Source organism: Anas platyrhynchos, chromosome 32, assembly GCF_047663525.1.
Source record: "Anas platyrhynchos isolate ZD024472 breed Pekin duck chromosome 32, IASCAAS_PekinDuck_T2T, whole genome shotgun sequence".
Taxonomy (NCBI): domain Eukaryota; kingdom Metazoa; phylum Chordata; class Aves; order Anseriformes; family Anatidae; genus Anas; species Anas platyrhynchos.
The window spans coordinates 2,010,924-2,081,954 of NC_092619.1; the positions used below are offsets into that span (position 1 = coordinate 2,010,924).

The 71,031-nt window shown below is 51.5% G+C and overlaps 1 protein-coding gene across 1 annotated transcript; it reads left to right on the forward strand.

Annotated features, from left to right (window-relative positions):
* The first annotated feature begins 10,220 nt into the window (after positions 1-10,220).
* LOC119714661 (scavenger receptor cysteine-rich type 1 protein M130-like) lies at positions 10,221-25,065 on the forward strand. Its single transcript, XM_072030336.1, has 10 exons — positions 10,221-10,385; positions 10,527-10,581; positions 10,789-11,094; positions 11,203-11,529; positions 11,610-11,924; positions 12,050-12,383; positions 12,818-12,894; positions 12,982-13,290; positions 13,958-14,070; positions 24,940-25,065. The coding sequence occupies exons 1-10, from the start codon at positions 10,221-10,223 to the stop codon at positions 25,063-25,065; spliced, it is 2,127 nt and encodes a 708-aa protein (XP_071886437.1).
* The last annotated feature ends 45,966 nt before the right edge of the window (positions 25,066-71,031 follow it).

A 71,031-nucleotide genomic window follows, 5' to 3' on the forward strand; every position in this document is an offset into this window, starting at 1 on the left:
GCCGTCTTTCTCACAGCAGAGTTTTCTCTCCTTACCATCATGGCCTACGACCGCTATGTTGCTATCTGCAAACCCCTGCACTACGGGACAATAATGGCCAGCAGGACTTGTGTCAATATGGCAGCAGCTGTCTGGGGCAGTGGCTTTCTCAATGCTGTGCTGCACACTGCCAATACCTTTTCCCTTTCATTCTGCCAAAGCAATGCCCTGGACCAGTTCTTCTGTGAAATTCCCCAGATCCTCAAGCTCTCCTGCACTGATGCCTACCTCCAGGAAATTGGGCTGCCTGTTTCTCAGCACTGCTATATTTACCTACCTGAAGCCCCCCTCCATCTCTTTTCCATCTCTTGACCTTTTTCTGGCAGTTTTATATTCAGTGGTGCCTCCAGCAGTGAACCCCCTCATCTACAGCATTGAGAACAAGGAGCTCAAGGTTGCAGTTAGGAAACAAATATGTGGGATATTTTTCAATACTTATAATGATCCCTTCACCCTCCAATAATGAATCCTAGTACATCCCCTTCCAGGCTGATGTTTATAACTTCCCTTCCCTTCCCTTCCCTTCCCTTCCCTTCCCTTCCCTTCCCTTCCCTTCCCTTCCCTTCCCTTCCCTTCCCTTCCCTTCCCTTCCCTTCCCTTCCCTTCCCTTCCCTTCCCTTCCCTTCCCTTCCCTTCCCTTCCCTTCCCTTCCCTTCCCTTCCCTTCCCTTCCCTTCCCTTCCCTTCCCTTCCCTTCCCTTCCCTTCCCTTCCCTTCCCTTCCCTTCCCTTTTTTATTGTCATGATGACTGTTTGTGTTCATTACATTCCTACATAAATATTTTAATTTCCCCCATTGCTATGAATGAATGAAACTGTTCTGTCTCATATGGAGGCTGTATAAATGTGCAACAATACTTTAAGTGAGTCAGAGAAGACTTTCTCATAGCATCTGTGTAATAAAATGTAATCACACATGTTCAATGCAAGGCCTTGTGCACCACAGCTCCCTCGCTTTGCAGAGCAGCACTGCCAGCTCACCGGCTGTGGGCAGCATAAGCAGGGGATGCAGGAATGGCTGCTCAGGCCATACCAGATGTGCTGGGTTTGGGGCAAGGCTGTGTGGGACATGGGATGTCCCGGGAGAAGAGCAGTGTGCTGAGTGTGTGCAGTGGTGCAGCCTGAGGATCCCCAGGGCCAAGTTGGTGGGAGTGGGGCGGGGAGAGGGGAGTGTCAGTGCATCTCCTGCAGCAAGGACACTGCCACTGACCTCCCCTGTTTCATTTGCAGCTTTGGGGCCAGCACAGCCTGACTGCTCTGCTGGGCTGGACTGGGGAGAGGACAGGGAGGTGTGGAGAGCTGGGGAGGGGCTGGTCTGGTCTGGCCTACTGAAAGAGACAGGGATGAGCAGCAGAGAACGGTCTGGGCTCGGCCCTTGTTCTCTTGACACCCTGGCAGATGCTGCCATAGGACAATGGTCCCAGAGCAGCCCCTCACAAACACCTTTCCCAGCACTGGGCTCTCCTTCCAGCTCACACAAGCGGTTTGTTTCTACATGAAAGGACACCAAATGACTACATCAGGAATCCTTGTTTCCCTTGTCCATATGAGACTGACAATAGTATTGGTGCAGTGAGATGGACCTATGTGAGCACAAGTGCCATAGACTATAAACTATGGGTGTCATCATTTCCTCTGGGACAAACGGTTTCTTGGTTTCATTTCCTTAGAGGATAATGTCCCCTGAGAATCGACCTGAAGGAATTTTTCAGCTCCTACAACATTTTTCTGCCAAGATCTTGATGTTTCTCTTAAACACACATTCAGTGCTTGATTCACTTGTTCATACAAAGGTGGCAATTTCCTCTAAAGCAATCCTGGAGGAGCTGAAGGTCCAAAGGGAGAAACATGAGTCTGGATGTGTGGGAGGCCTTCTGAAGCCGGAACTGGTTGGCAGGCAGAGTACCTGCGGGATTGTGCAGGGCACAATCCCCTGCACCCAATGCTCCTGGGGGGAGTGGGCTGGGAAGAGGCCTCCTGAGCACAGCAGCTCCTTGTAGTCCTGTGGATGCTGGCTGTGAGGTCACTTCTGTCCCAGCACCTGTCTGGCCAACAGCATGGAGGCAGAGCCTCTGAGGTCACAAAGGCCCTCAGAAAGCTACCCCCAACAGGGTGATTTATTTTTTGAGGATGGAGGAAAACTGGGAGAATGAAGGTGGGAAATCTGGTGGAGACAAGAGGGGTTTGGCTAACTGAAAGGAACTCTGGTGGAGACAAGAAGTGTTTGGCTAACTGAAAGGCTAACACAGCTAACAGAAAGGAAAGATCTGGAAGAGGTGAGAGGGGTTCAGGTAAGACTTTGAGCTGCAACACTTACTAGGAAAACATCCAGGTCAAGCCCTGGCAATATTTTAAGCAGTAACCGTAGGCCCTACCCCTACATCTAAATGCTATCCCTCTCTCTGCAAGGAATCCACTACTAACCTCAAACATCACCTGGCGTGGGTTAGCCAAGTCCCAAACCCATAAGGCCTTACCATACACTCTTAGCTCATTTCTCACCCTATTCCACAGCCTTTCATCCTTAGCACTGATGACATGATTCCTCAACAGAGCCCTGAAGAAAATCCCAACAAATAACATAGTCTCTACACTACACACAGACTGGAAACCAAAGCAGTAAACACAGGCCTCCCTCTGATAGTCTGCCCAACCACTAACCCTGGAAGGCAAAATTTAATCCCTAAAGCCTAACCTGAACACGTAATCCCCAAATCCTGCATTCCTGTAGTCTAGACACCTAACTGAAACTGTTTGAACTCATGAGGCTGGGCAGGGCTTGAGAGGTCCTACAGCAATCGCTTGGTCTTGGAGGAGGCAGGTGAGGTGACATGGATGTGGTCAGGTCACAGGACTGAAGGAGGCGATGGGTGGGGATGTTCTGCTGAGATCAGCTGTGATTCAGGGTCTGAGGAGGAAGCAGGAGGCCCATGGCTGTGCAGGTGTGTTTCGGGGCATATTCTCAAAGCTTGTTTGACTATTACTTGAATTCTACAGGCTGGAAATACTGCACTGAGCACTTTGGGAATCTTTCCAGCCCAGATCAGGGTTAGCATATGCCCTGAGTCAAGCTCCAGTGTCTCTGCAGAGACCCCTTGGTCCTGAAATGTCCAAGGTGTGTGTCACCCAATGTGTCCTGTAGGGAAATGCACAGGTGTGCAGAGGTGGCCTGTGGTAGTGCAGTCCTTGTTGCTCTGGGATGTGTGTGCGTGTGTTTGGGTTTGGTACAAACACCTGGGCTGGTTTCTAACCTCCCACCTAAGCACAAGTGAGAAATAGCTCAACCCCTGCCAAAACCCTACTTGTTTGATCTCATCCAAGGAGGGCAGAACCAAAAAACCTCAGAGCAGTTCTCCCAGGGTTTGCCTCTGCTAGCAGGCCTTGATGTGCCTTGCCATTGCCAGCTCATGGGTCTGCTGCAGCTTGTCTGGGCTCTGTTTTTACTTTGCGGGTGGGAGGTTGTATTGGACTTACATGGAAAGGGTTTTGTAGCAGGGGCAGCTGCAGGGCTGGTGTCTGTGAGGAGAGTCCAGAAGCTGCCCCTTCTTAGACAAGAGTCACTTCCAGCTGGCTCTGAAAGGAACATGCTGCTGGCCAAACTCAGCCAATGAGTAATGCTGTTTGTACATCTGTGAGCGCTTTTTAAAGAAAGGGGTTGAAAATGACATGAGGGAATAGCTGGGAGAGAAGATTGAGAAACTGAGAGAGAAAACAACCTTGCAGACACCGAGGTCAGTGAAGAAAGAGGGTGAAGTGGTGCTCCAGGTGCTGCAGAAGTTCTCCATGAGACCTGTGGTGCACCATGTTGGAGCAGATCTCCACACTGCAGCTGATGGAAGACCCCATGTGGGAGCAGGTGGATGTGGCCTGAAGGAGGCTGCAGCCCTTGGAGAGCCCCTGCAAGAGAAGACTCTGTGTCAGAACTGTGGAGAGGAGCCCGGCTCTGGACAGCCCCTCAGGATAGGGACTTTCTTTTGAAGAGAAACTTATATCAGCCATTTGACAGATGCTGCACAGGCAAGGACACGACTCAGGATGGCATCACCCTTCAAGAAGGAATTACCTTTGGGATTCCCTCAAAGGATAGAATTCCTGTCTGTGTCAAAGTTGAGTCACTGCTCTGTGAATACTGACCGAGGTCCCACCGTGACAGATCCAACCTCATGCTTCCCTGCAGCCACCCCTCCAGTATTCCTGAACTACCATTGACAATGCAGACTCAAGCAAACAGAGACAAAAGGGAATGCAAGAATGCCAGTGCTGTACAAACTCAACAACAATGATACATGCTAGCAAGTAACTGCAACACGAGCTGAGAACCAGCTCATCACAAGCACCAAATTCATGCTTACTTGGTTTGAAAGGACTGAGCACAGGGCATCACAAAAAGCATAATAGAAGGAGCTACATCTTCTCAGTGTGGACTCAGTAGCAGCAGCCCTGCAGAATGACAACCCATCCATCTGCTCATGGCTTGGACAAGAGTACAGTTTGCTGGCTGAAGAACTGTCTGAATGGCCATGCTTAAAGAGTCTGAGTGAAGAGAGATCAATCCAGTTGGTGGATGGTCGTGGGTGGCATTCCCCAGGCCTCTGTACTGGGTCCAGCTTTGTTTACTATTTTGATGGATGATCTGACAGAGAGGATCAAGTACACCCTTAGTACATTTGCAGATGATAACAAGTTTGTTGGGACAGTTGGTCTTCTTGAGGAAGGAAAGCTTTTCAGAGGCATCTGGAAAGGCTAGGTTGATGGACTGAGTCCAATCACATGACATTCAACAATGATTAAGTGCCAGCTCCTGCACTTGCATCATATCAATCCCATGCAGCTTAGGCTTGGGGAAGAGTGGCTGGACAGATGCCAACAGAAAAGCACCTGGGAATTTTGGTCAACAGCCAGCTGAGCATGAGCAGCCACCCCCTGTCTTGGGCAGGGACTCTGACATCTTCCAATAGATCATCTGTGATTATGAGGTCACTGTCAGCTGAAGATCTGATAGGCCATGAGCAGGCCCATGGCAGGTGAATATTCCTGTGATGCCAGTGGTGTCTGAGTAGCTGACAGGCCGAGAGCAAACATGGCCTGTGATAGATACTGGGAGGACGCTGGTGCCTGAGGCACGTGGCTTATGTAGGTCTGTGGGGAGGTCATTGGTGATCAATGGCTGGCAGACCAAGAATTGTGTAGGTGTTTGTGAGGTCATTGCTGTCTGAATACAGGCCAGGAACAGGCCCATGGCAAGTGAAGGTGCTATGGCATCACCTGGAGCTGGGTTGAACCGAATTTTGAAATATCCTGCTCTGGAAATAATTGAAGATCAGTGAGAACAACTTCAGCCATGAGAATAAAATTAAATTATATGCATCTAAAAAACTATAAGAGATTTATATCAAAAATATAAAAAATATGTTTATATTTATAAGTATATATATATTAAACACTATATGTATGATATGTATAAAAAATCATAACATAATATTTAATACAATATAATATATATTATTTAAATAAAATAAAAATTAAAAAATATATATTTTATAGTATTATATTATATAATATACAATATATATTATATAATTATATAATACATATTATATAATTATATAATATGTAATATATTATACATTTTATTATATATCATACTACATATAATACTGTATATAATATTATATTATAATATATAATAATAGTATATATAATATAATATAATATAATATAATATAATATTATATTATATTATATTATATTATATTATATTATATTATATTATATTATATTATATTATATATTTTATTATTAAATTATTTATAAATTTTATAATTAAATATATACTATATAACATATCATATAGCATTATATATATTATTAAATATATACTATATAATATATATTATATTCTATATATATACTATATAGTATATAGTATATAATATATAATATATAGTATATAGTATATAGTATATAATATATAATATGTAATAACATAGCACAACGTAACAATAAATATAATGTATTATAATACAATATGATATGATATGATATATTAGTAAAGTATATATTTTTATATGTGTTTATTATATATATATTTATTTATAATTATATATATATACATATATATACATATATATATACATATATATATACATATATATACATATATATGAAACTGTACATATGAGAGCATTGTCCCAACACTTCTTGGACTCTGCCAGGCTTGGAGCTGTGGGGAGACTGGGAGGCACCGCAGGGCCATGCCTGGGCACGGGGCCAGGAGGAAACCACCGTCTTCCTGCCCGGGCGCCATGTCACGTGGGCTGCGGTTTGTGCACCTGCAGTGGCAAGCAGGCTCCAGCTCCCGACCCACCGCAGGGAATAACGGCCCCTGGGTGACACGCTGAGAGCCAGGGAGACGCCTGAGGCTCTGGGCTGCAGCTCTGCTGCCAGGGCAGGCCCTGGACCAGCTCTGGCTGCTGCCGGGACCCCACAGGAGGCTCCCTGGGGAGGGACGGGACAGCCAGCACCCCCATCATGGGGCTCTGGCCCTGCCCAAGGGCCTTTCCCAGCTGCTGCTGCCAGCACAGCGGGGACTGTAGCAGGGGCAGGGGCTGGTCCTTTCCCAACCTGACACAGCCCCGCTGCAGGACCAGTCCTCTGGATCCCATGGCACAAGGATGGCCGGACAATCGCACCTTGGGCTCTTGGATGCTACAGCTCAGGAGATGCTCCGTGCTCCCACAGCAGGCTGCAAGGGGTGTCAGAGCCATCTGCCCCCACACCCAGCCCTACCCCACGATGATGTCCCACCGCAGTGACGTGAGAGCCGCAGCGGAGCCGTCCCTCATATATGGTCATGAAGAGCGCTGGAGAAGTTCATTGGAGAGCTGGGCTGCGTCGGAGGGGAGATAAGTGCCGATAACATCTAAAAAGGTTCCTGCTGCTTCGATTGGCTCCTCCTGCAGCTGGGACAGCATCTGCACAGATATATTTCCCTCCGATCATATCATTGCCATTTCACCGTGGGTCCCCAGAAGCTCCAGCAGGAGGGCCGTGCTGTCAGGACAGGAGCCTCAGGATGGGGACAGAGGGACTGCTGTCCCCTTGGGTGCTGTGGCTGTTCCTCTGGGTGCAGCCTTGCATGAGGTAAGTGCCAGCTTCTCTGTTCCACAGCCTTGGGACAGTGGGCAGCAGTGGGGTCATTGGGATCTCTCTGGGAGTGGGGTTGTTTTCAGGCACCACTGAAATGAGAGGCAGAAGGTGCTCAGTCTCTCAGCTCTGTTCTTTAATCTGTGCCTGTCTGGGTGGGAGGGGGTAATCCATTTTCATATCTCCCATGTTTTTGGCAGCCCAAGCCTGACTTCATTTCTAGACACCTTGTCCTTGGGTACCTTTCTGGGACCCCTTGTTCCCCACTACTGTGCCTCTGGATCTAGAGGAGTCCCAGACAGTGAGGGTGGTTCTCAGTGATCTCCAGGGCACAGCCAATGTCTGGGATGTCCCAGAGGGGTTGTGTGCTGTTCCCTGCCCCTGGGATCTGGGGAAACACGGACTCCAGGAGGGCAGGTTGTGTCCCATTAACTGAAGGGGCATCTGCACCGAGAGGTGTTCTTCTTGGGGGCCCTGGTCAAGCACAGGGGCCAGTCTGACAGCAGGGATTGGGAAGGAAACACTGTGACCAGCAGGGCTAGGGAGGTGATCGTCCCCCTGGACTCGGCTCTGGTGAGGCCGCACCTCGAGTACTGTGTTCAGTTTTGGGCCCCTCGCTACAAGAAGGACATCGAGGTCCTTGAGCGGGTCCAAAGAAGGGCGACGAAGCTGGTGAGGGGCCTGGAGAGCAAGTCCTATGAGGAGCGGTTGAGGGAGCTGGGCTTGTTCAGCCTGGAGAAGAGGAGGCTCAGGGGCGACCTTATTGCTCTCTACAGATACCTTAAAGGAGGCTGTAGCGAGGTGGGGGTTGGCCTGTTCTCCCATGTGCCTGGTGACAGGACGAGGGGGAATGGGCTAAAGTTACGCCAGGGGAGTTTTAGGTTAGATGTTAGGAAGAGCTTCTTTACTGAAAGGGTTGTTAGGCACTGGAACGGGCTGCCCAGGGAGGTGGTGGAGTCACCATCCCTGCAAGTCTTTAAAAGACGCTTAGATGTAGAACTTAGGGATATGGTTTAGTGGGTACTGTTAGTGTTAGGTCAGAGGTTGGACTCGATGATCTTGAGGTCTCTTCCAACCTAGAGATTCTGTGATTCTGTGATTCTGTGAATGTGGGCTGTTGGTATCCTTATGGTCAACCCAGACAGTGGGTTTGGGAGGTGCCTGTGGCAGACAATGGGCAATGGAAGCTGCTCAGGGGCATGGGTCTATCTGGGGGACACTGGGAAGAGGAGGAGTGGGAGCCCCGTACAGGGCTGGGGGCTGTGTGGGGGTGGGCATGGGTGGGGGCAGGGGTCCGCTGGGGTGGGAGGAGGTGGTGAGGGCTGTGGGGCAGCAAATGGCCCAGGAGGGCTAGAGCTGGGTACCCCCAGCCCAGTGTAGCCCATGGGGAGAGGAGGAACCCTCCGCTGCCCCTGAGACAGCCTATGGGGACAGGGATCCCACCCTGGGAACTGGGAGTCTGCCTGGGGAGGGGGTCCTCACGGACACACAATGTGGGGCTCAAAACTCTCCTGACTCTTCCTGTGTTGCTGTTTGAAGGGGCTGCGGAGGTGAGGCTGGTGGATGGCGGCAGTCGCTGTGCTGGGAGAGTGGAGGTGAAACATCAGGGCCAGTGGGGGACCGTGTGCAGTTACCGCTGGGACAAGTCCGATGCTGCAGTGGTTTGTAGGCAGCTGGGCTGTGGGGGTGCTCTCGAAGCTCCTGGATATGCACACTTTGGGCCAGGATCTGGTTCCATTTGGATGGATAATGTTCAGTGTAATGGCATGGAGTCTGCCCTGTCTGACTGCACACACACAGAAAGGGCTGAAACATACTGCGATCACAGTGAGGATGCTGGAGTGACATGCTCAGGTAAGGACTGAACTTGTTCCCTACCTCTGGGACGAGGACACTTCTAAAGGACCTGGCTGTGACCTCAGGAAGCAACAAGTGGACACCAGAACATGGCTCTGTGTGTCGAGTTGCACTCTGAGCTGGGTCTGTCACTGCTGGTGTCCCTTGTCCCTGGTGACAGCCCAGTGGGAGCACACCCAGCCTGGCCCATAAGCTGGAGCAGCCAACCCTGGGAAGGTGTCAGAGGCTGGGAGAAGAAAGCCCTCACCCTTCCCCATTGTGCTGCCTGGTTCCCATCTTTCTCCTCCATTCACCCAGGCCCTGTCTGGCAGGCTGGTCCCTATGCCAGGGGAATCTAGAGCAGCTCCCCCAGCCACCAGCAGCCTCAGGGAAGGGTGTGCAATGGCCCAGGACTTTTGGGTTGTACCCCCAGCAGACAAGAGAACCTCAGCCAAAGCAGAGGGGCTGCTCAGAGGGCAGGAGCACTGGGCTTGGGCAGAGGAACATGGTGGCAAGTGGCACCTTGTTCCTGTCCCGGGGTCACCCCATGAAAGCCAGCCCCCAGAGACATGGCCCCTCCAGGCTGTGCTGACCCACTGCTCAGCCTCTCCTGCCTGCCCTGTGCCCCAGGGGCTGTGCCAACACCTCCTGGCTCTCCTCTCTGCCTGCCTTCACACCAGGAGCTTGTGTCAAACCAGGGCTGCTCTCTGCCTGCTTTCCTGACCCATGCATGGTAGGTGGCTGGGGACGTGCATGCCCAGCACCACACTGTCCCGACCGGAGGACCCCCCTTTGCGGAGGATCCCCCGATGTGCCCCATCTTACAGGAGCTCCCCAAGGGCCCCAGCATTCCCTGGGAACAGGGGGGCTTTTTAGCAGATCCAAGGATTTCTTCTAACTGGCCTGAGCCTTGTGGGGCAGAGCAAGCTGAAGTAGCCCTGAGTTCCTGGGCCTGTTTCCCCTGGCCCATGTGCTGCGGGTGCTGCAGTGGTGGGTCTGGGGCCGGGCAGCCCAGGGGCTCCGGGCAGCAGCAGTTTGAGCGGTGTCTGCAGCTGGGGGCTGGGAGAGAGGGCAGCTCATGGGTGCTGGGCTGGATTCTGAGGAGCAGCAGGGGGGCCCTGACATCTTTGTGCCACCAGCACCCACTGAGAGCTGCTGGGCTGGCTATGTGGCCACCTCAGGGATGAGGTGGGAGGTAGGCATGGAAGTGCCAGAGGGCTCTGGGAACTCAGAGGTCTCCTTGGTTGCTCCAGGATTTGTCCGGCTGGTCGGAGGGGACAGCCCCTGCTCAGGAAGTCTGGAGGTCTACGACAGGGACCAGTGGAAAGCTGTCTGTCACTCCCACTTTGGTGCCAAAGCTGCCGAGGTGGTGTGCAGGGAGCTGCAGTGTGGCACAGCCCTGTCTGTCCATGGAGCAGCTCAGCTGGGAGAAGGGGCCAGTCCTGTCTGGGACAGAGAGCTGCAGTGTGTGGGGAATGAATCCGTCCTCTCCTTCTGCCCCACGGAGGCCCCCAAGGACAAGGCCTGCACCGACCGCAATGGCACTCATGTCACCTGCACACGTAAGGACTCGCAGTGGGATGGTGCCAACGGGGGCTGTGGTTGGAGCGGGAGAGCAGTGTGGGCACTGGTCTGTGCTGGATGGAGAGGAGAAAGTGCTGGGTGGGGTGGAGAGAAGAACGCTGTCCCTTTGGCCTCTCCTGCAGCTCCTGTTGGAACAAGAGCACAAATGTGGCCTCTCTCACCCTCCTTTGTCCTTGAGTACACAGGGTTCAGGCTGGTGAACGGCAGCACAGCGTGTGAGGGCAGGGTGGAGGTGGAGGTGCTGGGGACGTGGGGGACCCTCTGTGCCTCCCTCTGGGACCTCTCGGACGCCCACGTTCTGTGTCGGCACCTCGGCTGTGGCTTTGCTGAGTCCATTCCTGGAGGAGGGCATTTTGGGAGAGGAACCGGCCCTGTCTGGAGAGACTCGTTCCACTGTGACGGGACTGAAGCCCACCTGGGGCAGTGCCCGGTGACTGCCCTGGGGGCCTCTCCATGCTCCCAGGAGAACGCTGCTGCTGTCATTTGCTCAGGTGCGTGCTGGGCAGTGCTGCAAAGTCCATTTGCCCCTGGTGTGTGACACGGTCACCCACAGCTTTGCACCCCATAGCAGTGCCTGGCTGAATTTTTCCTCTCACCAGGCCCCGCTGACCACATGTCTGTACGGTTGGTGGGCGGAGGGAGCCGGTGCGACGGGCGCGTGGAGGTCTTCCAGCACGGGACGTGGGGCAGAGTCCTGGATGAGCAGTGGGACATGCAGGAGGCCAGCGTGGTGTGCCGGCAGCTGCAGTGCGGAGAGGCAGAGGCAGCCTACACCCCCGTGAGGGCCGAGCGAGGACGAGGACCTGTGGGGCTGCGTGGGGTGCGGTGTGCAGGGCACGAGGCTGACCTGAGCCTCTGCAACACCTCCCTGCCCAAGAGCACACCGGCAGCAGGGATCATGGAGGACGTGGGGGTCGTGTGCCAGGGTGAGTGGTGCTGCACGTCCCCAAGTTGAAGGTCTGGGAGGGCAGCCAGTCCCTGAGCGTCGGGGTTCTCCCTGCTGCAGGGAGCCGGCGGGTGCGGCTGGTGGACGGGGCCGGGCGCTGTGCCGGGAGAGTGGAGATCTACTACCAGGGGCGCTGGGGCACCGTCTGTGACGACACCTGGGACCTGGCCGATGCCGCCATCGTTTGCCGCCAGCTGGGCTGCGGAGGGGCCCTGGAGGCAGCCGGCTCTGCTCGGTTTGGGGAGGGCTCTGGGCAGATCTGGCTGGATGGCGTCAACTGCTCCGGGGCCGAAGCTGCTCTCTGGGACTGCCCTGCCAAGGCCTGGGGGCAGCACAGCTGCGGGCACAAGGAGGACGCTGGAGTCATCTGCTCAGGTTTGTGCTGGGAGTGGGGAGGGGAGCTGGGGAGAGTGAGTCTGGGGCAAGGGTAGAGCCAGGTAGGGCCAAGGCCATCAGTGGCTGCCATCCAAGGATGTCCCTGGGGCCTTTCCTCCTTCCAGAGTTCATGGCCCTGAGGCTGGAGAACAGCGACGGCTGCTCCGGGCGCCTGCAGGTTTTCTACAACGGGACATGGGGCAGCGTTTGCTCCAACTCCATGACCACCGAGACGGTGTCACTGGTGTGCAAGGAGCTGAGCTGCGGGAATGAAGGAGATCTGGAAACAGATTCTAACTATGCCAAGCTGTCTGGCACCACATGGCTGGATCACGTGGAGTGTGGGAAGAGCAACAGCTCCTTCTGGCAGTGTCCCTCTGCTTCCTGGAATCCGCAGTCGTGTACTGACAGCCGAGAAGAGACACACATCACCTGCAATGGTAAATCTGAGCCATCAAGGCACCAGGTCCTGTTCCCCACTGGGTATGGTGAAATGCAGAGAAGAAACCCAGAGGGGCTTTGACTTCCTGCATTAGACCCTGTTGATACTGGTACACAAAGGTGACTTCAGCTCTTGGAGCCACCCATGTCCACCAGCAGCAGTCAACAGCCGGGCTGCCAGCAGCCCCTGGGGGATGCAGAGGCAACTCCAGGCAAGGTCTCGGAGGAGACCATGCAGGGCTTTCAGGAGTCCCCCCTCCTGGGACAGCCTCCTGCTGCTCTGTGAATCAGGGACCCTGTGGGGCCGAGCACTTGGGTCCCCCCTGCAGTGCCGTGTGTGTCCCCTGAGTGAACAGGCTTCTGCTGCTGCCCTGACCCAGGCAGCATGGGGACGTGTGAGCAGAGGTCAGCTCTGCTCTCTTCTGCACGACCCCCAGAACAACCCTTTTCAGCCCAACTTCTCTTTCCTTTGGGACATGGACAGAAAGGCCACAGGTGGCTGCATGCCCCAACTCCACCAGCTGCACAGGTAGGGAGCTGCCCCTGCACGTGCCCCCCTCACCTGGCAGGGCTCCCCCAGCTGTCCTGGTGCCATGGGACATTGCTGCCTCCCCAGACAGGGAGAAGATCCGTGCTGTGGGAGGCAAGGATGGCTGCTCGGGCAGAGTGGAGATCTGGCACCGCGGCACCTGGGGGACACTGTGTGACAATGCCTGGGACATGCGGGATGCCGAGGTGGCATGCAGGCAGCTGGGCTGTGGCCCCGCGCTCTATGCCCTGGGCCAGGCTGCTGCTGGAGAGGGGACGGGCCCCATGTGGCTGATGGAGTGCAGGGGGATGGAGCTGTCTCTGCAGGACTGCTGGGCCCAGCCAGGGGACAGCGGTGCCTGCCAGCATAAGGCAGATGCAGCTGTGCATTGCTCAGGTGAGCAGTGGGGCTGGGAGACATGGCTGGGGGCTTGGCAAGGAGCTGGCTTGGGCGTCTGCCCTGCTGGATCCAGGCATGGCCGCAGTGCAGGCCTGCGCAAGGGTGTCCCTGCAGAGTGTGGGGCTGGTGGTGGGTGGGGAGCAGCCTCTGTGGGGCTGGATGTCCCAGAACATCCCCTGGGCTGCCTGCACTGTCCTGTGAGCAACCCAGAGCAGTGGTGCTGGGCCCTGTCCCTTCCACCCTGCCCAGCCCCGCAGGAGGGACAATTCAGGTGGCACATTTTGGGGCCATCTGCCAGGGAGGCTGCCTGGTGCCACATTCCCAGCCTCTCAGCCCAGCTCTCCTTCTGCTCCCCTGCAGCTGCACCCAGGACAGCAACATCCCCCCCACAAGCAGGTAAGCTGTCCTTCCCCTGGGGCTGGGTCTGAACATGGCCACGCTGTGACCCACAGCCAGGGGAAGGGGCTCCCTGTTGGGCTGTGAGACTCACAGAAAACCAAAGCAGCTGGGAGAAGTCTGTGATGGACCCAGTAGGGTGGGAGCTGCCCCATCACCCAGCCCTGTCCCTCCCAGCCCCTGCTGCCTTGTGTGGTCAGGAGTGGCATGTCCTGACCCAAACTCTCCCTTGTCTGATGCTGCCCCTGCCATGTTCCTGCCCATGCAGATCCCCCACGGGGCCGTCCAACCACCAGCAGCGAGGGACTCTCAGTGCCTGTCGTCATCTGCATCATCCTGGGGGCCCTCCTCTGCCTGCTCCTGGCCCTCCTGGCTGGGCAGGTGCGAAGTGCCAGGGCTCGGCGCAGAGGTGGGTCCTTCCCCAGTGGTCCTGGGGGAGAGATGCCTCCTGGCAGGGCTGGGGGTTCTGAGGGTGTTGGTGTCCTGGGGCACAGAAACAGAGCCGTGTGCTGCCCCCTGCCCCATGTGCTGCCCCACTGACTGACAGACCATGGGGCACCAACATCAAGGGGTGGAGAGAGCCCAGAGCCTGAGGCATCAGTTCTGGGGTTAGAAGAGAAATGTGAGAGCTGGGCTGGGTGAGACGGGGAGGATGCACTGCTGGCAGTGCTCTGGGCAGCTCTGGCAGGAGGAGCATGGGGCAGCGGAGTCCATCACCGTTGTGTCAGCTACCCCCCAACAGGGCACAGGCTGTGCTATTGCTGTGTGGGGCAGAGATGGAGCAGCTCCATGGGGAGGAGAAATATGGGAATTGGTGCAGGGTCTGCACTGGGACGTGACCCAAGGACCAAAGGGGCAGAAGGGCTGTCTCCAAATGCGAGGCTGATGCTGCCCCAGACCATCTCCATGGGGATGCTGCCCTCCCTGGGGATGTGGCTGCAGTGCCAACACAACACAGTGGGGCTGTGCTGTGGGGACAGCCCTGTGCTGGCCCAGGGAGTGGGGCTGGGGGAGCCCAGTGGGGTCCTGTCCCTCTCTGCCCATTCCCAGACCAGCCGTGCCTCTGTCCTCAGGCTCCGGGAGAGCTGGGGAGCCCTTCCCTGAGGCCGTGTACGAGGAGATCGCTTACAGCCTGGCGTGGGAGAAGCAGCCGAGGTTCAGTCTCTCAGGTGGGTGCAGGTAACCTGCAGGGGCACATCAGCTGTGTCCATTCTCCCTGTCTCAGACCAGGGCTGTGCCCTGCAGCTCCTGCCCATGGTCCCTGAAATGGTTGGACCATGGGGTCTGTGGGAGAGCATCCAGGTGTTGGCCCCCACAGAGGAGCTTCCTCCACACCAGCTCTGCCCATCCCAGAGGGGACAGCCCCTCTCTGCTTGTCCTTGCACCTTATTGAGAGCCAAGGGTTAAGCAAAGGGCTGTCCCAGGGCAGCTCTGGGAACCTCTCTGGGAAGTGCCTTGTCCCAAGGGAACTGGTCTCCTCCCCATGCACCCCCAGCTCTGTGGCTGCCCATCCCCAGCAGTGCTGACCACCAATCAGGGCAGCAGGGCTCATCCCACAGCACCCACTGCAGCTCTCTGCAGCCTCCTTTTCAGAGGGGTCCCTGACCCAGCTGCAGCCCTACCCCAGGCACATGAGGAGGAGGATGGTCTGGGGCCACACCCAGGGATAAGAGCGGGGGTGGGGGGGGGAAGGGCTCCATTTCTCCTCCCTGCAGACAGACCAGACAGACAGCAGTGGCCACCGAGTGTTATCAACAGAGCTGGTTGCATGAAGGCTCTGCTGTGACCCTGACACCAGCAGCATGTCAGCCCTGTGTCCCACACACCCTCCCATCCTCTGCTCTGCAGGACATCTCTTCTCATTGCCACCACCTTCCCTCTCCTTTCAGATGTCCCTGTCCTGCCTGGAGGTTACCCAGCGGATGGCTATGATGATGCTGGGGAGGTTTCTGACCCTGGGGAGGATCCTGTCCCTGGGCAGGGGGACTGGGAAGTGCCCAGGACACCACAGGAAGGAGATGGGCGCAGGGATGCAGCCACAGGTGAGAGGGCAATGCAGCACTGCCACTTCCTAGGTGCCAACCCCAGGCCTAGGAGGATCCATGCCATATTGAAAGCCTGACCACCTCCATATGGAGAACCTGTCCTGGGATATTTTGTGGGGGCTGGGAGAATGGGCCGAGTGTCTCAGGCTGGTGAGGATGAGGAAGGTGATAAACAGCCCCGAGGGGCACCCCACAGGCCCAACCACAGCAGCCTGCCTTGATGCTTACAGGGGGAAGCCTGCACTCCCGGAGAAGTGCTGGGGTCCCTGGAGCTGAGGGAGACACCTCGTCACCTTTCCTGGGGACCACGGGCTATGACGATGTTGAAGAGGTGTCTCAGGCATATCCCCATGAGGACACCGAGGGTGTGACACCACAGACCCATGCACAAGAATTCCAGAGCCCCAGGCCAGCAGAGCCCAGCTCTGCTGAGCAGCTGGGTGCAGCCGGGAGGGAGGAGAGCTCAGTGCCACTGGGAGAGCCGTGAGTGCCAGGGAATGGTCTTCCTTTTCCAGCAGTCAGCAGACGCACATGGGTATTTCCCTTCTTGGTATTCCCCTGTTTTTATGCTGTGTGTTGGTATTTTCTCATATTAAAACCCTCTGGGCGCTTTTCCCCAGATCCAGTGCTTCCCTGACCATGTATCTGGGCATCTCCCTGAGGCTCATGGAGGGGAGAAGAGCACAAAGATGCAGCGGTTGGGAAGGGACACATCTTAGAGCCAGCAGGATCGTGGTCTGGCTTTGGGGCTGACAGGGCCCCTGGTCCAGGGACACTATTCCTACTGACAGAGACATTTCCGTCCTGCCAGCCACAGGCAGTTTCCAGACAAAGTGGATCTCTGGGAAGCCCCATGAGACAGTCCCTTGCAGTGCCCACCTTCTGCTGCCTTGGGCCCTAAGGAAGGGCCCATGGAACCTAAGGAAGCCTGCCCAGCACCCATGGGCAGAGATACCTCAGTTGCAAGAGGTGAACGGGGAGATGTCTTGGACCCTTGGGCAGGACTTGGCACCAGCTCCTGCTGGTGGGTCCCCACAGCCCTCCAGCTCTTCCCCAGCAGGCTCCTCTGTTGCAGGCTGGGAGGTGCTTTTGGTAGTGGGGTGGTGGGCTGGAACACCTATTGGAGCATCTATTTAATCCCGTTGGGTCATCTGTCCTGGCTGTGTATAGTCTTCTCTGGGTGAAGAACTGGCTGGAGGGCCATGCCCAGTGGGTTGTGGTTAATGGATTTCATTCCAGCTGTCATCCTGTTACAAGTGGTGTCGCCCAGGGGTTGGTACTGAGGCCTATCTTGTTTAATACCTTTATTGATGACCTAGATGAGGGGTTGAATGTACCCTCAGTAAGTTTGCAGACGACACCAAGTTGGGAGGTAATGTTGATCTGCCTGAGGCTAATGTGGCCCTTCAGAGGGATCGGGATAGGCTGGGCTGAGGCTAATGGGATGGGGTTTAACAAGGGTAAGCACCAGATCCTGCACTTTGGCCGCAACAACCGCATGCAATGCTATAGGCTTGGGACAGAGTGGCTGTGAAGAGGAAAGGGACGTGGGAGTGATGATCGATGTTTGGCTGAACATGAGCCGGCAGTGTGCCCAGGTGGAAAGAAGGCCAATGGTATCCTGGACTGTGTTAGAAATAGTGTAGCCAGTGGGAGCAGCGAGGTGATCAGCCCCCTGTACTCAGCTCTGGTGAAGCCACACCTGGAGTACTGTGTTCAGTTTTGGGCCCGTCACTACGAGAAGGACACTGAGGCCCCGGAGCATGTCCAGATAAGGTCAACAAAATTAGTGAGGGGTCTGGAGCACAGGTCCTATGAAGAGTGGCTGAGTGAGCTGGGATTGTTTAGTCTGCAGAAGAGGAGGCTCAGGGGAGACCTCATTGCAATCTACAACTTCCTGAAGGGAGGCTGTGATGAGGAGGGGGTCAGCCTCTTCTCTCTGATAACTAATGATAGCACTCGAGGAAATGGCCACAAGTTGCGCCTGGGGAGATTTGGTTTAGATATCAGGAAAAACTTTTTCTCTCAAAGAGTGGTCAGGCACTGGAACGGCCTCCCCAGGGAGGTGGTGGAGTCACCATCCTTGGCAGTGTCCAAGAAGCACCTGTCTCAGGTGCTTTGAGATATGATTTAGTAGCTTAGGGGTAGTATTGGTGATAGGAGGATGATTGGACTAGATGATCTTGTAGGTTCTTTCCAACCCTGTGTTTTTATGATTCTATGATTCTGTGACTAATGGTAACAAGTAATGTGCTTGGGGTCTGACTTTGAATTAGGAAATGAGGTTGGGGATTAGAGCAATGGATGCCTTAAAGGGAGAGAGAAAGCATTAAGGACAGCACTAGATTTTCGGGTTACTAGTTAGAAATATTACCAGGACACAACATGAAGATGTTCCCTGTGAGCGTTGCAGAAGCATCAGCCTTACCTGAACCCCTCTTAAATCTTTAAAATCTTTCCTTTCTGTTAGCGAAACCCCTCTTCTCTCTCCCAAATCCCCCACCGTTATTCTCCCAGCTTTCCCCTGGCCTCCCCAAATGTGTCACCCTGTTGGGGTCAGCTTTCTGAGGGCCTTTATGACCTCAGAGGCTCTGCCTCCCTGCTGTTGGCCAGGCAGGTGCTGTGACACAAGTGACCTCACAGCCAGTGTTCACAGGGCTACAAGGAGCTGTTGTGCTCAGCAGGTCTCATCCCAGCCCACCGAGAAGCACTGGGTGCAGGGGGTGCTCTGCACAGTCCCTCAGGTACTCTGCCTGCCAACCAGTTCCTGCTTTGGGAGGTCTCCCACATATCCAAACTCACGTTTCCCCATGTAGGTTTCAGCAACTCCAGGGCATCCTGAAGGAAATGGCCACCTCTGTGTGGAAAACTGATTCAAGAACTGACTATATATTTTAGAAAAATGGTGAGAACTCTTCAGAGAAGGAGTTGGTGTGAAAGTCATGATGACTAGCATTGGTCATATCCATATCTAGTGAACAAGGACTCAGCCTAGACTGCTCTGTGGTTCCCTTCTCTCTGCCAGGAGGCCAGCCCAGACCAGACCCTCCCCAGCTCTCCACACCTCCATCTCCTCTCCCCAACCCAGCCCAGCAGGGAAACCCAGGCTGGGCTGGCAACAAAGCTGCTAATGAAGCAGGGGAGGTCACTGGAAGTGTCTCTGCTGCTGCCATCTGCAGGAGATAAACACCACCAATCCACCTTCCCAGACACCCTAGAGCCTCCCAGACCAGCCCTGCTCCCCAGCACATCACAGCACCACACTGCTGGCCCTGGGGCTCCTCAAGCAACACCACTGCACACACACTCAGTGCCCTGCTCTGCTCCCGGGACACACCATGTCCTGCACAGCCTTGCCCCAGCCCAGCACGTCCGGGCTGGTCTGAGCAGCCATTCCTGCAGCCCCTGCCCATGCTGCCCACAGCCCCCCAACTGGCGGTGCTGCTCTGCAGAACGAGGAGGCTGTGGTGCATGGGGCCATGGGGGCACTCAGCAGGGCCGTGCTGGTCAGGCTGGTGTGAGATATGTTCATCTGATTCGTGTCAGTATGGAACAATGCTAGGGCCACATGGTATGATGAATGTGACCTTCTTTCTTACATACACTTGTATAACCACATAGGTTATACCACAAATGTATGAGCCATTTATTACACTGGGAAGGCAGAGCCAGATGGCGTCAGGGGCACTGCCACTGACTGCCTCCCATGCAAGTGGTTCTTTGGCCATGGAGGGTGCGCACAGATAGCTGGCCTTCTTCAGAGTCAGAGACTCTTTGAATACAGCTGTGCTGCCCTGCAGCCACAGACTTACCCTGTTCAGGGCTGTGAAGATTTCTCCCACTGTGATCTCTCAGCATCCCCCCTCCACACTGCCTTTAACATCTCCCTCCCTTCTCTCAGCCACCCTTGTCCCCTGCAGGCAGTGCCCCCAGCCCTGCTGCGCTGTGCAGAGGAGCTGCTCCTGGGCAGAGCTGTCTCTCTGCAGTGCTACCCGCTTACCAGAAGCTCCCCTTGGGCCCAGGAGTCCAGCCTAGGTCAGCAGCACAGGGAGCTCTTGACAAATTCCTGGGACTCTAGAGGAAACAACGTTGAAACAGAATGAAGTTATCACAGATGATCCTTCCATCCACTGGGGAAGGAAACTCATTTCCAGCACTATCATTCCTCATATCAAAAGAAGTATGAGGTTCAAGAATCACCTTTCTGTGTTCTGGTTTTAGGCAGGACACCCATACAGGGATAGGGAGGGATCTGCCTTCATTTGCTGAGGGAAGGGTTTCAGCTGAATCAACCAAGGCATCTCATTCTTTGCAGTCCAACGGTTAGAAGGAGGCTTTGCTCTCTCACATGCGCAATAAGCCCACAGGAGCTGGGATTTCTTTTGCCTAAGTTCAGGTGGGCACACTCCAGTCTTGTGCAAGTGAGCTAGTCTCAGCTCCCAGCACACTGAATAGAGACAGAGGCCAGGAGGGAGCTGTTCATATGCAAACACCAGGTGACATTGGAGGTGCCAGAGGTGGGCCAAGATATATGCAAGTATCTTCATGCTCTGATTAATTCCAGGAATCAGTTGGGCATCTGGGGACATCATTCTTAAGTGCAGGGAGATTTTCTTGGTCAAATGAAAATGAAACCAGATACCTAAATTAAAGATCATTGATTCTTTTCACTGTTCATTAATATATTCTGAGCAGCCTACAATGGCTTTCATCTGATTTGGTCATTTATGGGTGTCATTTACGATAGGCAGAGCTAAGTGTCTCTCTTCTCCAGTACATGTTCTTACGACATCTGAAGTTTTATCCCTGAGAGGGACAACTGTCTTAGAGTCATAGAATCATTAAAGTTGGAATAGCCCTCCAAGATCATCTGGTCCAACCACCCCCTACCACCAATATTACCCACTAAATCATCTCCCTAAGCACCACATCCAAACTTTCCATAAAGACCCACATAGACAGTCACTCCACCATCTCACTGCGCAACCCGTTCCAATGCCTGAACAGTCCTTTTGAGAACAAACATCTCCTAATTTCCAAACTAAACCTCCCCTTAATCAACTTGAAGCCATTCTCTCTAGTCCTGTCACTACTTATCTGTGAGAAGGCGCCAACCCTTAGATCCCCACACCTTCTTTTCAGGTAGTTGGAGAGAGCAATACTGTCTCCCCTGAGCCTCCTCTTCTCCAGACTAAACAACCCCAGTTCCCTCAGCTGCTCCTCATCGGAATTGTGTTCCAGACCCTTCACTAGCTTTGTAGCCCTTCTCTGGACATGCTCTAGGGGCTCAGCATCTTTCTTGTACTAAGGGACCCAAAGCTGAACACAGTACTCGAGGTGCAGCCTCATCAGAGCAGAGTACAGGGGGATGATCACCTGCCTGGTCCTGCTAGAAAGACTATTCCTGACACAAGCCAGGATGCTACTGGCCTTCTTGGCCACCTGGGCAAACTGCCGGCTCATGTTCAGGTGAGCATCAAGCAGCGCTCTCAGATCCTTTTCCTCTGCACAACTTTCGAGACACTCTGCCGCAAACCTGTAGTGTTACATGGGGTTAATGTGGCCAAAGTGCAGGACCCAACACTTATCCCACTTGCCTCTGCCCATTGACCCATCCTGTCCAGGTCCTTCTGAAGGGCCTACCTACCCTCCAGAAGATCAACATTACCCTCTAACTTGGTGTCTTCTCTAAACTCACTGGGGATGCACTCAATTCCCTCATCCAAATCATCAATAAAAACATTAAAGAGGATGGGCCCCAACACCAACTCCTGGGGAACACCACTGGTGACCAGCTGGATTTCACTCCGATCACCATCAATCTCTGGGCACGGCCATCCAGCCAGTTTTTAACCCAGCAAAGCATGTACCTGTCCAAGCCATGGGCTGCCAGCTTCTCCAGGAGAATGATGTGGAAGACTGTGTCAAAGGTCTTGCTGAAATCTAGGCAGGCTATGCCAACAGCCTTTCCCTCATCCACTAGGCAGATCACCCGTTCATAGAAGGAGATGAGGTTGGTCAGGCAGGACTTGTCTTTCATGAGCCCATACTTACTGGGCCTGATCTACAGGTTGTTCCACATATGTTGCATGATTGCATTCAAGATAACCTGATCCATCACCTTTCCTGGCACCAAGGTCAGGCTGACAGTTTAAGCACTTTGGTTCAGCTCTACTTTGTGTGTCCCATTGCAATATCTGTATACCCCCAATCTATACATCATGTGCAGCAGTATAAGAACCCATTGATACTGTGCAGACACAGTTCAGTAGTAACTGAAACACTGGTCTGTTTTCAACACCTTTTTGTTCTAAAATTCAAAATGCAGCTCCATAAGAACTGCTCTGAAATAAAACCACAGGGGTTCAAAGAGCTTCAAAGGTTTTGTGTTGGGAAGGATCTTTATAAATCAACCCTCCTGCTCTGGCCAGGTACACATTCCAAGAGACCAGGTCTTAAACACTTTTAAAGGCACCATTCCACAATTTCTCTGGAAAACATGCTCCAGTGCCTCACTAATCTCAGAGTAAAGAATTTCTTCCTAATATGTAGTCTAAATCTACCCTCTTTTAGTTTAAGGCCATTACCCCTTGTCCTATCACTCTATCCCTGATAAAGTGTCTTTCTCCAGCTTTTCTGTTCATCCTCTTTAGGTACTGGAAGGTTGCTGTAAGGTCTCCCCAGAGCCTTCTCTTCTCACTTGCCAAGTAGTCCCAGCCTCTCCTTGAAGGAGACGTGGTCCAGCTCTTTGATCATTTTTGTGGCTCTCCTCTGGTTTTGCTCCAACAGGTCCATGTCCTTCCAAAATTGGGGACCTGTGGGTAGTTAGGGTCTGGCGGCCGGAAGATGTCGTGCTGTACGGAAAGGTGGAGCCCCTCCCTTGATGGACAGTAGCGTGTGGCCTGTGATGTAAGCAAGCGGAAGTGACGCTATGGGCCTCGGGTATATAAGCCCATGTGACTCGACAATAAACGCCATTTGCCATCCACCACATTGGTGTCTGTGAGCTGATGGACCGAGCGGCCTGGGGTTGGTCGCCGTGCCGTTCCTGAACCAGGTCGCCACTGCCCCCTGAAGGCAACAAGTGGTGCCGAAACCCGGGAAAACTCCTGATTCGGGTGAACGGCGGCCGGAGCGGCGGGACCAGCCCGGCGGGGAGGAAGCTCCCGGACCAACAAGGAAGATGGAAACCCTTGTGAAGGTCGTATCCAAGTTGTGGAAGCTGTGGGGTGGCTCGGCTGAGGAAGCCAGGGGTGCCGGTGGGGAACCAGAGCCTGAGGAAATCTGGGAGAGACCACGGCCATGTGCGCCCCAGTACGGTGCTGAACTAGAAGACGAAGAATTGGGTGAAGAAGCCTCCGGCGGGAACGGGGATGAAGCGTTAGGTTTTACTAACACGTGGAAATGCGAAAAAGAGAACGGTTGCGGGGACGACCGGGGAGGAGGTAGAAGCGTGAGAGAGGGGCAGAGAGCCGATCGGAACGGCCATCCGAAAACACGCTCCTGTGGCGCAAACGCCTCGCTGAGCAGGCGGCGGGGCGAGCCACGAGGCAGGGAGCGGCCCACCCGCAGGGGTGGGGGGCGGGGCCGGAACTCGATGGGAGGGGACCGGAACTCGGAGGTGAGCAGTCAGTCAAGCTCTGACTCCGGATCAGATAGCGATTCAAATTCGGAGGAGGAAATGGGGACAGATAGCAAAAATATCCCCATCCGAAATAAAGCTGCACCGCGAGGCAGAGAAATTCCTCTCACAGATTGGAGGAAAATTAAGATTGCGTGCACCATCTTGGCTCTATCGGCCATGCTAGCGTTCCTGGTCTGGGTGACAGATGGGGGGCAGAGGGTTCACTCACCAACAAACCCTAAGGATGTACAAGCGATTGTTAAAGCTATTGTGGATAAAGGGCTTCATTCTGCAATGGTCTCCACCCTCATAGATGGTGTTGTCAGGGGAGATGACATGCTCCCGTTTGATATAAAACAAACTTGTAGACTGATCTTTGACGGGGGTGGGATGATCATTTTTAAACGAGAATGGGGGGACAACTGTATGAGACAACTGGCCCAAGTAACTGGGACGGATCACACACTGTATGGCTCTAGCCTGCAGCGGCTAATGGGTATGGACCCAACAGTGATCACCCCCCAGGTGCAAGTCCAGGGCCTGAGGGCCCACAAAGGTATGGCAACTCGTACGTCCAGAGAAGCTCCAAACAGCCGACGCCCCAACTTCAGAACAAAACTAATGAAAACTGAGTTTCTGTTCACAGGAATGGATCATCGGGCACCCCCGTAATCTGTATACCCCGGCGACATGAGAAGACAATAAGTCAGCAGGCATCCTGTCTAAGCCTGAGAGTTCCACACTGGCAGAATCCAGACACCAGCGAAGCGGCCTCCGTGGGTGGGGGGCTGCAATGCGTTTGTGTGATCTTATCTTTGGACCTTGTATACTAAATATGCTTGTGTTGTTTGTTAAAAGTTGGTTAGAGAAAGTTAACATTATGTTGGTAGAACACCAACAACTACTTTAAGAGTGTATTTACTCAGGGTTACCAGTTACCTCCTAGTTTTCTCCTGGTTATTGTGCCTTATGTTTTTCAGTTAAGTTACGATGTCTACATCTTAAGATTGTTATGTTTTAGCTAATTTGGTTGTGCATAGGGAGGGGGGAGATGTGGGTAGTTAGGGTCTGGCGGCCGGAAGATGTCGTGCTGTACGGAAAGGTGGAGCCCCTCCCTTGATGGACAGTAGCGTGTGGCCTGTGATGTAAGCAAGCGGAAGTGACGCTATGGGCCTCGGGTATATAAGCCCATGTGACTCGACAATAAACGCCATTTGCCATCCACCACATTGGTGTCTGTGAGCTGATGGACCGAGCGGCCTGGGGTTGGTCGCCGTGCCATTCCTGAACCAGGTCGCCACTGCCCCCTGAAGGCAACAGGGACCTCAGAACTGAGCACAGTATTTTAAGAGGGGTCTCACAAGAGTGGAAGAGAGGGCAAGAATCACCTCCCCTAACCTCCTAGTTACAGTTCTGATGCTACCTGTGATTTTGCTTTCTGGGCTGCAAGTGCACATTGACTGCTCATGTTGAGTTTTTCAAGCACCAACAGCCCCAGGACCCACAAGGCTGTTCTCACTTCATTCTCCACCCAGCCTCAAGCCTGTCAAGACCTCTCTGGAAGGCGTCCCTTCCCTTCAGTGTGTCAACCTCACCACACTGCTTGCTGTCATCAACTTACTTGACATCAACTTGTCAAAATGTCAAGTGGACAATCCCACTGTCCATGTCACCAAGAATGATGTTAAACTCTTCCAGTCCCAATAACGGTCCCTGAAGAACACTACTCATTGCTGGTCTCCACTTGAACACTGAGCTGTTGACCACAGTAATTTGACTGTGACCATCCAGACAATTCTTTATATCCACTGAGTGGTCCACCCATCAAATCCATGCCTCTCTAATTTAGAGAATGGGTGTTACGTGGGATGTGTCGAATACTTTGCACAATTCCAGGGAGATGACATCAGTTTCTCTTCCTGTATCCAAAAACACTGCAACCCAGTGGGTCAGAAGACCATCAGATATGTCAGGCATGAGCTGCCCTTAGTGAAGCCATGTTGGCTCTTACCAATCACCTCTTTGTTTGTTATGTCCCTTAGCAGAGTTTCCAGGTGGATCCATTCCATGATCTTGCTGGGCACAGAGGTGGGACTGACTGGACTGTAGTTCCCTAGGTGTGTATACATATGTATTTTTCCCTTTTTAATAGTGGCAGTTCCATTTTCCCTTTCCCATTCAATGGAACTTTGCCAGACTGCCACCGCTTTTCACATGTGATGAGTAGTGGCTTTACAAGTTCATTTGCCAGTTCCCTCAGGACTCTGGGATTCATCTCACCTGGTTCCATAGACTTGTGTTGCTTCAGATGCCTTAGATGGTCTTGCACCTAATCTTCCACAGTAGACATTTCAACATTCTCCCAGTCCCTGCATTTGTCATGTGGGACTTGGACAGTGTGGCTAGAGCTCTTGCCAATGAAGACTGAGGCAAAGAAATCGAGTACCTCAGCCTTCTGTATATCCTGGGTAACCATGTCTCCTGTTTCCTTCAGGAGAGAGTCCATGTTTTCTGCTGTCTTCCTTTTATCACTGTTGTACTTAGAGAAGCCCTTCTTGTTGCCCTTGACCTTCCTGTCCAGATTGAAGCTTACCATGGCCTTAGCTTTGCTGACTTGATCCCTGGTTGCTCCGATAGTGTCTGTGTATTCCTCCCAGGTTACCTGTCCTTGCTTCCATCTTTTGTAGGCTTCCTTTTTTTTTTTTTTTTTTTTTTTTTTTTTATCATAGAATATCCTGAGTTGGAAGGGACCCTTAAGGATCATCAAGTCCAACTCTTGACACCGCACAGGTCTACCCAAAAGTTCAGACCATGTGACTAAGTGCACAGTCCAATTTCTTCTTAAATTCAGACAGGCTCGGTGCAGTGACCACTTCCCTGGGGAGCCTGTTCCAGTGTGCAACCACCCTCTCTGTGAAGAACCCCCTTGGCCAGCATCTCCTTATTCAGCCATGTGGCCTCCTGGCCTTTTTGCCTGACTTCCTTTGTGCTGGGATGCATCGCTCCTGAGCTTGGAGGAGGTGATCCTTGAAGATTAACCAGCTTTCCTGGACACCTCTTCCCTTCAGGTCCTTCTCCCATGGTACTCTACAAAGCAGATCCCCGAAGAGGACAAAATCTGCTCTCCTGATATCCAGGGTGATGAGCTTACTGTGTGTCCTCCTTGCTGCCCTAAACATCCTGAATGCCACCAGTTCATGGTCACTGCAGCCAACGCTGCCTTTAAACTTCACATTCCCCACAAGCCAATCCTTGTTGCTAACAACGAGATTCAGCATTGCACTGGCTAGTTCACAGTAAGTGAACTCCATCCAAATGAACTCCAAATGCATGGGGTCCAGCCAGACAAAGTATACTGGGTAAAAGCTTTGTAGTGGGAAAGAAGGGCTGAGGTGGAAAGCCTGATCCTTCAGGGATGAAGGGTCTGGATGAACGCAGTGGATGTCCCTGTCTCAATCCAAGAAGATGTAAGGCAAGAAGAGAAGAAGACTTGAGATACATCCAGAGGAGCACAGCTGGAGCTGGGACATAGAAAGCCTCAGCTTTTCTGAGACAGAGAGGCTTTGCCTTGTTGGAGGTTGAAGGGAGCAGAGAACCTCTGCAAGCCTTGCTTGCAGCTCTGGGCAGAGAGTTCCTGTCCTTCATGTGTGGCTCCGGGCACTTCCTCGGTCAGTGGTATGTGGGGTATGCAGTGCCAAGTAAAAGACAGTGGTGTGACACCTCCTGGCCTCACTCAGAAGGTGCAAAGAGGGGACGAGCCACAACTGCTAAGAGGACAACATGTTTCCTCCTAGGCCCAGGTGGCAGAGAGACCTGCCATAGCCAAGGGGAAAAGACTTTTTTTTTTTTTTCTTGGCTAATGCTTGCCTTGCCAGTGCCCTTGTCCATCTCCGTATCTGGCTGTCCTATGCTGTCCCACACCACTTCATGTTGGTGCATTATCAGTTCATTCTGTACTTCTAAAATGACACACTCATACACACCAGCTGTGTGCCTGAAGGCGGCCTGTCAGCTCCTCAGTCAGAAGTGCCCTGAAACCCACCTGCACAGCCATGGGCCTCCTGCTGCCTTCTGAGAGCCTGAGGCACAGCTGACCTCAGCAAAACATCCCCACCCATCTCCTCCTTGAGCCCGATGACCTGACCAGATCCAGGTCACCTCCCTTGCCTCTTCCAAGACCAAGTGACTGCTGCAGGACCTCTCAAACCCATCTTAGCCTCATGGGGTCAAGCCCCTTCAGTTTTCTGATAAGCATGCAGGAATGACGGATTTGAGGTTTAGGAGTTCTTTTGATTTTCATGTTTAGAGATAGGACAGAGTCTTAGAGGGAGGTTTTCGTGTTCTGCTTTGGGAAGCCAGTCAGAGTTTAGTGTAAGGGCTAGATTTTTGGTCAGGTTTTTGTTTGTTTATTTGTTTTTATGGTGTTTGACTGGGTGAGGGCTGGTGTTAAGGCTGGCAATCTAATGCTAATGATTAAAGGCTAGGCATTAGTGAGAGTTAAGACTAATGTTAACAGGTAACATACCTGGGGTTTGACTTCAAGGTAGGATTTGAGGATGGGGATTAGAGCAATGAGTTCCTTCCAGAGCAGGATTTAGTGTAGCTGTAGGTTTTAAGGCTACTGGCCTCCTAATCCTTCCTTTCTCTTAGCCAACCCCCTCTTCTACCCCCAAAATCCCCCACTGTTATTCTCCCAGCTTTCCCCTGGCCTCACCAAATGTGTCACCCTGTTGGGGGCAGCTTTCTGAGGGCCTTTATGACCTCAGAGGCTCTGCCTCCCTGCTGTTGGCCAGCCAGGTGCTGGGACACAAGTGACCTCACAGCCAGCATCCAAAGGGACAAAAGGAGCTGTTGTACTCAGGAAGCCTCTTCCCAGGTCCCCCAGGAGCAGTGGGTGCAGGGGATGCCCTGCACAATCTCTCGGGTATTCTTCCTGCCAATTAGCTCATACTGCAGAAGGCCTCCCACATGTCCAGAGTAATTTTTCCTCATGTAGCCTTTATCAACTCCAGGGCATCCTGAAGAAAATCTGTAGAAAAGTGATCCAAGAACTGCTTTCTCAATTTCTTTTGCACAGCTAAAATGACACATGTTCACACCAGCCATCAGCCTGAAGGTGGCACATCAGGTCCTCAGGCAGGAGTGCCCCGACACCCACCTGCACACTCACGGGCCTCCTGCTGCCTCCTGATGTCCTGAGGCACAGCTGACCTCAGCAGAGCATCCCCACTGTCGTGGTTTAACCCGGCCGGCAGCTAAACACCACGCAGCCGTTCGCTCACCCTCCCCCCTCCCTCTCTGGGACGGGGGAGAGAAATGGAAAGTGAAGCCCGTGAGTTGAGATAAAGACAGTTTAATAAGACAGGAAAATAATAATAACAAAAATAATAATAACAATAATAATAATAATAATACAATGGTGATAATAGGAAAGTAATAATAATATGTACAAACAAGTGATGCACAATGCAATTGCTCACCACTCGCTGACCGATGCCCAGCCTAACCCCAAGCAGTCCGGCACTCTCCCCCCGGCTAGCCACCCCTCTATGTTGTTTAGCATGACGTCAGATGGTATGGAATACCCCTTTGGCTAGTTTGGGTCACCTGTCCTGGGTCTGTCCCCTCCCAGCTCTTACTGCACCCCCAGCCTGCCCGTTGGCAGGACAGAGCAAAAGGCTGAGATGTCCTTGGCTTAGTATAAGCACTGCTCTGCAACAATTAAAGCATCGGGGTGTTATCAGCACTCTTCTCATCCTAAGCCAAAACACAGCATTCCATCAGCTACTAGGAAGAAAATTAATTCTAACTGAAACCAGGACACCCACCCATCTCTTCACTGATTCCTGTGACCTGACCAGACCCATGTCACCTCCCCTGCCTCCTCCAAGACCAAGTGATTGCTGCAGAATGTCTCAAGCCCTGCCCAGCCTCATGGGGCCAAATCCCTTCATTTACATCATAAGAGTGCAGGAATGAGGGATTTGAGGTTTGGTTGTTCAGTTTAGAGTTTAGGGATTGTATTTTACCTTCCAAGTTTAGGAACTGGGCAAGGTATTAAAGGGAGGCTTGTGAGTTCTGCTTTGGGTAGACAGTCAGTGTTTAGGGTATAAGCTAGATTTTTGGTTAGGGTTTTATTATGTACCTTGTTACGGGATGATATCTGGCAATATAATTCAAGGAATTAAGAACTAGGGATTAGCAAGAGCAATATGTTAAGACTAAAGGTAAAAAGTAATTTGTTTGGGGTTTGACTTCAAGGTAGGAAATGAGGTTGGGGTTTAGAGCAGTGGATTCCTTTCAGGGTGAGGGATAGCATTTAGTACTAGGTTAGCACTAGGTTTTCACGTTGCTGGTTAGAAATTTTGCCAAGGCCTAACACGAATGCTTTCCCAGTGAGTGTTGCAGAAGCATCAGCCTTACCTGAACCCCTATCACCTCTTTGAAATCTTTCTTTTCTCTTAGCCAAGTCCCTCTTCTCTCACCAAGGTCTTGCATCTTTACTCTCCCGGATTTCCCTTGGCCTCCCATACGTGTCACCGTCTTGGGGGCAGCTTTCTGAAGGTCTTTGTGACCTCAGAGGCTCTGCCTCCTTGCTGTTGGCCAGCCAGGTGCTGGGACAGACGTGACCTCACAGCCAGCATCCACAGGGCTACAAGGAGCTGTTGTGCTCAGGAGGCCTCTCCCCAGGCCCCCCAGGAGCAGTGGGTGCAGGGGATGCCCTGCACAATCCTTTGGGTACTCTGCCTGCCAACCAGTTCCTGCTTCAGAAGACCTCGCACAAATCCAGACTCACATTTCCCCATGTAGCTTTTGCAAGTCCAGAGCATCCTGAAGGAAATGGCCACCTCTCTGTAGGAAAGTGATTCAAGAACTGACTATATATTTTAGAAAAATGTTGAGAACTCTTCAGAGGAGTTGGTGTGAAAGTCATGATGACTAGCATTGGTCATATCCATATGCAGTGAACAAAGGCCCAGCCCAGACTGCTCTGTGGTTCCCCCCTCTCTTCCAGGAGGCCAGCACAGCCCAGACCCTCCTCTGCTCTCCACACCTGCCTCTCCTCTCCCCAGCCCAGCCCAGCAGAGAAGTCCAGGCTGGGCTGGCCCCAAAGCTGCAAATGAAGCAGGGGAGGTCACTGGCAGTGTCTCTGCTGCTGCAATCTGCAGGAGATAAACCCTACCGATCCACCTTCCCAAATAGCCTGCAGCCCCCCTCCCCCAAAGCCAGTGCCACTCCCCAGCACAGCACCACACTGCTGGCCCTGGGGCTCCTCAGGCAGCACCACTGTACACACTGCACCCTGCTCTTCTCCCAGGACACCCCATGTCCCACACAGACTTGCCCCAGCCCAGCACCTCTGGGCTGGCCTGAGCAGCCATTCCTGCAGCCCCTGCCCATACTGCCCACATTCCCTGAGCTGGCAGTGCTGTTCAGCAGAGTGAGGGGGATGTGGTGAGTTGGGCCGTTGGGGCACTCTGCAGGGCTGTGCTGGTCAGGCTGTGAAGGCAGAGCCAGCTGGTGGGGAGCACTGCCACTGACTGCCTCCCACACAAGTGGTTCTTTGGCCATGGAGGGTGCACACAGATAGCCCTCCTTCTTCAGAGTCAGAGATTCATTGAATAGCCTTAGCTGGAAGGGATCCACAAGCATTATCAAGTCCAACTCATTTCCAATGTGAGGAGAAGTTTTGGGGTGATTCACTCAATCCAGACTATGAAATTTCACTGGTTGAATAATTAATAATTTTCCCAGCCCCTTTCCCGTTTCCTCATGTTGCAGAGCTCTCCTTTGTCTGTGGAACACAAATAATGATCATATTTCTCTCTGGACTACCTTATCATCAGTAAAGCAAAGTAAAAGTAAAAACAAAAGGAAAACAAAATGAAAACTGTATCTCAGTCTGTAATGAGTTGCATTATCAGTGATATGCAGAGGACAGTAACTATATTGTTTCTGAAAAACACCCAGACATCACTTTCCACACAGCATCCTTCAGCATCTGATTCCTCATGCTGTAGATGAGGGGGTTCACTGCTGGAGTCAACACTGAGTACAGAACTGCCAGTAAAATATTCAGGGATGAGGAGGACATGGATGGGGGTCTCAAGTAGGCAAATGTGCCAGTGCCAATGTACAGGGAGACTATGGCAAGGTGAGGCAGGCAAGTGGAAAAGGCTTTATGCTGTCCAGGCTCAGAGGATATCCTCAGCACAGCCCTGAAGATCTGCACATAGGAGTAAAGAATGAAAGGAAAACACACTAAAAGTGAACATGCAGTGAAAACAATAAGCCCAGCTTCTCTGAGGTACACATCTGAGCAGGAGAGCTTGAGGATCTGGGGAATTTCACAGAAGAACTGGTCCACAGCATTGCCTTGGCAGAATGGTAGTGAAAATGTATTGGCAGTGTGCAGCACAGCATGGAGAAAGCCACTGCCCCAGGCAGCTACTGCCATGTTGACACAAGTTTTGCCGCTTATGATGGTCCTGTAGTGCAGGGGTTTGCAGATGGCGATGTAGCGGTCATAGGCCATGATGGTGAGAAGATAAAACTCTGCTGGAGTAAAGACAGCAAACAAAGACCTGTGCAGCACATCCTGGTAAGGAGATGGTATTGGTGTCCCAGAGGGAGTTGGCCATGGCTTTGGGGGCAGTGATGGAGATGGAGCCCATGTCAATGAGGGCAAGGTTGAGGAGGAAGAAGTACATTGGGGTGTGCAGGCGGTGGTCGCAGGCTACGGCTGTGAGGATGAGGCCGTTGCCCAGGAGGGCAGCCAGGTAGATGCCCAGGAAGAGCCCAAAGTGCAGGAGCTGCATCTCGTGTGTGTCTGCAAATGGCAGGAGGAGGAACTCTGTGGGGAAGCTGCTGTTGGACATTTGATGCATCTGGGCATGGTTGCCTGCCCATGGAGGAATAGACAGTGACAAGTTAGAGAGACTTTTCTGAGCAAAATTTAATCCATATTTCACAGAACCCTCCTCACCAAAACTGCATCCTCAACATATCTTCATCTGAAGAAGACTTGCTCCTGCCTTGAGCCTTAGGTTTCTCTGACTAAGGGTGTCACAGAGACCATGCAGATCCTCTGTAGACTCAGCAGGAGTCAGTAGTGCCATACAGTACATGGTAAAGAGTACCAGGGATGGATCTCAGGTGTCCACTACCCAGAGGCACCTCCCTATTTACAGGTGCTGAGAAGGACATCCAACAATCCCACAAGAGACAATGAAGGTTGTGTTGGTGCTGTCTGTAGTCTAAAGAGTGTGGAGTGAAATTGTGAGGTTCCTCAAAGACCTAGAGATTCCTTTCATTGCAATGCTCTATGAGTTTCAGTCCTTTCTACAAACCTGACAACACCATTATCATCCCGACTTCCCTCCAAATGCAGGAAGAGTAAAGTAGAGATGTCAGACAGTGCTTTTCCTTCAGGTACAGGAGGTGTTGTTCTTCTCTTTCAAGAATCTCCCCTGAAGATGTCCTGTGGGTGCTGTGGATCTCTGAGCAGCCTTCTCCAGACAGCAGCCTCTGGGCACCAGCAGGACCCTGACCCGTTCTGCCCTGCCCTGGGGGTTCCTTCCACCCACAGCTTCTCACCGCAGCACCCTGGGCAGTTCCCCGGGCAGGCTGAGTGCTGAGGCTGGCAGGTGGCAGAGACCCTGCCCCGGCACACAGCCCCTGGGGCACAGCAGGGACCCTGCTCTGCACCACAGACCTGGCCACCCCTGCCTGCACCCTGGCTGCACAGCCTGCACCCAGCACTGTGAGAAGGAACCCTCATGCCCTGTCCCTCTGACAGTTTAGGGAGGTAATCCCTGCTCTGAAGGTTTTCACTCCCCTCTTACACAAAGAAACTCTGAGAGTCCTTCTTAAAGCTCCCATAGGCTGTGGGATTTGACAGCAAATCTGGAGATGGCACCAGGAACAACAGCTGTGCTGCCTTGCAGCCAGAGACTTACCCTTTTCAGGGCTCTGAAGATTTCTCTCACAGTTAGCTCTCAGCATCCCCCCTTCACACTGCCTTTAACATCTCCCTCCGTTCTCTCATTGCCCTTGTCCCCTGCAGGCAGTGTCCCCAGCCCTGCTGTGCTGTGCAGAGGAGCTGCTCTTGGGCAGAGCTGTCTCTCTGCAGCACAGGGAGCTCTTGACAAGTCCCTGGGCCTCCGGGGGAATCAACTTCGAAACACACTGAAGTAAACATTTATGTTGCTTCCCTCCAGTGGAGAGGGAGCACTGTCCTTCTTCATTTCAGAAGAGGTATGATGTCCAAGAATCACTTTTCCATATCCTGGTTTTAGGCAGAACACCCAGGCAAGGACAGGGAGTTATCTGCCTTCCCCCTGTTGAGGAAAGGGTTTCAGCTGTGTCAAACCAAGCAACTCATAACTTGTTTGCAGTTCAGAGGCTAGAAGGGGGCTTAGCTGACTCTCCTATGCCTTACAGAAGACCACAGGAGTTGGGATTCCTCTTGCCTAGGTTCAGGTGGGCACAAACCAGGCAGCTCTATGTAAGCTGCTTGTCTCAGCTCCCAGCATATTGAATGGAGACAGAGGCCAGGAGGGAGCTGTTCAGATGCAGACACCGGGTGTCATTGGAGGTGCCATGGTGACATTTGAGTGATGTTTCAAGTGCCAAATTCCTCCGGGCCATAAACAAAGATTTTATTGATGCTTGTCCAACATGCATCAATAATATGTTGGACATGCATGGCAAAGTTGAGAGCCTCTGGGTTAGGATCAAGGGACGAACGAATAAAGGGGATGTCGTTGTGGGAGTCTATTACAGACCGCCTGGCCAGGACGATAGCGTTGATAAATTATTCTTTACAGAACTAAGAGAGGCCTCGAGATTAACTCCCCTTGTCCTTATGGGGGACTTCAACTTGCCAGACGTTAACTGGGAGTGCCACACGGCTGACACGAGCAAGTCCAGGAGGTTCATGAAGCACCTAGATGATAACTTCTTGGTGCAAGTGCTAACGGAGCCAACTAGGAAAGGTGCCCTCCTAGACCTGCTGCTAGAAAACAGAGAGGGTCTGGTGGGAGATGTGGTGATTGGTGGCCGCCTCGGTCATAGCGACCATGAAGTGGTTGAGTTCAAAATTTACGGTGACAGAAGGAAAAGTGCCACCAAAACCTCATCCCTGGATATGGGGAAAGCGGACTTCAGGCTGCTCAGGGAACTAGTCAGCAAGGTTCCCTGGGAAACTGCTCTTGAAGGCCTTGATGTCCACCAGTGCTGGTCATTCTTTAAGCGATGCCTCCTAGAAGCACAAGATCAGGCAATTCCTAAATATCGCAAGTCAGGCAGGCGGGGCAGAAGAACAGCGTGGCTGACCAGGAACATTCTAATGGAGATTAGGCGGAAACAGACGAGTGTTTCGCTACTGGAAGGAGGGCCAGGTGTCATGGAAAGAATACAGGGATGCTGTTCGTGTTTGTAGGGAGAAAATTCGTGTGGCCAAAGCACACCTAGAGTTGAAGCTGGCTGTGTCTGTGAGAGAAAATAAAAAGTTTTTTTTTAGATATGTGAATGGAAAAAGGAGAACTAAAGAATACATAGGGCTGCTCCTTGATAGGGAAGGTCTCCTCACAGACAATGACATAGGCAAAGCAGAGACGCTTAACGCCTTCTTCGCCTCTGTCTTCAATGCCGATGATGGGCTTCAGGACCCAGGGTGCCCTGAGCTGGAGGACCGGGAAGGTGGGGATGACAAACTCCCAACTGACCCTGAACGTGTGCGGGATTTGCTACTCCACCTGGATCCCTACAAGTCCATGGGTCCGGACGGGATTCATCCCCAGGTGTTGAAAGAGCTGGAGGACATCATCGCGGAACCTCTCTCAATTATTTTTCAACGATCCTGGGAATTTGGAGAGGTCCCGGTAGACTGGAAGCTGGCAAATGTTGTGCCGATTTTCAAGAAGGGTCAGAAAGAAGACCCGAGTAATTACAGGCCTGTCGGTCTCATGTCAGTACCTGGTAAAATCATGGAGAAGATGGTTCTCGAACTTATTGAGGCGCACCTAGCGGACAAAGCAGTCATTGGTCTCAGCCAGCATGGGTTTGTGAAGGGTAGGTCCTGCCTAACTAACCTGATTTCCTTTTATGATAAGATCACCCGTATGGTGGACCAAGGGAAACCAGCTGATGTGATTTTTTTGGACTTCAGCAAGGCTTTTGACACGGTTTCCCATAGGATCCTACTGGACAAGATGTCCACCATACAGCTAAATAAAAACATCATACGATGGGTGAACAATTGGCTAACGGGCAGGGCCCAAAGGGTTATGGTAAATGGGGCTGCGTCAGGCTGGCGGGCAGTCACCAGTGGGGTCCCTCAAGGCTCCATTTTAGGGCCGGTACTTTTCAATATTTTTATAAACGATCTGGATGTAGGAATAGAAGGTATTTTGAGCAAGTTTGCTGATGACACCAAACTTGGAGGAGTTGTGGACTCTGTTGAGGGTGGAAAGGCCTTGCAGAGGGATCTGGATAGGTTGGAGAGCTGGGCGATCACCAACCGCATGAAGTTCAATAAGAGCAAGTGCCGGGTCCTGCACCTGGGACGGGGAAACCCTGGCTGCACGTACAGACTGGGCGATGAGACGCTGGAGAGCAGCCTAGAAGAGAGGGATCTGGGGGTGGTGGTAGACAACAAGTTGAATATGAGCCGGCAGTGTGCCCTGGCAGCCAGGAGGGCCAACTGTGTCCCGGGGTGCATCAAGCACGGCATCGCTAGTAGGTCAAGGGAGGTGATTGTCCCACTCTACTCTGCGCTCACCTCGAGTACTGTGTGCAGTTCTGGGCACCACAGTATAAAAAGGACATGAAACTGTTGGAGAGTGTCCAGAGGAGGGCTACGAAGATGGTGAAAGGCCTGGAGGGGAAGACGTACGAGGAACGGCTGAGGGCACTGGGCCTGTTCAGCCTGGAGAAGAGGAGGCTGAGGGGAGACCTCATCGCAGTCTACAACTTCCTCATAAGGGGGTGTCGAGAGGCAGGAGACCTTTTCTCCATTAACACCAGCGACAGGAGCCGCGGGAACAGGGTTAAGCTGAAGCAGGGGAAGTTTAGGCTTGACATCAGGAGGGGGTTCTTCACAGAGAGAGTGGTTGCACGCTGGAACAGGCTCCCCAGGGAAGTGGTCACTACACCGAGCCTGACTGAATTTAAGAAGAGATTGGACTGTGCACTTAGTCACATGGTCTGAACTTTTGGGTAGACCTGTGCGGTGTCAAGAGTTGGACTTGATGATCCTTAAGGGTCCCTTCCAACTCAGGATATTCTATGATTCTATAAGTTAACCGTGAGCCAGCAATGTGCCCTTGTGGCCAAGAAGGCCAATGAGGTCCTAGCTTGCATCAAGAAGAGTGTGGACAGCAGGTCGAGGGAGGTGATCCTCCCCCTCTGCTCAACCCTGTTGAGGCAACATGTGGAGTATTTTGTCCATTTGTGGGCTCCCCACTGCAAGAGGAATATAGAACTTCTAGACAGGGTCCAGTGTAGAACCACAAAGATGATTAAGATATTGTAACATCTGTCCTGTGAGGAAAGTCTAAATAAGCTTGGTCAGTTTAGCATAGAGAAGAGAAGATTGAATCACAGAATCACAGAATTTCTAGGTTGGAAGAGACCTCAAGATCATCGAGTCCAACCTCTAACCTAACACTAACAGTCCCCACTAAACCATATCCCTAAGCTCTACATCTAAACGTCTTTTAAAGACTTCCAGGGATGGTGACTCCACCACCTCCCTGGGCAGCCTGTTCCAATGTCTAACAACCCTTTCAGTAAAGAAGTTCTTCCTAACATCTAACCTAAAACTCCGCTGGCGCAACTTAAGCCCCCTCGTCCTGTCACCAGTCACGTGGGAGAACAGGCCAACCTTCACCTCGCTACAGCCTCCTTTAAGGTATCTGTAGAGAGCAATAAGGTCACCCCTGAGCCTCCTCTTCTCCAGGCTGAACAAGCCCAGCTCCCTCAGCTGCTCCTCATAGGACTTGTTCTCCAGGCCCCTCACCAGCTTCATTGCCCTTCTCTGGACCCGCTCAAGCACCTCGATGTCCTTCTTGTAGCGAGGGGCCCAAAACTGAACACAGTACTCGAGGTGCGGCCTCACCAGAGCCGAGTACAGGGGGATGATCACCTCCCTAGCCCTGCTGGTCACACTGTTTCTGATGCAAGCCAGGATGCCATTGGCCTTCTTGGCCACCTGAGCACACTGCTGGCTCATATTCAGCCGACTGTCCACCATCACTCCCAGGTCCTTCTCTGCCTGGCAGCTCTCAAACCACTCATCTCCCAGCCTGTAGCTCTGCTTGGTGTTATTGTGCCCCAGGTGCAGGACCCGGCACTTGGCCTTGTTGAACTTCATGCAGTTGACCTCAGCCCATCGATGCAGCCTGTCCAGATCCTCCTGCAGAGCTTTCCTAACCTCGAGCAGATCGACATACACACCTAGCTTGGTGTCATCTGCAAACTTACTGAGGGTGCACTCAATGCCCTCGTCCAGATCATTGATGAAGATATTATTCTCTTAGTACCCTTGGGTGGATCCCATCCGGCCCCATCGACTTGTGCACATCCAAGTGCCGTAGCAGGTCACCAACCAGTTCTTCATGGATGGTGAGGGCCACATCCTGCTCCCCATCCCCTTCCACCAGCTCAGGGTACCGGGTATCCAGAGAACAACTGGTATTGCCGCTAAGACTGAGGCAAAGAAGACATTGAGCACCTCCACCTTTTCCTCATCTCTTGTAACTAAGTTTCCCCCCGCATCCAGTAAAAGATGGAGATTCTCCTTAGTCCTCCTTTTTGTGTTGATGTATTTATAAAAACTTTTTTTGTTATCTTTAACGTCAGTAGCCAGATTGAGGTCCAGATGAACTTTGGCCTTCCTAATTTTGTCCCTGCACAGCCTCACTACATCCTTATAGTCCTCCCTAGTGGCCTGTCCACTTTTCCAAAGATTATAAACCCTCTTTTTTCTCCTAAGCTCAAGCCACAATTCTCTGTTGAGCCAGGCTGGTCTTCTTCCCCACCAGCTCGTCTTTGGGCACATGGGGACAGACCGCTCCTGCCCCATTAAGATTTCCCTCTTGAAGAGCGCCCAGCCTTCCTGGACCCCTCTGCCCTTCAGAACCGCCTCCCAAGGAACTCCACCAACTAGTGTCCTGAGCAGCTCAAAGTCAGCCCTCCGAAAGTCCAATACAGTGGTTTTACTCGTCCCCTTCCTGGCCTCGCCAAGAATAGTGAACTCCACCATTTCGTGGTCACTTTGCCCAAGACAGCTCCCGACAATCACATCCTCCACCAGTCCTTCTCTGTTTGTGAAGAGAAGGTCTAGCAGGGCACCACCCCTGGTAGGTTCACTAACCAGCTGCGTCAGGAAGCTATCTTCCACTCTCTCCAGAAACCTCCTAGACTGCTTTCTCAGGGCTGTGTTGTGCTTCCAGGATATGTCAGGGAAGTTGAAGTCCCCCACGAGTACAAGCGCTGAAGATTTCACAACTTCTGTCAGCTGCCTGTAGAACTCTTCATTAGTCTCCTCATCCTGGTTTGGCAGTCTATAACAGACCCCGACCAGGACGCTAGCCTTGTTGTCCCTGCCGATCCTAACCCAAAGGGACTCGACCTTGTCATTCCTAGCCTCGAGTTCTACAACATCGAAAGACTCTCTAATATAGAGAGCCACACCACCACCCCTTCTGTGCTGCCTGTCCCTTCTGAAGAGCTTATAGCCAGGCATTGCAGCACTCCAGTCATGAGACTGGTCCCACCACGTTTCCGTGATGGCAACCAAGTCGTAGCCTGCCCGCTGCACGATGGCTTCCAGCTCCTCCTGTTTGTTACCCATGCTGCGTGCATTGGTGTAGATGCACTTCAGCTGGGCCTTTACCTTATCCTCCGGCCTTGCCATTGTTCCCCTGGCACAGCCCCAACAATCCTTGCTTCAGCCCCATCCCCTTCTTACCTAGTTTAAAGCCCTCTCAATGAGACCTGCCAGCTCCTGGCCCAGAAGGGACCTTATCAACCTTCAGAAATACTTGATGGGACAATGTAAAGTGGATGGGGCCAAGCTCTTCTCAGTGGTGGTGAGTGATAGGACAAAGGGTAATGGGTGTAAATTGAATGACAGGAGATTTCATTGTCATATGAGGAAGAACTTCTTTACAGTTCGGGTGAGAGAGCACTGCAACAGACTTCCCTAAAAGACTGTGGAGTCTCCTTCTTTGGAGATATTCAAAATCCACCTGGATGTGATCCTGTGTAACATGCTCTAGGTGAGCCTGCTGGAGCATGGGCATTGGAATAGATGATCGCTGGAGGGCCCTTCAACCATTCAGTAATTCTGTGAAATAAATAAAAACATGTTGCGTTGTTGTTCTTCTCGGTGTGTAAGAAGTCTTCATTTTTAGAATTTTGTAGATTGTCTAGAAGATCTCATGATTTTTTTCATAGGTCTGGGACATGTCCCAGCAAGATGAGGACACTCCCTCTATGCAAATATAAATGTATATAGATATTTCCAAAAATGCATGTCCTCCCAATAACTTAAATGGAGATATTGTATCTCCCAAACATACTTATATTGGCACATTTCACATCTACATTTCATATCTAAATGGATTTGGGAGCAATAAAGTCTTTAGAGGTTGAATAGATCCTGCCTTTACTTCTTTGCCATTGGGCTACAGCTGGTAACAGTTTCCTCATATCACCTCTGTTTATGACCCAGAGAAATCTGACACCACAAATGTCATTCAATGTCACTCTGGCACCTCCCATGTCACCTGGTGTCTGCATCTCAGCAGCTCCCTCCTGCCCTCCACCTCCATTCGATGTGCTGGGAGCTGAGACACGCAGCTGACATGCAGATGTCTGGTGTGCGCCCATCTAAACCACTGCACAAGGAAACTCCTGTGGAATTCCATGAGTCATGAGAGAGGCATCTAACCTACATGAGAGAGGCATCTAACAAACACCAGTAATTGCTTCAGTCAGTATCAAAGTTGATTCACTTGGAGGCCCAGGGACTTGTCAAGAGCTCCCTGTGCTGCTGAGCTGGGCCGGGCTCCTGGGCCTAAGGGAAGCTCCTGGCAAGTGGGCAGCACTGCAAAGAAACAACTCTGCCCAGGAGCAGCTCCTCTGCACAGCACAGCAGCAGGGCTGGGGACACTGCCTGCAGGGGACAAGGGCCGCTGAGAGAAGGGAGGGAGATGTTAAAGGCAGTGTGGAGGGGGGATGCTGAGAGCTCACTGCGGGAGAAATCTTCACAGCCCTGAACAGGGTAAGTCTGTGGCTGCAGGGCAACACAGCTGTTGTTCCTGGTGCCATCTCCAGATTTTCTGGCAAATCCCACATCCTATGGGATCTTTCAGGAGGACTTTCTACTATCTCTACTGTATGAATGACATGGTTCAGAGCAGGGTTTACCAGACACAGATGTCAGAGGGACAGGATATGAGGGTTCCTTCTCACGGGGCCAGCTGCAGGCTGTGCAGGCAGGGTGCAGGCAGGGGAGCCCAGGTCTGTGGTGCAGAGCAGGGTCCCTGCTGTGCCCCAGGGGCTGTGTGTCAGGGCAGGGCCTCTGCTGCCTGCCATGCTCAACACTCAGCATGCCCTGGGAACTTCCCAGGGCACAGCAGTGAGAATTTGTGGGTGTTAGGAACCCCCCCAGCAGGACAGGGCAGGGCAGGTTCCTGCTGCTGCCCAGAGCTCCACAGCACCTCCAGTCCATGCCAGAGGGGAATCTTCAACTGAGACATCAGAGCAAGGAATACTTGAAGAGAATGATTTTGTGCTTTGTGATTTCTCCTCTTGCTTTGCTGGATGGCAGTACGAGATGGGAATTTATTTTTACAATATTATGAAGTCACTGAGTCACCAGTTCTAGTTACCTCCTGTTAGGTCAGACCTGTTCCTTAGCCACACAATATGGGGAGTTGTCCCTGAAAAGTGCCCTGGGACAGGAGGTGTCTGTGGGGCAGAGCCGAGCACAAAATGGGTGGGACAGGGTCTGGGATCAATGGCAGGGAGGAGATGTGGGGACAGGGAAGGAGCTGCCAGCAGGGACAGCTCCAGGCAGTAGAGACCAAGGCAGGGAGGGAGAGGGAACTGCTGCCCAAAACACCAAGGGAAGGAGGATTCAGACAGTCCCTGCCAGGTCTGCAGTGCAGGCACTTTCTCTGCAGCAACTCCCTGCTCTTTATGATTGAGCCACTTTCTCCTCAGCTGGACATCCAAAGGAGGAGAGGAGCCTGTGTCCTGCAAGGTGATAGACAACAAGAAGGCTAAGAGTACCTGCCCTGCAGTGTCACTTCCATAGGTGGCATGCAAGCTTGGTAATGTGAAGGCTTCCCTGCATGCCCATCTACATTTTCCTTTGTCAGCAGATTGGAGCATTGTTGTATTCTTTCTTATTTGTTCACCTGTCTGTGATTCTCCTATACTCTTTGTCTGGGGTGCAGGTGGGTGTCAGCTTCTGTTCTGACATTGACTGCTGGGGCCCTGTCCTGAGGGTGTCTTCTTGTGAACAAGGTGCCCAAGGTCCGTTTGAAACAGTCAGGCACACTGTCATTCAGTTGGAAGGGTTGGAGGATGAGAGGATTCATTCCTCATTCAGCTCAGGGAATGGTGATTTGTGTGAATGAGGCTCAGAGAAGTCTGTCTAACTTGTCTCTGTCTCTTCCTCCATCTACAGGTCCACATGGCCAGGGGTAGCAAATGTCCAACAGCAGCTTCCCCACAGAGTTCATCCTCCTGCCATTCGCAGACACACACGAGCTGCAGCTCCTGCACTTCGCGCTCTTCCTGGGCATCTACCTGGCTGCCCTCCTGGGCAACGGCCTTATCCTCACCACCATAGCCTGCGACCACCGCCTCCACACCCCCATGTACTTCTTCCTCCTCAACCTCGCCCTCCTTGACCTGGGCACTATTACCACCACTGTTCCCAAAGCCATGGCCAACTCCCTCTGGGACACCAAGGACGTTTCCTACTTGGGATGTGCTACCCAAGTCTTTATGTTTGTTGTCTTTGTCACAGCAGAGTTTTACCTTCTCACTGTCATGGCCTATGACCGCTACGTTGCCATCTGCCAGCCCCTGCACTATATGACTGTAATGGCCAGCAGAACTTGTGTCAACATGGCAGTAGTTGTCTGGAGTGCTGGTGTTCTCAGTGCTTTGGTGCACACTGCCAATACATTTTCCCTTTCATTCTGCCAAGGTAATGCCCTGGACCAGTTCTTCTGTGAACTTCCCCAGATCCTTAAGCTCTCCTGTTCAGATGCCTACCTCAGAGAACTTGGGTTCATAATGTTTTGCTTCTGTTCAGGTATTGGATGTTTTGTTTTCCTTGTGCTGTCCTATGTGCAGATCTTCAGGACCGTTCTGAGGATGCCCTCAGAGCAGGGCCAGCACAAGGCCTTTTCCACATGCCTCCCTCACCTCGCTGTGGTCTCCCTGTTCATCAGCACTGTCATGTTTGCCTACCTGAAGCCCCGCTCCATCTCTTCCTCATCCCTGAATCTTTTGCTGGCAGTTCTGTACTCAGTGGTGCCTCCAGCAGTGAACCCCCTCATCTACAGCATGAGGAACAAGGAGCTGAAGGATGCTGTTAGGAAACTGATTTGGGGGATGTTTTTCAATACTCATAAAGATCCCTTCGCTCTCCAATCATGAATGCCAGTACATCAACTTCCAGACTTATATTTTGGCTGTCTTTAGCAGGTGGCTATATATTTATTTATTTTTTTTCTCATTGTCATTTTTGCTACCTGGGTTTCTTGTGTTCCTGCATAAATACCAGGATTCTCGTCAGTGCATTGAATGAATGAACCTGTTCTCTACCATATGGAGGATGTATAAATGTGCATCTTACACTGTGAGTTAAGCAATATTCTCTTCTAGCACCCCTGTAATAAAACAGAATTACCACAATGAAATGCCTGAAGGCTGGGATTTCTTTGCCTAACAAGTGTCAAGAATAGGCCCAAATCATTGCTCCCTACAAAAGTCTGTTCCTGTTTCTGTTCCAGAGGTAATGGCTCATTGTTGCATTGTGACCTGTCAGAGACCAAGGGATAGATTTAACACTCACCCATGGGTGTCTGCTCACAGCAGAGACAGCAAATTGTCACTTCGTTACATAGCCAGGGCTGTTCCCATGTCTGACCTGTAGATGATGTCCTTCAGGAGGGGAATCTAGAGCTGCCTGCAGAGCCCAGGGTACCTCCAGGGACAGCGGAGCATGGCATGAGCACTGACTGCAGCCCCTCTGAAAGTGAGAGATCTCTCACTGTGGGCTCAGCCACAGGGAAAGAACTAAAGCCAGGTATTCACAAGGAACCTGGAATTCACAGGGTCCAGCTCAGTGATCTGGACCTGGCTGAGCCTGCTTCCCACCTTGACTAGCACAGCCATGCAGATTCACCCCACAGCACCACAGCCCATTTGCTCTGCAAGGCAGCTCCAACAGCTTGGGGACAACTTGTGGGGAGCACAGGGACATCCATTCCCCACTGCCCAAGGGGGGCACTGCAGAGAACTGCAGTTCTCTTCCAGGAACTCTGTTTTTGCTGTCTGACTTGGGGCCAGGGTCAGGGACGTTGCCAGGAAGCTCCCCAACATGGTACACCCCTCAGACTATTATCCTCTTGTGATAGTCCAGGCAGGTAGTGATGACATTGATGACAGAAGCCTGAAGGCTATCAAAAGAGACTTTAGGGGGCTGGGACGGTTAGTGGACGGAGCAGGAGTGCAGGTAGTATTTTCGTCCATCCCTACGTTGACAGGGAGGGGTACGGAGAGGACAAGGAAAGCCCACCTGTTAAACATGTGGCTCCGGGGCTGGTGCCTACGCAGAAATCTTGGTTTTTTCGACCATGGGGCAGTTTACTCAGCACCTGGTCTGATGGCCGTAGACGGGTCCCTATCCTCTAGGGGAAAAAGGATCCTGGGCCAGGAGCTGGCGGGGCTCATTGATAGGGCTTTAAACTAGGTGAGAAGGGGGATGGGGCTGAAGTGAGGACTGTTGGGGCTGTGCCAGGGGGAGCAGTGGCAAGGCCGGAGGATAAGGTAAAGGCCCAGCTGAAGTGCATCTACACCAATGCACGCAGCATGGGTAACAAACAGGAGGAGCTGGAAGCCATCGTGCAGCGGGCAGGCTACGACTTGGTTGCCATCACGGAAACGTGGTGGGACCAGTCTCATGACTGGAGTGCTGCGATGCCTGGCTATAGGCTCTTCAGAAGGGACAGGCAGCACAGAAGGGGTGGCGGTGTGGCTCTCTATATTAGAGAGTCTTTCGATGTTGTAGAACTCGAGGCTAGGAATGACAAGATCGAGTCCCTTTGGGTTAGGATCGGCAGGGACAACAAGGCTAGTGTCCTCGTCGGGGTCTGTTATAGACCGCCGAACCAGGATGAGGAGACGGATGAGGAGTTCTACAGGCAGCTGACAGAAGTTGCGAAATCGTCAGTGCTTGTACTCGTGGGGGACTTCAACTTCCCTGACATATCCTGGAAGCACAACACAGCCCAGAGGAAGCAGTCTAGGAGGTTTCTGGAGGAAGTGGAAGATAGCTTCCTGACGCAGCTGATTAGTGAACCTACCAGGGGTGGTGCCCTGCTAGACCTTCTCTTCACAAACAGAGAAGGACTGGTGGAGGATGTGATTGTCGGGAACAGTCTTGGGCAGAGTGACCACGAAATGGTGGAGTTCACTATTCTTGGCGGGGCCAGGAAGGGAACCAGTAAAACCACTGTATTGGACTTTCGAAGGGCTGACTTTGGGCTGCTCAGGACACTAGTTGGTGGAGTCCCATGGGAGGCGGTTCTGAAGGGCAGAGGGGTCCAGAAAGGCTGGGCGCTCTTTAAGAGGCAAATCCTAATGGCGCAGGAGCGGTCTATCCCCATGCGCCCAAAGATGAGCCAGCGGGGAAGAAGACCAGCCTGGCTCAACAGAGAATTGTGGCTTGAGCTTAGGAGAAAAAAGAGGGTTTATAATCTTTGGAAAAGTGGGCAGGCCACTAAGCAGGACTATAAGGATGTAGCGAGGCTGTGCAGGCACAAGATTAGGAAGGCCAAAGCTCGTCTGGAGCTCAATCTGGCTACTGCTGTTAAAGATAACAAAAAACGCTTTTATAAATACATCAACACAAAAAGGAGGACTAGGGAGAATCTCCATCCTTTACTGGATGCGGGGGGAAACTTAGTTACAAGAGATGAGGAAAAGGTGGAGGTGCTTAATGCCTTCTTTGCCTCAGTCTTTAGCGGCAAAACCGGTTGCTCTCTGGATACCCAGTACCCAGAACTGGTGGAAGGGGACGGGGAGCAGGATGTGGCCCTCACCATCCACGAAGAACTGGTTGGTGACCTGCTACGGCACTTGGATGTGCACAAGTCGATGGGGCCGGATGGGATCCACCCAAGGGTACTGAGAGAACTGGCAGAGGAGCTGGCCAAGCCCCTATCCATCATTTATCAGCAGTCCTGGCTATCGGGGGAGGTCCCAGTTGACTGGCGGCTAGCAAACGTGACGCCCATCTACAAGAAGGGCCGGAGGGCAGACCCAGGGAACTACAGGCCGGTCAGTTTGACCTCAGTACCAGGGAAGCTCATGGAGCAGATCCTCTTGGGAGTCATCATGCGGCACTTGAAGGGCAAGCAGGCGATCAGGCCCAGCCAGCATGGGTTTATGGAAGGCAGGTCCTGCTTGACGAACCTGATCTCCTTCTACGACAAAGTGACGCGCTGGGTGGATGAGGGAAAGGCTGTGGATGTGGTCTACCTTGACTTCAGCAAGGCTTTTGACACCGTCTCCCACAGCATTCTCCTCAAGAAACTGGCTGCTCTTGGCTTGGACTGGCGCACGCTTCGTTGGGTTAGAAACTGGCTGGATAGCCGGGCCCAAAGAGTCGTGGTAAATGGAGCCAAGTCCAGTTGGAGGCCAGTCACTAGTGGCGTCCCCCAGGGCTCGGTGCTGGGGCCGGTCCTCTTTAACATCTTCATCAATGATCTGGACGAGGGCATTGAGTGCACCCTCAGTAAGTTTGCAGATGACACCAAGCTAGGTGCGTGTGTCGATCTGCTTGAGGGTAGGAAGGCTCTGCAGGAGGATCTGGATAGGCTGCACCGATGGGCTGAGGTCAACTGTATGAAGTTCAACAAGGCCAAGTGCCGGGTCCTGCACCTGGGGTGCAATAACCCCAAGCAGAACTACAGGCTGGAGAGGAATGGTTGGAGAGCTGCCAGGCAGAGAAGGACCTGGGACTGATGGTGGACAGTCGGCTGAATATGAGGCAGCAGTGTGCTCAGGTGGCCAAGAAGGCCAACGGCATCCTGGCTTTTATCAGAAACACTGTGACCAGCAGGGCTAGGGAGGTGATCGTCCCCCTGTACTCGGCTCTGGTGAGGCCGCACCTCGAGTACTGTGTTCAGTTTTGGGCCCCTCGCTACAAGAAGGACATCGAGGTGCTTGAGCGGGTCCAAAGAAGGGCGACGAAGCTGGTGAGGGGCCTGGAGAGCAAGTCCTATGAGGAGCAGCTGAAGGAGCTGGGCTTGTTCAGCCTAGAGAAGAGGAGGCTCAGGGGTGACCTTATTGCTCTGTATAAGTACATTAAAGGAGGCTGTAGTGAGGTGGGGGTTGGCCTGTTCTCCCATGTGCCTGGTGAGAGGACGAGGGGGAATGGGCTAAAGTTACGCCAGGGGAGTTTTAGGTTAGATGTTAGGAAGAATTTCTTTACTGAAAGGGTTGTTAGGCGCTGGAACGGGCTGCCCAGGGAGGTGGTGGAGTCACCATCCCTGGAGGTCTTCAAAAGACGTTTAGATGTAGAGCTTAAGGATATGGTTTAGTGGGGACTGTTAGTGTTAGGTCAGAGGTTGGACTCGATGATCTTGAGGTCTCTTCCAACCTAGAAATTCTGTGATCTGTGACTATGCCATGAGGGGCAGGACCTCTGCCCATAGACTCACAAGGAGTATTAACTCTTTGGATGAGGTCATCTAGCTAATTCTTTTCTCCATCTAACAGTCAATCCACCAAGCCCATATTCCTCCAGTTCAGTAGCGAAAAAGTTGTGAGAGATCATTTCAAAAGCCTCATAGACATCCAGGTAGAATCATAGAATCACAGAATATCCTGAGTTGGAAGGGACCCTTAAGGATCATCAAGTCCAACTCTTGACACCGCACAGGTCTACCCAAAAGTTCAGACCATGTGACTAAGTGCACAGTCCAATCTCTTCTTAAATTCAGACAGGCTCGGTGCAGTGACCACTTCCCTGGGGAGCCTGTTCCAGTGTGCAACCACCCTCTCTGTGAAGAACTTCCTCCTGATGTCAAGCCTAAACTTCCCCTGCTTCAGCTTAACCCTGTTCCCGCGGCTCCTGTCGCTGGTGTTAATGGAGAAAAGGTCTCCTGCCTCTCGACACCCCCTTATGAGGAAGTTGTAGACTGCGATGAGGTCTCCCCTCAGCCTCCTCTTCTCCAGGCTGAACAGGCCCAGTGCCCTCAGCTGTTCCTCATACGTCTTCCCCTCCAGGCCTTTCACCATCTTCGTAGCCCTCCTCTGGACACTCTCCAACAGTTTCATGTCCTTTTTATACTGTGGTGCCCAGAACTGCACACAGTACTCGAGGTGAGGCCTCACCAGCGCAGAGTAGAGCGGGACAATCACCTCCCTTGACCTACTAGCGATGCCGTGCTTGATGCACCCCAGGACACGGTTGGCCCTCCTGGCTGCCAGGGCACACTGCCGGCTCATATTCAACTTGTTGTCTACCACGACCCCCAGATCCCTCTCATCTAGGCTGCTCTCCAGCATCTCATCGCCCAGTCTGTACATGCAGCCAGGGTTTCCCCGTCCCAGGTGCAGGACCCGGCATTTGCTCTTATTGAACTTCATGCGGTTGGTGATCACCCAGCTCTCCAACCTATCCAGATCCCTCTGCAAGGCCTTTCCAAACGTACTGGCAGTGTGCACCATGGCATTGAGAAAGCCACTGCCCCAGGCAGCTGCTGCCATCTGGACACATGCTCTGCTGCCCAGGAGGCTCCCATAGTGCAGAGGCTTGCAGATGGCAACATAGCGGTCATAGGCCATGAGGGTGAGAAGACAATACTCTCCTCCAGTCATGAACAGAAAGAAAAAGACCTGGGCAACACATCCTGAGTAGGAGATGGTCCTGGTGTCCCACAGACTTTTTCCAACTCCAAGCAATTTGTGATTCAGTCATTCTGGAATGTCTTGCAATGTCTCTGAGAACTTTTCTGTAGTATCATTGTACCAGCTGTACTCCAGGTTCCCAAGGGCAGAGACTCATTTTGAGAATGACACCACTCACTGTGTAACCTTGAGGAGCAGGAATTACAAACAGCAGCAAGGCCTCAAAACACAGCATTATCATGCACTCTAACTCCACAGTCTAGCCCTTTCTTCCCTGAGTCAGAAGGGACCTCTGGAGGTGTTCAGTACCATCATCTTACTGAGCAGTGGTAGGTTCACAGGTAGATCAGGTTAGTCAGTGCTTTCTGCAGCTGGGTATTGAAATGTCTGAGCCCATGACCCAGTGCTGATCCACAGTAGCTGTTCCACCATTACAGACACTGACGCCTGCAGGAGGATGGAGCTGGTCAAATTTCAAAGATTAGCTCCCCTTGGGTAGTCGGGAATGGCAATCCCCACACTCCCCACATGTGGTCCCCAAGCTGTTGGTACTGCTATGCAGAACAAACAGGCTGTACAGAGGTACTTCAGACAAAGGTACTTCATGAAGGGGGAATTGAATCACTCCCCACCTTCCCTTCCCTCTGCCTGCTGGGTGCCCACTCTCTTCCCTGAGATTGCGGAGTCACAGGTTCCCTGAAATACCTGGCTTTAGTTCTTTCCCTGTGGCTGAGCTCACAGTGGGAGATCTCTCACTTTCAGAGGGGCTGCAGTCACTGCCCACACCAGACTCCCATGTCCTTGGAGGTACCCTGGGCGCTGCATGCAGCTCCAGATTCCCCTTCTGAAGGACTTCATCTACGGGCACATGTGGGAACAGCCCCGGCTATGTAATATTTATGTACAAATGCAAGGAACAGAAACAGTAATAATGACCCAACCCCCTAAAAGAAATAATAATTAATAATAATAGTAATGAGTACAAAGACAATACAAGCTTGGAAGGGGATGCACTTGTATTCATTATTGGAGAGTGAAGAGATCTTTATAAGTACTGGAAAACATTCCCCAAATCTGTCTCCTAACTGCACACTTGAGCTCCTTGTTTTGCATGCTGTAGATGAGGGGGTTCAGAGCTGGGGGCACCACGGAGTACAGAATGGCCAGCAAAAGGTTGAGGAATGGAGAAGAGATGGAGGGGGTCTTCAGGTAGGCAAATATGCCAGTGCTGATGAACAGGGAGACCACAGCCAGGTGAGGAATGCATGTGGAAAAGGCTATGTGCCGGCCCTGCTGTAAGGGGATCCTCAGCACAGCCCTGAAGATTGGCACATAGGACAGCACAAGGAAAACAAAACACCCAAATGCTAAAACAACACTAACCACAAGAAGCCCAGCTTCTCTTAGGTACGCATCTGAGCAGGAGAGCTTGAGGATCTGGGGAAGTTCACAGAAGAACTGGTCCAGGAGATTTCCCTGGCAGAGGGGCAGTGAAAATGTATTGGCTGTGTGCAGCACAGCATAGAGAAAAGTACTGCCCCAGACAGCTGCTGCCATGTTGACACAAGTTCTGTTGGCCATTATTGTACCATAGTGCAGGGGTTTGCAGATGGCAATGTAGCGGTCATAGGCCATGATGGTGAGGAGATAAAACTCTGCTGCGACAAAGAGAATATAGAAAAAGATTTGGGTAGCACAGCCTGCATAGGAAATGGTTGTGGTATCCCACAGGGAATTGGCCATAGCTTTGGGAACAGTGGTGGTAATAGTGCCCAGGTCAATGAGAGAGAGGTTGAAGAGGAAGAAGTACATGGGAGTGTGGAGGCGGTGGTCGCAGGCTATGGCTGTGAGGATGAGGCCGTTGCCAAGGAGGGCAGCCAGGTAGATGCCCAGGAAGAGTCCAAAGTGCAGGAGCTGCAGCTGGCGTGTGTCTGCGAATGGCAGGAGGAGGAACTCTGTGGGGAAGCTGCTGTTGGATATTTGCTCTCCTCTCAGGGTAGGGTTGGCTATCCATGGAGGAAAAAAAGAGGGATAAGTTAGAGAGACGTCTCAGCAAAATTCACACCTTCTCCCACAGAAATTACTTTTCCATGAGTTGAATGAGGAATGAGTCAGCTCATCTCCAGCCCTCCCAACTGGATGACAGTGTGTCTGACAGTTTAAAATGAAACTTGGGCACCTTGTTCCCAAAATGATGCCCTCAGGCCAGGGCCCAGCAATCCATGTCAGAACAGAAGCTTACACCCACCTGCACCCCTGACAAAGAGATTAAGAGACCTCCACACAGGTGGACAAATGAGAAAGAATACCACAATGCTCCAACCTGCTTACACAGAGAAAGGGAGATGGGCATGCAGGGAAGCCTTCACATTACTAAGCTTGCATGCCACCTTTGGAAGTGACATTGCAGGGCAGGTACTCTTAGCCTCATCATTGTGTATCACCTCTCAAGACACAGGCTTCTCTCTTATTCTGGAGGTCCAGCTGAGGAAGAGCTGGCTCATGCCCTAAAGCCCCTGAGGGCAGATGCTGTGCTGGGTGGCAGAGGAGAGCAGGGGGTTGCTGCAGAGAAGGGGCCTGCACTGCAGGCCTGGCAGGGAGTGCCTGAATCCCCCCCTCCCTAGGTGTTTCAGGCAGCAGCTCCCTCTCCATCCCTGCCCAGGTCTCTGCTGCCTGGAGCTGTCCCGGCTGGGAGCTGCTTCCCTGTTCCCACATCTCCTCCCTGCCATGGCTCACAGACCCCATCCCACCCGCTATGTGCTCAACTCTGTCTTGCGGACACCACCTGTCCCTGTATAATTTTCAGGAATATCTCTATGTGTTCACTGGTTATGGAGTAGCTCGTACCTATCAAGAGCTAAGAAGAACTGGGCTCTCAGGGGCTTCATCAAAATTCCCATCTCCCACTACCAACCAGGAAAGCAAGAGGAGAGAAGTCGAAATGCAAACACCTTCCCTTCAGGAATTCCTTGCTCTGATCTTCCTCCTGAGGAGTCTCCTCCAAAATGCCCTCAGGGTGCTCTGGAGCCTGACTCATAGAGCAGCATCTGGACAGGAGGAGAGTTCTGCTGAGTTATGAGGTTCCTCATAGACCTACAGATCTCTTTCAGTGTAAAGATCTTGGAGCTTGTTTTACTAATACAAACCTGAGAACTTCATTATCATTCCCCTGACTTCCTTTCAAGGAAGAAAAGTTAAAGCACAGACTCCAGAGAGTGTCTTCCCTTCAGGTAGTCCCTGCCTTGGTTTTCACTTTCATGAATATCCCCAAAGATGCAGTGGGGGTGCTGTGGAGCTGTGAGCAGCCTGCCCCAGGCAGCACGCTCTGGGCACCAGAAGGACCCTGCCCTTTCCTGCCCTGCCAGGGGTCTCCTAACAGCCACAGCTTCTTCGCACAGCACCCTGGGCAGCTCCCCAGGCAGGCTGAGTGCTGAGCCTGGCAGGCGGCAGAGGCCCTGCCCTGGCACACAGCCCCTGGGGCACAGCAGGGACCCTGCTCTGCACCACAGCCCTGGCCACCCCTGCCTGCACCCCGGCTGCACAGCCTGCAACCAGCCCCATATGAATGAACCCTCACGTCCTGTACTTCTGACAGTTTTCAAAGGAAATCCTGGCTCTGGACCTTGTCATTCTCCTCTTATCCAAAGAAGCTCTGAGAGTCCTCTTGAAAGCTCCCACAGGCTGTGGGATTTGCCAGAAAATCTGGAGATGGCACCAGGAACAACAGCCGTGTTGCCCTGCAGCCACAGACTTACCCTGTTCAGGGCTCTGAAGATTTCCCCCGCAGTGAGCTCTCAGCATCCCCCCTCCACACTGCCTTTAACATCTCCCTCTCTTCTCTCACTGCCATTGTCCCCTGCAGGCAGTGCCCCCAGCCCTGCTGCTGCGCTGTGCAGAGGAGCTGCTCCTGGGCAGAGCTGTCTCTCTGTCTCGCTGCCCGCATGCCAGGAGCTCCCCTTGGGCCCAGGAGCCCAGCCCAGCTCAGCAGCACAGCTCCAGCCCTAGGCTTTGCTGCCTCTTTACTTCTTGTCTCCCTTGAGATGTCCCTGGGGATCCAGTGCAAACAGCTCCTGCAAAGCAAGAGTCACTTTTGCAGAACATACTTTAAAGTCAACTGAAATAATTGCCAAATATCCCTTTGAAACAGCAGAGAGAGGCTGAGTACAGAATTACAGTTATTCCTAAGAGAGTTTGACTGTCACTGAGAGGTGCAAATATTCCCTCTGGAAAACTCTGTTCATGGCCAATAACAAATAGGACACACAGGCAGGGATGGGGAGGGCTTAGGTACCCTTGTGCAGTGCACCTATCCATTTGTGGCATCTCATCCCCAGCTGGAAACCCTTGATCCATGTGATGATCCTTGTGTGATTGAGCTCCCCTCACACACTGCCACAAACCCACAGGACCTTGTTCAGTTGCTTCAGTTCAGTGTGGCCTCTATGTGTGTGAGCAACTGGAGTGCATGGAGCCCTGCTTAGGGATGAGTGAGGATCTGACAGCAAGCTGATGTGTCAGGAGTAAAGAGAGGGTAGGGACAGGGGACATTATAGTGGGAGTCTGCTGCAGGCCACCTGATCAGCAAGACCAGCAGGTGAGGCCCTCTGTAAACACATAGAAGCAGCCTCGCATTCAAAAGCCCTGGTCCTCAGGGGGGACTTCAACCACCCTGGTATCTGCTGAAGGGACAGCACAGCAGGGCACAGTCAATCCAGTAAGGCCCTGTTATGCATTAATGATACCTTTCTTCTTCCATTGATAGCGAAGAGAAGTGCTATGCTGGACCTCATTCTCAACAATAAGGAGGGACTGGTGGGGAATGTGAAGCTCAAGGGCAGCCTGGGCTGCAGTGGCCATGAAATGGTGCAGTTTAGGCTGCTAAGTGCAGCAAGGATGGAGCACAGCAATCTCAATTCCCTGGACTTCAAGAGAGCAGACTTTGGCCTCTTTGGGCATCTCCTTTGTAGAGTCCTATGGGACAAAGCCCTTCAGGAAAGAGGGGCCCAAGGAAGCTGCTTGGTCTTCAAGGATCACCTCTTCCAAGTTGTGGTGATTTTTCTTTGTTGGGCGGCTGAGCTCCAACACAACCACTCTATCACTCCCCCTTCCTCAAAGGGAAAGGGGGAGAAAATAAGATGCAAAGGGCTCAAAGGTTGAGATAAGGACAGGGAGATCACTCAGCAGTTATTTTGATGGGCAAAACAGACTCAGAGTGGGGAGACAGATAGTAAAATTTATTGCCTATTGCTAACAAACTAGAGAGGTGAGAAACAAAATAAAGACGCCCAGAAACACCTTCCCCTGATCCACCCTCTTCAATGGGGGAATGGGGGCTGCGGTCAGTCTATAGCATTTCATCTCCACTTCTCCTTATCGGTCACTCTCTTCCCTTGTTCCAACATGGGGTCCCTTCCACAGGATACTGTCCTTCCAAAACAGATCTTGCATGGGCTTCCCACAGGCAACAGCTTCTCGAGAACTGCTTCAGATATGGGTCCGTACCATGGGGTCCATCCCTCAGGAGCACACTGCTCCAACCTGTGTCCTCCATGGGCAGCAGCTCCTGGCTCCTGCTCCTGTGTGGGCTCCTCTCCACAGGCTACAGCTTCAGGCCCTGCAAAGGGCCATTTCTGACAAAGACTCATGGACTCCTTAGAGCAGGAAATAGGAGGCCATGATTACAGGTAGGCAAAGGCCCTGTGCAGGTGGCTCTGAGGCTGAGAAAATGCTAGGTTTGTTTCATCAAGCAGAAAGGCCAAGGCCTGCTGCCAGGCCTGGGCAGAGAGGTCCTGTCCCTCACATAGGGCTCTGGGCTCTTCCTCAGGCAGTGGAACATGTGGTATGCAGTGCCAAGTGAAAGACAGTTGTGTGACACTTCCTGGCCTCCCTTTGGACGTGCAAAGTGGGGATAGAGGCCCATTGGTAAGAAGACAACATGTGTCCTCCTAGGCCTCAGTGGCAGGGAGACCTGCCTGAGCCAGGAGGACAAGACCTTGGTTTTCCTGGCTATGTTTCGCCTTCCCAGTGCCCTTGTCCCTCTCCACTGCTGGCTGTCCTATGCTGTTCCGCACCTGCCCCTGTTTCACTGCATTTTACAAACATCCATCTTGCTTTCCCACCTTGCTCACCCCTTGACATTTCCGTGCTTTCATTGATGTCTGTACCCTCTCCAGCTGTGCCCTGAAACACTATGTCATGGAGGGACAAGAGATTCCCTCCAGGTCACCTCTGATGATTTTTCACATCCCTTCCACTATCTTATCTTCTCTCTCAAGCCTTATCTCCAGCACCCAAGCTTTCCTTTAAGGCAGGTTTTCTCTCACATGCTGTTTCCCATGACCAAGGAAAGTTCCAACACTTCAAAAACCATTCTTTACACAGGAATCCTCCTCACCAATCAGCTTTTCTGTGGCTTGTCAGCTGACCAGACACAAGGAACCTCACCATGATCCTCCAGGCCACGTGGCCTTCCTGCTGGCTTTTCAGTTCCTCAGAAAGAAGCAACCAAGCCACATGCCTGTCTCTCTCCAGTCATATACTCAGGCACAATACACTTAAAAAAACACAACCAAGGCCAGTTCTGCATGGGCCTTTCAGGTACTTGGGCAGAGGGCATCACACAAGCACCATGCCAGACAGGTGCCTTCTACTGGCCTGTGAGAGATGCTGGGACATGTGAGCCTAAAAGCCCATCTGTCAGCCAAGGGGCAAGGGTTGACCTGGTAGCTACTTCAGAAAGATGGGACCTCCCAGTCCCTTGCCCAGCCATGCTCCTGCTGCTGGCCTCTCAGCTCCAGAGGCAGAAGTGACCTCACAGTCCCCACCAAAGCCAACCATTTCTGACTGGACATCATATAAGGACATCCAAACCTAGCACCCTCCTTGACGTCCAGCACCTAATGCAATAAAAGCAAGGTCGTTGTCATCATCCAAGGCCATAGAGCTCCTGATGGCCTTTCAGCTTCTCTGATGGAGAGCAGACTACTACATGGAAGCTCTGTTAGGTACTAGGTTAGGAATGACTTTGAAATAAATATTGACGCTAGCTGCATGTCTGCGGCTCCTTAGTTCTTTATGACAACTTAAATGCCACACGCATACACCAGCCATGTGCCTGAAGGTGGTACATCAGGCCCTCAGGCAGAAGTTCCCTGACACCCACCTGCACAGCCATGGGCATCCTGCTGCCTCCTGAGATCCCGAGGCACAGCTGACCTCAGCAGAAAATCCCCACCCATCTCCTCCTTGAGCCCTATGACCTGACCAGATCCATGTCACCTCTTCCAAGACCAAGCAATTGCTGCAGGACCTCTCCAACCCTTCCTAGCCTCATGGGGTGAAACCACTTCAATTTTGTGATAAGAGTGCAAGAACAAGGTATGTGACGATCAGGTGTTCAGGTTAGGGTTTAGGGATTAGATTTTGCCTTCCAGGTTAGGGACTGAGCAGCGTTTTAGAGGGATGCTTCTGAGTTCTGCTTTGGGTAGACAGTCAATGTTTAGGGTATGAGCTAGATCTTTGGTTAGGGTTTCATTATGTGCTTTGTTATGGGATGAGGGTTGGTGTTAAGGATGGCAATTTAATGTTAGCGATTAAGGGCTAGGGATTAGTAAAAGCAATAGATTAAGATTAACCGTAACAGCTGATGTGTTTGGGGTTTAATATAAAGGTAGGTTTTGAGGTAAGGGATTAGATTCCTTCCATGGTGAAGCATCGCAGTTAGGGTATCACTAGGCTTTAATGTTCCTGGTTAGAAATATTGCCAGGGCTTGAGATGAAAGTTGTCCTAGTAAGTGTTGCTGCAACATGAGCCTTACCTGAACCTCTCTTACCTCTTCAAAATCTTTCCTTTCTATTAGCCAAACCAATCTTCTCTCCCACAAATCTCCTAGCTGTATTCTCCCAGATTTCCCCTGACTCCCCAAATGTGTCACCCTGTTGGGGGCAGCTTTCTGATGACATTTATGACCTCAGAGGCTCTTCCTTCCTGCTGTTGGCCAGCCAGCTTCTGGGACAGAAGTGACCTCACAGCCAGCATCCACAGGGCTACAAGGAGCTGTTGTGCTCAGGAGGCCTCTTCCCCGCACACCCAGGAGCACTGGGTGCAGGGGATGCTCTGTACAATCCCTCAGGTACTGTGCCTGCCAACCAGCTCATGCTTCAGAAGGCCTCCCACATGTCCAGACTCATGTTTCCCGATGCTGCCTTTAGCAAGTCCAGGTCATACTGAAAGAAATGACCACCTCTTTGTAGAAAAGTGAATCAAGAACTGTATATATAGTTTAGGAAAAAGTCATGAACTCTTCAGCAAAGGAGTTGGTGTGAAAGTCATAGAATCATAGAATCCTAGAATGGCCTGGGTTGAAAAGGCCCTTAAAGATCATCTAGTTTCAGCACTGCTGCTCTGAGCAGGGTTGCCAGCCACTAGAGCTCTCTGCCCAAAGCTGCATCCAGCCTGGCCTTGAATGCCTCCAGGGATGGGACATCCACAACCTCCCTGGGCAACCTGTTCCATTGCCTCACCACCCTCTGAGTGAAAAACTTTCTTCTAATTTCTAACCTAAATCTCCCCTGCTTTAGTTTAAAACAATTCCCCCTTGTCCTATCATTATCAACACATGTAAACAGGCATTTCCCCTCCTGTTTATACACGCCCTTTATGTACTGGATGGCTGCAATGAGGCATAGGAGAGGTGTTTTTTGCACAGGAGAGGTGCTCCAGCCCTCTGATCATCTTCGTGGTCCTCCTCTGGATGCCTTCCAAGATCTCCACATCCTTCTTGTGCTGGGGGTCCCAGGCCTGCACGCAGTATTCCAGGTGGGGTCTGACAAGAGCAGAGTAGAGGGGGACAATCACCTCCCTCTCCCTGCTGGACTCCCCTTTTTTAATGCAGCCCAGGACATACTTGGCCTTCTGGGCTGAAAGCACACACTTCTGGCTCATGCCCTTCTTCTCATCCATCAGGACCCCCAGGTCCTTCTATGCAGGTCTGCTCTCAAGTTCTTCTTCTCTCAGTCGATATGAATACCTGGGATTGCCCCAGCCCAAGTGCAACATCTTGCACTTGGCCTTGTTGAACCTCATTAGGTTCCCATGGGCCCACTTCTCCAGTCTGTCCAGGTCCCTCTTGGATGGCATCCCTTCCTTCCACTGTTTCGACCGCACCACTCAGCTTGGTGTCATCTGCAAACTTGCTGAGGGTGCACTCGATTCCATCATCTATGTAATTGATAAAGATGTTGAAAAACATTGGGCCCAAGGCTGGCCCCTGAGGGGCACCACTTGTGACTGCATTGCTTTATTCAGCTGGTTTTTTCATGATGCATTGCTTTATTCAGCTGGTTTTCAATAGGACCATACCTCCAAATGGGAATTGACCTTGAGACTCTCTCTGTCCCACTGGATATGATGGCACCCTTAAGAAACAGCTGATGGCACTTGGGCTCATTCAAGTTCATCTCACCACACCCACACCATAGGCTGTCTCAGATGGACAAGACAAACATAGGCTTCAGATGTAGTCATTTAGTGTTCGTAGCTGGAGGAACAAACCACCTGTGTGAGCTAGGGCAAGAGCCTAGTGCTCGCGATGGTGGTTGTGAGGGGCTGCTCTGGGACCATTGTCCTGGGGCAGCATCTGCCAGGGTGTCCAGAGAACAAGGGCCCAGCCCAACCTTTGCACTTCTGGTCCTCTCTTTTCCTACCAGGTGGCCAGCCTAGTCCAGACCCTCGCCAGCTCTCCAAAATTCCCTGACCTTTTCACAGCCCAGCCCATTCCAGCAGAACAGCTCAGGCTGGGATGGCTCCAAAGCAGCAAATGGAGAATGGGAGATCAATGGTTGCCTCTCTTCTACTGCAATTTCCTCTCCCTGCTTTCCACCCTGCCTCCAAAGCTTTTCCCTCCCACAGGGAGCCTGCAGCCCCCCAGCCCAGCCTCCCTCCCCAGCACAGCACAGCACCACACTGCTGGCCCTGGGGATCCTCAGGCAGCACCACTGCACACACACAGAGCCCTGCTCTGCTCCCGAGACACGCCATGTCCCACACAGCCTTGCCCCAGCCCAGAACGTCTGGGCTGACCTGAGGAGTCATTCCTGCAGCCCCTGCCCATGCTGCCCACATTCCCTGAGCTGGCAGTGCTGCTCTGCAGAGTAAGGGGGTTGTGTTCCGTGGAGCCATGCGGGCACTCTGCAGGGCCGTGCTGGTCAGGCTGGGAAAGCAGAGCTAGCTCGAGGGGGACACTGCCACTGACTGCCTCCCACACGAGTGGTTCTTTGGCCATGGAGGATGTGCACAGGTACCTGGCCTTCTTCAGAGTCAGAGATTAATAGAAGAGAAATAAACAAAGCATGGAGCCTCGTCCAAGTCCGTCCCTTTGAAATATCCATGAGACCAGCTTTGGGAGAAGAGCTGAGCCTTCAGGCACTGCCCTCAGCCGATCCCCCTTTATGCTGGAGATGTTGGTATGGAGTCAGCTGTGTTAGAGAAGTGCCCCTGGCCTGCCCTGCGTTTGGACACATGACTGCCACACAGCAGCACAGTGAGCAAGTGACAAGAGCAATCAGTCCTCACAATAACACAAAGACTCCGAATGAGAGTGTGGAAGGGGAGCAGCTCAGGAAAGACCAAGCCCTGGGACTCTCTGGCAGTGTTGCTGTGCCAGGACTCTTTTCCTCTTCGACCTCTGAACACAGCCAAGTCCCCCTGCAGCTCCACCACATGTCTCTAAGGAAGGATCTCAAGCAAACAAGTCTCAGCAGGGTCTTTTCTTTTATTTAAATACATCTCAAACACACTATAAATACACCTTACTTATACCAAGTCTTGGAAACACCCAAGGTAGATACTGAAGTGGAAGGGTTTGAAAAACATTTCTTTGTGGACAACTATATTAGAAGTAAAGAAAAACAAAGAAAAAGAATTATATCTGGTCCTGTATTGAGTTATATTATGACTGATATACCAAAGAAGGCAGGCATTTAATTGGTTCTGAAAAGCCTCCAGTCATCAGTTTCCAAACCGCATCCTTGAGCTCCTTGTTCCTCATGCTGTAGATGAGGGGGTTCACTGCTGGAGGCAACACCGAATACAGAACTGCCAGCAAAAGATTCAAGGATGAGGAGGACATGGAGGGGGGCTTCATGTAGGCTAAAAAGGCAGTGCTGAGAAACAGGGAGACCACAGCCACGTGAGGGAGGCACGTGGAAAAGGTTTTGTGCCGGCCCTGCTGCAAGGGGATCCTAGTCACGACCCTGAAGATCTGTACGTAGGAGAAAAGAATGAAAACAAAACACCCAAAAAATAAACAGGAACTGAACACAACAAGGCCAATCTCTCTGGGGTAGGCACCTGAGCAGGAGAGCTTGAGGATCTGGGGAATCATACAGAAGAATTGGTCCAGGACATTACCTTGGCAGAGGGGGAGGGAAAAGGTATTGGCAGTGTGCAGCACAGCATTGAAAACGCCACTGCCCCAGGCAGCTGCTGCCATTTTGGCACAGGTTCTGCTGTCCATTATTGCCCCGTAGTGCAGGGGTTTGCAGATGGCCATATAGTGGTCATGAGCCATGATGGTAAGAAGATAAAACTCTGCTGTGAGAAAGAAAGCAAACATAAACACCTGGGTAGCACAACCTGCATAGGAAATGGTCGTGGTATCCCACAAGGAATTGGCCGTGGCTTTGGGAACAGTGGTGGTAATAGTGTCCAGGTCGAGGAGGGCGAGATTGAGGAGGAAGAAGTACATGGGGGTGTGGAGGCTGTGGTCGCAGGCTACAGCTGTGAGGATGAGGCCGTTGCCCAGGAGGGCAGCCAGGTAGATGCCCAAGAAGAGCCCGAAGTGCAGGAGCTGCAGCTCGTGTGTGCCTGCAAATGGCAGGAGGAGGAACTCATTGGGGAAGCTGCTGTTGGACATTTGCTGCCTCTGCACATGGTTGCCTATCCGTGGAGGAAAAGACAGAGATAAGTTAGAGACTTATTCGAGCAAAACCTCTACCATTCTTCACAGAAAGCTGCTCAACAAGACACGCTGCCTCTTCCTTGTGAGCTCTCTTTTTTTTTTTTTTTTTTTTTTTTTTTTGAGTTTAAAGTTGTCTCAGAGATCAGGCAGATCCTCTCTGGGCTCAGCAGGAGTTTGTACTTTCCTACAGTGTCTGGTAAAGAGAACCAGAGATGTATCTCAGGTGCCCACTAGCCAGAGGCATCTCCCTATTTGCAAGTGTTGAGCAGGATATCCCACAATCCCACAAGAAACAATGAAGATGTTTTTGGTGCTGTCTGTAGGCTAAGGGCTGTGAAGGGAAATTAGAAGGTTCCTCACAGACCTGCAATTCTATTTCAGTGTAATGATCTCTGAGGTTCAGTCACTGATACAAACCTGACAATTCCATTATGATCCCAGTGATTGCCCCCTTAGCAGGAAAGTGAAAGCAGAGATCCTAGAGAGTGCTTTCCCTTCAGGAAGCTCCTGCCTTGGTCTTCCCTGTCAAGAATCTCCCCCCAAGATGCCCTGGGGTGTTGTGGAGCTGTGAGCAGCCTGCCTTAGGCAGCAACCTCTGGGCAGCAGCAAGGTCCTGCCATGTCAGAAGGCCTCCTTCACACAATCACACAATGTCCAGGGTTGGAATGGACCTCTGAAGATTATCTAGTCCAATCCCCCCACCAAGCAGGATCACCTAAAGCACATTGCACAGAATGGTACCCAGGCAGGTTTTGAATATCTTCAGAGGAGGAGATTCCACAACCTCTTTGGGCAACCCATTCCAGGGCTCTGTCACCCTCACAGTAAAGAAGTGCTCCCTCATATTCAGCTGGAGCTTCCTGTGCTTCAGTTTGTGCCCATTGTCTCTCGTGCTGTCTTTGGGCACAAATGAAAATAAACTTGCTCCATGCTCTCAACACCCTCCCCTCAGATATTCATATACATTAATGAGGTTTCCCTTCATTCTTCTATTTTCAAAGCTAAAGAGGCACAGCTCTCTCACCCAGTCCTCATACAACAGGAGCTACAGTCATCTAATAATCTCATTTTAGTAGCCCTCTTATGAACTTGCTCCAGTAGTTCTATGTCTCTCTAGTATGGGGGAGTGCTGAACGGGACAAAGTACTGGAGGTATAAACTTCCACCCACCGCTTCTCCCTGCAGCGCCCTGGGCAGCTCTCCAGGCAGGCTGAGTGCTGAGCCTGGAAGGCGTCAGAGGCCCTGCCCCAGCACACAGCCCCTGGGGCACAGCAGGGACCCTGCTCTGCACCACAGCCCTGGCCACTCCTGCCTGCACTGTGGCTACACAGCCTGCAGCCAGCCCCATGAGACGGAACCCTCGTGTCCTGTCCCTCTGACAGCCTTGGCAGGTAGTCCCTGCTCTGGAACTTGTCATTTTCTTCTCCAAAGAAATTCTGAGAATCCTCCTGAAAGCTCCTACAGGCTGTGGGATTTGCCAGCAAATCTGCAGATGGCACCAGGAACAACAGCTGTGTTGCCCTGCAGCCACAGACTTACCCTGTTCAGGGCTCTGAAGATTTCTCCCACAGTCAGCTCTCAGCATCCCCCCTCCACACTGCCTTTAACATCTCCCTCCCTTCTCTCAGCTGCCCTTGTCCCCTGCAGGCAGTGCCCCCAGCCCTGCACTATGCAGAGGAGCTCCTCCTAGGCAGAGCTGTCTCTCTGCAGTGCTGCCCACTTGCTCCCCTTGTGCCCAGGAGCCCGGCCCAGCTCATCAGCATAGGGAGCTCTTGACAAGTCCCTGGGCCTCCAGGGGAACATACTTGGAATCTGAAGCAATCACTGATGTTACTTCCCTGCACTGGGGAAGGAAACTGATTTCCAGCACTGTCATTTCTCATATCAGAAAAAATATGAGGTCCAAGAAGCACCTTTTCAAGTCCTGGTTTTAGGCAGGGCACCCACACAAGGACAGGGAGAGATCTGCCTTCCCTCTGCTGAGGGAAGTGTTCCATCTGAATCAAGCAAGGCATCTCCTTTTTTTTTTTTTTTTTTTTTTTTTTTGCTGTCCAGAGGCTAGAGGGGGCTTAGATGCCTCTCCCATGCCTCATGGAATTCCACAGCCATTTCCTCTTGCCGTGGTTTAGATGGGCGCACACCAGACATCTGCATGTCAGCTGCGTGTCTCAGCTCCCAGCACATCGAATGGAGGTGGAGGGCAGGAGGGAGCTGCTGAGATGCAGACACCAGGTGACATTGGAGGTGCCAGAGTGACACTGAGTGACATTTGTGGTGTCAGATTTCTCTGGGTCATAAACAGAGGTGATATGAGGAAACTGCTACCAGCTGTAGCCCAATGGCAAAGAAGTAAAGGCAGGATCTATTCAACCTCTAAAGAATTTATTGCTCCCAAGTCCATTTAGATATGAAACGTAGATGTGAAATATGCCAACATAAGTATGTTTGGGAGATACAATATCTCCATTTAAGTTATTGGGAGGACATGCATTTTTGGAAATATCTATATACATTTATATTTGCATAGAGGGAGTGTCCTCATCTTGCTGGGACATGTCCCAGACCTATGAAAAAAATCATGAGATCTTCTAGACAATCTACAAAATTCTGAAAATGAAGACTTCTTACACACCGACAACACAACATGTTTTTATTTATTTCACAGAATTACTGAATGGTTGAAGGGCCCTCCAGAGATCATCTATTCCAACGCCCCTGCTCCAGCAGGCTCACCTAGAGCATGTTACACAGGATCACATCCAAGTGGATTTTGAGTATCTCCAAAGAAGGAGTCTCCACAGCCTCTTCGGGCAGTCTGTTCTCGTGCTCTCTCACCTGAACTGTAAAGAAGTTCTTCCTCATATGACAATGAAATCTCCTGTCATTCAATTTACACCCATTACCCCTTGTCCTATCACTCACCACCACTGAGAAGAGCTTGGCCCCATCCACTTTACATTGTCCCATCAAGTATTTCTAAAGGCTGATAAGATCCCTTCTCAATCTCATTGTGAGATACGTTCATCTGATTCCTGTCAGTATGGAACAATGCTAGGGCCACATGGTATGATGAATGTGATCGTCTGTCTTACATACCCTTGTATAACCACAAGTCTAAGACAAACAGAATGGTTAATGGATATAGTTCTTGTACCTTGCAAAGGAATGTTTTAACAATTTGTGTCAATAGAGAACAGTTCTGTCTGTCTCTGGGTCCTGTACTGGCAATTTAGTTCTTCCACAGATGTGGTTTCTTCTCTTTCCTCCCCGTGTCCCAGTCTCCCCCTCATTACAGTCAATTTATCAAATCTTCAGAAATAGTCCTCAAATCCATGAGCCTATTTGCTTTTGTTACTGATTCCAAACTCTTATTCCTAACAGTTACAGCCTTCTTGCCTTCTTTGTGGTTGATTTAGCACTGCTATAGATGTGACTGGAGTGTCCCTGTGAATGGCCTGTGAGGAATGTTTTAACAACTCGTGAAGTGTCAATAGAGAGCTATTTGTATTTGTATGTTCTTTCTTTGAAGTCTCTGATGTCTGGGGGTTTCAGAACAACTGCTAAAAACTAGTGACTGTTATGGCTTCTGAATGGGACACTATGCAAGCCCCTGATATCTGGCCAGGTGGCCAGGATATTAAGGAGAAGAAAGAAGAAGCTGAAGGATGGCTAGGAGACAAAACTTGCAGGGGACGCTGTGTAAGCTTTTGACATGCTGCCAAGGAATACAAAGGGGAATGACAAGAAAAAAAAACTGAGAGGAAGATTACGAGCCTTCAGCATGAAAGGCCCCCAGAGACCCCCAGGGGGACCAGCGGAGACTGATGCACATGCTCCAGTAGGAGGGACTGGATCCCAGAAGCTAATTATAATAACCCATTTTTTTTTAGAAGTAGTAATGAATATGTATTAGTCTAGGAGCATAAAAATCAGCTACTTGATGTAACTGGTGTGCGTCCTGGTGGAGCGGAGACTCCTGGGGCACCCAGCGCTGTTTGCTTACCTCTATTCCTTTAATAAATAAACTTTGTAGTTTAACTTTGTAAACTTTGATTATAATCCTAATTTGGGACTGAGCTATTTATAACACTTTGTTTTCTTGGTTAAGTCTAGCCTTGCCAGTGCAGTTGTCCATCTCCACTGCTGGCTTTCCTATGATGTCCCACATCTGTCCCTGTTCCCCTTCAGGATGCAAACATCCATCTTGCTTTCTCACCTTGCTTTCTCCTTGACATTTAGGCACTTTCATTGATGTCTGTACCTGCTCCAGCTGTGCCCTGAAACACAAACTCATGGACTGATAACAGATTCCCTCCAGGTGACTTCTGACACTATAGCACACCCTTTCCAATCACTTATCTTCCCTCTCATGCCTTAACTCCATCACAAAAGCTTTCTTTTGAGACAGGTTTTCTCTCACATGCAGTATACCATGACCAACAAAACTTCCAACATCTCAGAAACCATTCATCACACAGGCATCCACACCCATCAGCCTTCCTGGGGCCTGTCAGCCGATCAGACAGAAGGAACCTCACCGTGATCTTCCAGTCCATGTGGCCTTCCTGGTGGCCTTTCAGCTACTCAGAAAGATCCAACTAAGCCACATGCATGCTGTTCCCCAGTCATGTACACAGGCACAAGACACTTGACAACCCACTGCCAAGGCTGCTACTGCATGGGCCTTTCAGGTAATTGGGCAGAGGGCATCATACAAGCACCACACCAGACAGGTGCCTTCTGCTGGCCTGTGACAGACGCTGGGAGATGTGAGCCTAAAAGGCCCGTCTGCCAGCCAGGAGGCAAGGGTTGACCTGGCAGCTACTTCAGAAAGATGGGACCTCCCAGTCCCTTGCCCAGCCATCCTCCTGCTGCTAGCCTCTCAGCTCCAGAGGCAGAAGTCACCTCACAGTCTGCACCAAAGCCAACTGCTTCCGACTGGATTCAGTGTTTCTAAAGCACAATCGACACCCTCTAAGAACATCCAAACCTGGCACCCTCATTGACGCCTAGCACCTAATGCAATAAAAACAAGGTCGTTGTCATCTTCCAAGACCATACATCTCCTGATGGCCTTTCAGCTTCTCTGATGCCCAGAATCATGCAGCCAAATTGCTTCAATTTTGTGATAAGAGGGCAGGAATGAGGGCTTTGAGGATTAGGCGTTTAGGTTAGGGTCTAAGGATTAGGTATTTCCTTTCAGATTAGGGATTGAACAGAGTCTCAGAGCAAGCCTTGTGTATTCTGCATTGGATAGACAGTATTTAGGGTATGAGATAGATCTCTGGTTAGGGCTTTATTATGTACCTTGCTAAGGGATGATATCTAGCACTATAATTGTAGGGATTAAGAACTAGGGAATAGCAAGAGTAATATGTTAAGTCTAATGGTAACAAGTAATGTGTATGGGGTTTGACTTCAAGGTAGGAAATGAGGTTGGGGTTTAGAGTGGTGGATTCCTTTTGGGGTGAGGGATAGTATTTAGCACTAGGTTAGCATTATGTTTTAAGGTTATTGGTTAGAAAACTTGCCATAACGTATATATTTTCGAAGTGAGTGTTGCAGCAGCAGCGGCCTTACCTGGACCCCTCTCACCTCTTCCAAATCTTTCCTTTCTCATAGCCAAACCCCTCTTCTCTCCCCCAGATCTCCCTCCTTTATTCTCTCAGCTCTCCCTTGACCTTCCCGAATGTGTCACCCTGTTGGGGGCAGCTTTCTGAGGGCATTTATGACCTCAGGGGCTCTGCCTTCCTGCTGTTGGCCAGCCAGGTGCTTGGACAGAAGTGACCTCACAGCCAGCATCCACAGGGCTGCAAGGAGCTGTTGTGCTCAGGAGGCTTCTTCCCAGCTCCTCCAGGAGCACTGGGTGCAGGGGATGCCCTGCACAATCCCTCTGGTACTCTGCCCGAAGGGCACAACTTCTCTTCTACTTCAGAAGAGTTTTCCCGATGCCTCGTGTTTTCCTTGGAGTTCACAGACAGATTTAGTACTTTCTCTTTGGGCTGTTCCACCTTGGACATGCTTGTGCAATGTGGGTGGGCTCCATGCCTTGCTGACTCCCTGGCACATGCTGTCCCTGCAAATCCCCTGGGCCCTCCTGACAGCTCCTGCTTCCTTCCAGAAAGATGCCTGCCTGCCATCAGCCCTGTTGCATGTGGCGGATGCAGGCAGGTGAAGTCACCATTTATATGGGTGCTGGGTACTAGCAGGCAATTCCAGAATCAACCCCCTCCCTGACTAAATACTGATCCTGGGACTCTAATCTCATCCCCATGAGCCCACAGATAAACAAGCAAAGAAAGGAGCCTCTTTGAGTCCATCCTTTAGTAATATCCAGGAGAGGAGCTGAGCCTTCAGGCACTGCCCTCAGCAGATCCCCTCTTATGCTGAAAATGCTGGTGCAGAGCCAGCTGTGCTAGAGAAGTGCCCCTGGCCTGTCCCTGCCTGTGGACACAGGACTGCCAAACAGCAGCACGGTGAGCAAGCGACAAGAGCAATCATTCCTCACAGCAACACAAGGGCTCTGAAGGAGAGCACAGGAGGTGAAAGGGAGAGCAGCTTGGGAAAGACCAAGCTGTTTGGCTCCATGGCAGTGCTGCTGTGCCAGGACTCTTTTTCCCTCAACCTGTGCACAAAGCCAAGTGCCTCTGCAGCTCTACCACAGGTCTCTGGGGAAGGATCTCAGGCAAGCAAGTTACTGCAGGGTTCTTTCTTATATTTAAATAACAAGGAAAGACTGGTTCCTCATTTACACCAAGCCTTTGAGTCAAACAAAACAGGAAAATACTTAAATAGATGGGGATGAAGAATAAATATTCTTTGCAGAAGACACTATTAGAAGTACAGAAAATAAAGAAGAAACACAGACACACACCAAAAAAATAAAATAATAATAACAAAATCTGGACCTATAATGAGTTACATTATGAGTAATATGCAGAAGATAACATGCAATTTATTGGTTCTGAAAATCATCCAGTCATCAGTTTCCGCACTGAATCTTTTAGCTCCTGGTTCCTCATGCTGTAGATGAGGGGGTTCACTGCTGGAGGCACCACCGAGTACAGAACTGCCAGCAAAAGATTCAGGGAGGAGGAGGACATAGAGGGAGGCTTCAGGTAGGCAAATATGTCAGTGACGATGAACAGGGAGACCCCAGACAGGTGAGGGATGCATGTGGAAAAGGCTTTGTGCCGGCCCTGTTGTGAGGGGATCCTCAGCACAGCCCTGAAGATCTGCACATAGGACAGCACAAGGAAAACAAAAGAGCCAGATGCTAAAACAGCACTAACAAAAAGAAGCCCAACTTCTCTGAGGTAGGCATTTGAGCAGGAGAGCTTGAGGATCTGGGGAATTTCACAGAAGAACTGGTCCAGGGCATTGCCTTGGCAGAGGGGGAGGGAAAATGTATTGGCAGTGTGCAGCACAGCATAGAGAAAAGTACAGCCCCAGACAGCTACTGCCATGTTGACACAAGTCCTGCTGGTCATTATTGTCCCATAGTGCAGGGGTTTGCAGATAGCAATGTAGCGGTCATAAGCCATGATTATGAGAGTATAAAACTCTGCTGCTACAAACATAACAAAGAAAAAAACCTGGGTAGTGCAACCTGCATAGGAGATGGTCCTGGTGTCCCAGAGGGAACTCACCATAGCTTTGGGAACAGTGATGGAGATGGATCCCATGTCGATGAGGGCGAGGTTGAGGAGGAAGAAGTACATGGGGGTGTGGAGGCGGCGGTCGCAGGCTACGGCTGTGAGGATGAGGCCGTTGCCCAGGAGGGCAGCCAGGTAGATGCCCAGGAAGAGCCCAAAGTGCAGGAGCTGCAGCTCGTGTGTGTCTGCGAATGGCAGGAGGAGGAACTCTGTGGGGAAGCTGCTGTTGGACATTTGCTGCCTCAGGGCATGGTTGTCTTCCAGTGGTGGAAAAGACAGAGAAAAGTTAGAGAGACATCTCTGAGCTAAACCTATGTATTCTGTTTTATCGAAACCTCCTCAGTAAGACAGACTGCTACTTCCCTTTGAGGAAGACATTCTTTTGCCTCTAGTTTTCAGGTTTACTTCCTAAGGGTACATAAGGACCAGAGAGATCCTCTGCAAGCTCATCCAGAATCAGTACTGCCCTAGTCAATCTGCTAAATACCAATGGCCAAAGGCATTTCCCTATTTTAGGTGTTGAGCAGGACATCCAACAAACCTTTAGGAAACAATGAAGGTGTTGTTGGTGCTGTATATAGGCTAAAGAGTGTGGAGGAAAAACGTGAGGTTCCTCACAGACCTACAGATCCCTTTGAGTGTAATGGTCTAATATCCTTCGTGACTGACACAACCTTACAACTTCATTAGCATTCTTCTGACTGCTCTTCAGGGCAGGAAAGTGAAAGCAGAGTCCCCAGACACTGCCTTCCCTACAGGTAATGCAGGAGTTGGTCTTCTCTGTCAAGAATCACCCCCAGAGATATCTTGTGGGTGCTGCGAAGCTGTGAGCTGCCTGCATGAGGCAGCAGCCTCTGGGCACCAGCAGCACCCTGCCCTGTCCTGCCCTTGTTAGGGGGCTCCTTCCACCCACAGCTTCTCCCTGCAGCGTCCTGGGCCAATCCTCAGGCAGGCTGAGTGCTAAGCCTGGCAGGCAGCTAAGGCCCTACCCTGGCACACAGCCCCTGGGGCACAGCAGGGACCCTGCTCTGCACCACAGCCCTGGCCACCCGTGCCTGCACCCCAGATGTAGGCAGTCCCGTGAGAAGGAACCTTCATGTCCTGTCCCTCTGACAGCTTTGGCAGGTCATCATTGATCCATGGAATATCCCTGTCCTCCACACTAAAAAAGCCAGCACAGCCCTGTGACATGTCCTACCAGCCATAGAAGTGGCAGCTGTAGGAGAATCCTCTATGATACTGCACCTGCCTACCCTCACACAGACACTTACCCTGTTCAGGGCTCTGAAGATTTCTCCCACAGTGAGCTCTCAACATTTCCCTTTCACACTGCCTTTAACATCTCTGTCTCTTCTCTCAGCTGCCCTTGTCCCCTGCAGGCAGTGCCCACAGCCCTGCTGTGCAGAGGAGCTGCTCCTGGGCAGAGCTGTCTCTCTGCAGTGCTGCCCGCTTGCCAGCAGATCCCCTTGGGCCCAGGAGCCCAGCCCAGCTCAGCAGCACAGCGCCAGCCCAAGGCCTCGTTGTCTCTGCCCTCTCTTGTGTCCCTTGAGATGTCCCTGGGTCTCCAGGGGAACCAGCTTTGAAACAGACTAAAACAATCACTGATGTTCCCTCCCATGGCTGGGGAAAGAAACTCATTTCCAGGATGATATTTTCCTCACATTAAAAAAAATACGATGTCTGGGAAATCACCTTCCAATGTCCTGGTTTCAGGCAGAACACTCATACAAGGACAGGGAGGGATCTCCCTAACCCTGCTGAGGGAAGGGTTTCAGTTGGTTTGGGGTGGCATAGAGTTAATTTTCTTTGTAGAGACTCATCTGATTCTTTACTTTGGATTTTTGATGAAAATAACACATGAGTCTTTTGGCTTCTAATGAGCTGTGCTTATACTAAGTTAAGGACGTTTTAGCTTCTCTTGCTGTCTTGTCAGCAATTAGGCTGGGAGGTGTGGAAGGTGTTATTTAAAAATCTTTATTTAATCAACCCTGGTATTTTCATTTCATCTATTTTCTTTGATTAAGGTACTCATTCATGCTGCCAGTTTATTCCTTCAATGTGAGGACATTGTTTGATATGTTACACCAAGGGTATATGATAGTCTTCAGAAATATATAGAAATATGTAATATTCTTTGGAGGCCTTGACATGATAGCACAAAAAATATATATAACTACAAACTTATATGTTTTTATACACATAAAGGAATTCCACTGTTATGTTCTATTCTTTGATATTCCTCATCACACAAGGGAAGAGCTACTAATGTCATCTACCTGGACTTCTATAAAGCCTTTGACATGGTCCCCTGAAACATTCCTACTGTGTCGTGGTTTAACCCGGCCGGCAGCTAAACACCATGCAGCCGTTCGCTCACCCTCCCCCCTCCCTCTCTGGGACGGGGGAGAGAAACGGAAAGTGAAGCCCGTGAGTTGAGATAAAGACAGTTTAATAAGACAGGAAAATAATAATAACAAAAATAATAATAACAATAATAATAATAATGATACAATGGTGATAATAGGAAAGTAATAATAATATGTACAAACAAGTGATGCACAATGCAATTGCTCACCACTCGCTGACCGATGCCCAGCCTAACCCCGAGCAGTCCGGCCCCCTCCCCCCGGCTAGCCACCCCTATATATTGTTTAGCATGACGTCAGATGGTATGGAATACCCCTTTGGCTAGTTTGGGTCACCTGTCCTGGGTCTGTCCCCTCCCAGCTCTTACTGCACCCCCAGCCTGCCCGTTGGCAGGACAGAGCAAAAGGCTGAGATGTCCTTGGCTTAGTATAAGCACTGCTCTACAACAATTAAAGCATCGGGGTGTTATCAGCACTCTTCTCATCCTAAGCCAAAACACAGCATTCCACCAGCTACTA

Coding starts and splice junctions, on each gene's coding strand:
- LOC119714661 (XM_072030336.1), top strand. CDS start 10,221: ATGGAAGTGCCAGAGGGCTCTGGGAACTCAGAGGTCTCCTTGGTTGCT. Junction 10,386..10,526: donor TTGGTGCCAAAGCTGCCGAG/GTGGTGTGCAGG, acceptor TGCCCCACGGAG/GCCCCCAAGGACAAGGCCTG. Junction 11,095..11,202: donor TGCTGCTGTCATTTGCTCAG/GTGCGTGCTGGG, acceptor TCCTCTCACCAG/GCCCCGCTGACCACATGTCT.